Source organism: Apiospora kogelbergensis (genome assembly GCF_038363985.1).
Source record: "Apiospora kogelbergensis strain CBS 113332 chromosome Unknown utg000012l_segment0_segment0, whole genome shotgun sequence".
NCBI classification, from domain to species: Eukaryota; Fungi; Ascomycota; class Sordariomycetes; order Amphisphaeriales; family Apiosporaceae; genus Apiospora; species Apiospora kogelbergensis.
Genome location: NW_027117429.1, coordinates 994642 through 1064584, shown reverse-complemented (window position 1 = coordinate 1064584; position 69943 = coordinate 994642). Strand labels below are relative to the sequence as shown.

Sequence of the window (69943 nt, the reverse complement as noted above, 5' to 3'; positions counted from 1 at the left end):
GTCGACGATGGATGAAAGCAGAACAACACTACATGCAGCGAGCTGTTAATTGCCAATAAGAAACTGGAGTAATGGAGGGGCCGATATAGTCGGCGGGGTTGATGGGAGGAAACTTCCTGGCAGATTCACTGAAAATGCTCGGAGATTTAATAAGTTTTTGCGCAAAAGGCTTATCGCAAACTCAGGAGTGATGTCTATTGACTGCTCTAGCTTCAAATTCTATCACTGCGATATGGGGCCGAGCAATATGGCAGATGGGAAATCAGTGTTATTGACTGGGAAACTGCTGGCTTTGTCCCAAGGAGTGGGTCCGTACCAAGTTCCATATATCGACCGGATTGGATTTGAAGTAGCCTGAAGCTACAGTTGGCGACTCATATAATACATCTGATTGGAGGGTACGAGTAGGAGGCAACTGGGCGCTGGGAAGCTTTCCTGAAGGTCAGTATCCTGGGTTAGTTCCACGCCGTGGGTACGACTCTTTTGCTTTGTGTTGCGCTTGAAGACGAATTCGTCATGAGAAGTTGCGGTTCAATCGTGAAGAGTAATCAGCCTATTGATGGGCTGTCCTGGGGAGCTAATTCAGCTTCCCGGGCGCAATGCGGCGTGTCCTTGTCAAAGGGACGCACTGTGTCGGGACAAGGCATATACAGTCAAGTCCGGCAAATATCAGCAACGACTTGCAGAATTGAAAGCTAGAGGAAGGTAGATACTGGGTCAGAACGTAAAGAAGTATAACCCTGTGGCACTCGATGGATTACGAGTGTTGGTGACGTAGGTTATCGCAATCCGCACCACAAGCTAGTTGGCTCTTCGGTCTGGGGGTTCTGATATATTCGGCGACCACTAAGTCATTCTATTTTGAAACACCGCATGTATCAGCGTTTTCTTGTTTGGGTTCTTGATTTAGGCTAGGAAGAGGGGGCTCTAAGCGATCAGTCTGTAAATGGAGTGCGAGGCCATAAGTTGACTCTAGCCACCGGAAATAACATTGATAATAGAAATACTATGTTGCTCTGATAGACTTTTGTAGACTGATTTGCTACTTTGGGGGCACTGATGTTAACATACGTATTGTCTTCGGTAAACCGAGCATTTAGTTAAATGGCGCGAACGTCCAGTATACGGACGTTGGGTAAAGTACCTACGAAATTCCCCGGCAACACGTCTCGACAACTGGGGGCATGGGCGGAGATCTCCCCTTAGCTTTCTTTTGTCTGACAGTCCTCACCTCTACAACTAAACTGCTGTTCGCCTCTGCTATACCTGATCATTAATTTCATCGCCTGCAATCAAATCCCGATGGGCAAAAATGAGGACACAGTGATGACCTGAAAGCATAGCTGCCCGAAGATAGGCTGAAGGCTTGTGTGGCAGCGATGATTGATCTTCCTGGTCAGTTCCCATCTTGCGCAGTAGATCTGATAAACACGGGGGCGCCTGGGAGGATCCCTCTCGCTCAACGTTGAGCACCATTCCGCCGCTGTTGTTGTAGTCATACGTAGCAGACGGAATGATCTCCCCTGTGAACTCTCCTATCACCCAGGTGCCTTTCTCGAAAAGCGCCCTATCACCCAGGACCTTTGGCAAAAATTCCTTGCCCTTTTTACCAGAAGCTGTGGAGGACAATCATGGCGATATCCTCGCTTGGTAGGCGCCTTGCTTGGTAATAGCAGCATGCTGGATCGACTTCCACAAATAATGATTCTCTACGCAAACAGTTGTCAGAAGAGCAATAATCACAGGACTTTCCGAAGACAAAACTCGAGCGTGAGATCCATCGGCCATGTGCCAGGCCAACCCTCGGGCATTGGCACATCCGAAAACGACGGAGATCTGCCACGCACTCGGAAAGCGCAGGAAATGGCGCAATCGACTGTAATAGTTCATCATTCGTAACTTCGCGCAGAGAGGAGCATATTTGCAAGAATATTCCCAGATATACTCAGGCAGGTCGCTGGCCACTAAGTGCTGGTCGCGATCAGTCCGGACCAAACCCAAATTCGATAAGCTCTTTACCCAGGTTGGTTGAAGGCCACGGTGGTTTCTAAATGCTGGGCATCCTCATCCTGAGTCCGGCAAGAGTAGAGTACCCAGCATTGATACGGACGGAAGGCTTTGACTGCCGGGACCGAACAGAGGAGCCAAGGAGTTAATCAGTTTATCTTCCATCCAATGTTGCGCCACTCTGCGGACCTTCTATTCCGGTGTTCCAATGGTTCTCGGCTGCCATCTGGGTCAGCGATATCGTTCCAGACTAGGTCCCAGTCTTGATCGAATAGAGCGTTCCCGTGAAACTTGTTTTTGTACATGAACTGCGAATTCGACCTTCGCGAGCACGGCCATGAGCGAATTCAAGTTTCCCTTTAGTTTCAAAGGTGTTGATTAGGGTCGCGAGAAGTATGGAGGCGTCGCAGTCCCACCTTGACTGCTTGCGAGAACGTTTAGCTCACTGGAGTCCTGGCGTCTCGAGGCTGATGCGCTATGCCGCAAAGATGGGCCACAGCAGAGCGACTTTGAGTAGCCTGAATAGCCGGAGAACTGCTGCACTCAAAAACCTAGCTGACCTGAGCCAGGAAAATCACATGACGAAGAAGTAAATGCCCTGGATGTAGGGCAGTCAAGCGGAAAATGCAGAGTTGTCGCTTGGTCTTTTGAGCGTATTTTCAGTTGTGATCTTTGAGGAGTGTATTGCCGCTGACATCCGATCTCCTGGTGATCCGCTTTTCAAGGGACGTGTTCGTGGGCGTAAGGAGTCAGTACTCTTTTTCTCCTTGGCTGTAGCCTTTCCATGGTCTAGCGAGGTTCGATGAGTTGAACCTCTGGTGCTTGTCCTAGTGCGTCCAGTATGTGTGAGCCTTACCTTCAGTGAAGTATACTTCTCTTTCATCGGATACGGCCCACAAGGTGGACACACTGTAAGATCCTCGAAGGGTATTGCTTTCTCCCCTGGGAGAAGAAATTGATTGCAAGCAGCAAAACATGTTGTCAGATTTACCACATAATGATACTGGCCTGGTCTTGTCGACCACTATATCGCCCGGGCCGGCAACACAGATTTTGAAGTCGATTTCCGCTTGTCGTAGTCTTTCTGGGCCAAACCAACAGTGCTTCGTAGCGTACAAACTGGTCGCAATGATTTTGATGCCTCAAACCTATGAGATCTTTGACTGAAAGTCTCCAAATCTTCGAGTATGTGCAGGCATTATCAAAAGCCAAAGCTTTCCACCCACAATGCGTGAGGTTGCACAGTAGAAGCGTGCATCTTCTCTGTGAAACGCAGTGCCTGATAGTGAATCGCCAGCGTGGCACCAGAAGAAGTTTATCGTTGATACCATGCAAGCGGCCGATCGATGGTTCAAACAGGTCTTCTCCAGGGTGAAGAACATCACTGAAAACAGAGGTAGGACCAACTATAATGGCTGATTTCCTTAGTGAGGGGCTTTTTCTACCAGTTGAGTTAGAAATCTCTCCGGGTCTATCTGCGAAGGAAGCTTAGCCGACAGTCGAGTGAAGTCGGAGGCAACGAGGAAACCTGTTCGGCTTCGACAGCCGTAGGTAAGAGTAACCTTGCCTGGAGGCGCCGGACAGTGAACGACGCCAAAGAGTCATGGTTTTCCAGCGGCTCAGGAAGGAAGCTGTTCCTGCCCAATCGATCTCTTTGATGCCATCCACCGTGATCTGGCAATCGAAATCTCCCGCACGCTATAAGCCTTGCAGTATTGGGAACAGACTGGCCCCCATATCTCCCATGCCCAGCCGAGGTCCCAGGAAGGAACCATTTTGTTGAAACTAGAGCTGTGTCTGACCCAAGTATGCCCAACTGAGCACTGGCAGAAGTAGCTGATGATACCAAGCGGGATGTTAGTTCACTAGTATCGTATCCGTCATAGCATGCGCTTGGTCAGGTTCTCTGGGCGTGGCTGGCCCATCAGTAGCAGCAGCGGCATTGGGAGATTGCCCTCGCCGCTTGCGTGAGACTTTTCGTAGGGATCAAATCATTCTTGAGGTTATGTAAGTCAGTGGATACCTCGTGTATGGTCCTTAGTACGTGTGCTACACCCATGGCGGGAGGCAGCGCTTTGGGTTGAGCACCAAAAGCAGATTGGATGGGCGCGTCTGCTGGCTGGGCGTGTTTGTTTGATTCACCAGGGCAAACAGTTGGTGAACTGTATTTTCGATGACTTGGAGTCTTTCCCTTTGCAGCAACGTCATCCCGCGTGCTTGCGTAAATGAGAATCTTCTAGGGTTGAGAAGGAGTGTTGTGAACAGGCTGTTTTAGCAACGACCTGGTCGTTGTGATCCGTGCGTTGACTAGACCTATTTAGAGTTACATAGTACGAGGACCATACATGGCTCAACCAACACTGCCGGCCCATTGTTTTACACTCGCGAGGGCTTACGCAGCTGATGACCCAACCGCCCCGAAGCCCCCAGCAACATGGGTCGAATTTAGGCCACAACCCAACTTTACAAATATAGCAACCGACCTAAAAGCGGCAGTGAGCATCGACAGGCTAATGAATGAGCCTACGCATCCCGCTCCGCAACGACAGTCCGTAGATAAAATCAACAAGGACATGTCTATCAATAAAAACTACTACAATTAGTCAAGAGAAAGGCTATGGCAGAATTTCCTATGCATATAGGTCCTCGTCGATGTCGGTTGTATACGGATAACAGCCTTCACTTTTCACGAGCTCCCGCGAAAAAGAGCTTCCGAAGTAGGTGTCTCAAAACAACATTGCCACTTTATTGCCTTCTTCTCGCCCAGTCGAAGAAGGATGGGGCATGTGATGGTGTACTACTTATGTTTGTCAGTACCCCGACTTCATACATCTGGCGGCCACGGCTAACCTCTTTCCTTAACCATATGCGATCTATCAGTCGAGGTTAAGCGGCGCATCTGGGTGGTTATCATTTTTACGTAGCAATTGTTAGGATATGCTATATGCTCTATAGAACGTGAGTAAAGCGAAAAAATACGACGCCGAATTCCAGTCGTCACCGACTCTAGGTACTAATTCGCTTCTCTAAGTTCTTATCTGGGGTTTGGGGGCGGCGGACGCCGTACCTCGTGCCACAAAGTGTTCAGAAGGAAGACCCAGCAACCGCTGCACGAACTAGACATCAAAGCGAAAGTTGAAGCGAAAGCAGGCAATAATGAGTAATTCGGGTGCGTTTGTACCACTATGTCGGATGAGAGGGCGGCTATGTTTCAAATTAAGGGTGCAGGACGTTGTTTTGGGCGGATTGATAAGCGGTCACGCGTTTTTTACCACGAGTTATTCAGTCGGGTATTGATTGTTATCATAACTTAACAATATTGGAACCCAAGCTATCATCAATCAAAAGCCTTCTAGAAGGCCCATTAGAAAAGTCGAACCAAGCCAATATCTCAGAGCGTTGACTAGTTCTCCGAAGAAGTCAAGGGCCTTCACTGCATGTTTTACTATGAGCAATTTTCTGGTTAGTGACCGCGCAGTCGACGACAAGGAACAGAATGATCGGAACAAAAAGCCCATTAAGCGGAAGAGGGGGGTCATTGATCTATCACAATGATGTTAAAAGGTTCCCACCCATAGTTTTTGATCGGTCAAGGCAGCCATGACCATCTTCATGTGCATACCTAATACAGGGTCCAATTATTGGAATGTGGTAGCACGCTAAGGCGAAAAGGGGATACCGGGGGTTGTAGGAGCGTCTTATATTATTGAGTCAAAAGCCTTCCTCCAACACTCACCGGCTGCAATAATGTGTCAAGTCGCGGTCGAGCGAGGCGGCCAAAGGTACTTTTTCAGGCATCTTCCGGGCGCCCAACGACTCACTCCACATTCACTGTGACTTCTCGCCATACGACAACCTCACCGAGGACTGGGTCATAAACTCGGTGGAGTGCCAGATCGTGTTCAACTTGTATCTTGCTCCTGTCAAAGGCGGGCGGACGGTATGTGATCAGACGGGGCCTCGATACAGACCTTTCAGATAGAAACCACGGCTAATAGAAATATTAACAGATTATCTACGACGTGCAGTGGACTAAGGAGGCTCTCAAGCACCAGGACCCAGAAAGCTGCGGGTACTATGAAAACCTGGTAGCCGGTGCCAGCCAAGTGTACTGTGAACCGACGCTTGGCTCCTTATGCATGTTTAATTCAAGGAACATGCATTGGTAGAGAAACCTGTCCTCGCAGAAGATGCCGTCTCTGGGACTTCAGTATCGACCCAGACTGACACTGAGCAAGCTTCATTGGCCTAGTACCGAGCTCCAAGACGGGTGGAAAAGCCTCGTCTAAATATTCTGGTCTTGATGGGTCGCGGCCTCTCGAAACAGTCCGGTAAATAGGGAACTTGTCGGTATTCAAGCGATGATTGGTATGGAAGTGCGTAGTTCAAAATAGGACGTCTCAAGGGTGATCTTTATGGGGTACACTCTGACTTTGCCTATGTATTGTTCATACGGACACTTCAATCCTTTTGCCCTTCGAAAATAACTAATGGTAATGGTTGAGCTTTGTACCTACGTTTACAGCTAGCTGGGGCTTGGAGATATAACTTTAATTGAAGTCGCATGCGAATCGTATGGATGGGCGCTTCGATCCTGTAGAACCGAGGAGGGTCATGCCCCGACATAGAAGTGCATGCGACCTTGTCAATAAAGATCAGGTTACGACTGTATAAGATAGCCACTACTATTGCAGGCCTCCCTCATTGCGACCACCCTAAGAAACACAATTCGGATCGTAGCGAGGTGTCTTCCCATTTGAGTTTGTCAACAAAAACCATACTCTCACTCTGCACCTTAAATTAAACGTCAAATACGATTTCTTGCACCATCTCGTCGCCCAATCAGGGAGTGTTGGCTTCTTCCTCATATATCGCCATTCCATCTCCCTCTTTGTTCTCTTCACACCACGCATCGTGACAAGGATTTAGTTGGGGACAGGAACAATGTTTCTTCTCTTATTAGTATTTCTTTTCTCCATATCTTCTTTCAGACCGGCTGTCACTTTATTTAGTTCCTAATATGCGAGCAAACGTTAGCTGCCTTACCATGTTTCGAAAATAACAGCCCGCTACTCAGAACACTATGAGAGAAACGAGTGCCGTGCTGAAATGCGGCTTCCATATATAGCGGAGTGGATAGACAGGGAAACGGCCGACAGCATAATCGGGTTGGTGATCCAACAGCCAAGGAGAGACACGACGCTGAAGAAGACATTCTGTATGCTTCTGAGCAGTCTCTTACGAACCTCGTCAATCTGTGATCCCGGATCTTCTGTTTCCTAGTGGTGCTTCGGGGCAGCATTACTTGATCGGCCATATACCTTTGGAAGGTACTTAACCGAGCTTTTGGATGTGGCCATGAAAATGAAGGAAAATTGTACCTGGGGTTTGCACTCATCATTGGGGTTATCAATGACCTGTCGTCTGGAAAAAGCTAACCCTTTCAGATATACTTTGCTCTCCCTGGTCCATGCGAATGTTTCAGCGAATTATGCTTTTGGTACGATTTCGTTATATCTATAGAGCGATTATCTAATAAGTCCCCTTGATCCTCATCTTCTGAAATTCCCCAGCTGTTATATACGTTTTACTTTCCCGTTGCGCCCAGCAGTGGCCCGCAAACTCGCCGACCTATCCGGCTTTCCAAAGTAAGCGATCGAGAACCTCTCGTCAATAACATCTTGCCTGCCATCATCTGCAGAGGCCTTTTCGGGCAAGTGGACCCGTGCCGTACACTACATAGCCCTGTCCGCTTACTTAGGCAGTCGCGCAGCATTGACCAATACATTCGTACTGTCTTCCACTAGCTATGCCTGTGAATATCCCCGCTCCCAGGTGGTGACTCTACCTCTAATTCCATATATTTAGCTTTCTACTAGTCTTGTTTTGCTAGCAAATAAATGAAACGAAAAAGGTGCATGGTGCTACTTACACAACCCCCCTACGGTATCTTGGAACAACAACGTGATTGTCCCGAAATCGGTATGGGCTGCGATGCGGGTTGAATGCGCAAAATCATCTCGCGCCACAGCCGGATAATGCGTTAAACGCAGCTCGTTGGATTGATCGATGTGCATCTGGGTTAACGTCTGCGCAGGAAGTCGTAGCCCTACAGCGATAGCCTCGAGGATGGCAAGCTGTACGCGGTAGCAAACTGAAAAGAACGCTGTGAAGGTAGGCTGAAAGGTATCACATACGCCTGCCGGTGGCCATATATTGCTGTACAGTTGATCTCGCTCAGAGCCAATATCATACGACTCCTATATTAAACTTGATGAGCCGGTTGATGGACATAGTGATGGGACATAGTGACGGGTGGCAACATACTTTCATATCTTTAAGGGGACGTATTGCGTTAGGAGAGTTGTAGTTCGACACAGATGACACGTTTTCGATCCCAAGGCGCTGTAACCCCTATGGGGATTGGCTGTTGGGGGGGTGGGAGACTTGAGCTTCTGGCCCAAGGGGAGCTCGAAGAATCGACGACTCTGGGGTGTTGATCAGTATGATCATACAACCGATGGTTGCCATTAAAGGTATACTGACTGTCTGAAAGGCCTTGTCAATCTCGGTGGAAGCGACACCATGGTTTGCCAGTCTAACGAAACCATACTGCTTCAGGTCCGACACGAGAGCACGGCAAAGCTCGTCCCGGTCCTCTGCATCAGGGCCATAGAACCGTGCAAAATCCAATTGTTTATACATGACTTATTACCGCAGAGAATTGAGTTCATTAGTTGTGATTAAGTTGGTAATTCTTACCAACTCTTGCCATCTATATATTCCGTCAGTGAGCATTGTAGACCATCGTAGTTCATCCCCACGCCCAACAATTGAATACTCCCACCCTTTCTTACGGCGCGGCGGGGTCGACCCAACTGGGAACTGGTTGCGGTTAGTATTCATTTATTCCGCGAGTTCTCTGGAGGAATGCATCCCGAACGGACTCCACAATTTGCCCATACGAGACATACGTGCATCTAATCTCTCTTTACACCTAGTATTACGCAGACATTACAGGACAAGTCGTGTAGGCGGGTGACTGTAGGTTTATGGCGTCTGAATTAGATTTAAGGTTGCTTGCATTTTCTTTTAGCTGCATCTCCGTGCTGCATCCCAACGAATGTTTTGGAACGCAATTAGGCTTCCACATCACCTTAGATTCATAATAGAGATAGGGCCCGAAATGCACAGGTTTTGCATCACGAAAGTCAAAAGTGCTATCCTCCCATTAGGATGACACGCTCATTCGTAAATACTGCCTGCGTATATAATACCAAACTACCAAGGAAGATTCGCCGTCGGGAGCTCTATACCTGCGCAGACCCTCACAGCCATCAATGGGGCAGTATCAAGAGTAGAGGTTTTCTTTACTAACTTCAATCCAACGCCAAGTCAGCCCAGTATTTTGTAGTCGTCAAAGGCATGAAAACGCAACAAAAGATGGACGCATCAACCCCCGGTTAGTCTTTCTCTTTCCGAGTACGAACTCGACCAAATTTGGGAAAGAAACGCCGTCGTGCCGCCCCAGATACCAGGATGCGTCCATACTCTCATTTCTGAGGTCGCTACAAGGCAGCCCGGGTCCATGGCAGTTTGCGCCTGGGATGGGAACTTCTCTTACTCCCAACTTGACGATCTATCGACAAAGCTAGCAAGAAGCTCATCACGTTGGGTGCTACCCCCAGAGTCTAGCATACCGCTTCTATTCCCTAAGTCACGATGGACCTGCATTGCCATGTTGGCCGTCATCAAGGTTGGATGCAGCGCAATTGCCCTCGATGGCACTCAACCCGATCCAAGGTTGAAGTCCATTATGCAACAGGCACAACCCACGCTGATGGTTGCGTCCGCCAATTATCATGCTAGAGCATCTCTATTGGTTGGAGTGCCGATAGTACAGCTGGACGACACCTTACTGGACACGTCACATCTTCAGAATACAACTCTAATACGACTACCTGATGTGTCCCCATCGGACACAGTCTATATCTCTTTCACCTCGTACGTAGCTGCTTTGACCGAACATTCTCGTCTTCTTCCAGAACAACATTCTACTTGAACTGCAGTGTCTCTTTTCAGAGCCCTAGCTGATCCTTAACCGTTGGCAAGGGGAACCACAGGTCAGCCTAAAGGGGTTTGCATCAGCCACGCGAATGTCAGGAGCGCCGTTCACTACCATGGCAAAGAACTTGGCTTCTCTCAGGACTCGCGCGTCTTTGACTTTGCCCCTTACTCGTTCGATGTAGCATGGAGCAATTTTCTGCATACACTGTGTGCCGGTGGCTGCCTTTGCATTGCGTTAGAAGACGACATGTGGTCTGACCTATCGGCGGCCATAACTGCGTTTAAGGCAACACTGATCAACATCACACCGACCGTCCTTCCGGACAGTTTATCCGATCCCATCCTGTCTCAGAGTCGGTTCTCCTGAGTGGTGAAATGCCCTATCGGGAGAATGTGACACAATGGGCTGGGAAAGTCAGACTTTGTAAGTATTTTGGCATCTTAACATCTTATGGCAATCTCCACTTCCAAGGACCAGACCATCTCGCAAAAGTTCCCTGCGTTCTGCCCACTGGTCAAACTTTTGATCGCCCGTATTGACCGAGTGACGCAGTAAATACCTACGGCCCAACTGAGTGCACGTTCAAGTGTGCTTTCTCGGTCATCAGTCCTCTTCTAGACGATCAACCTGATTTAGGAAAGGGAGTGGCATTTTCTTTATGGATTGTTGACCCTATTGACAGTGGCAAGCTGGCTTCTATGGGATCCATAGGCGAGTTGTACCTAGAAGGCCCTCTTGTCGGTCAAGGGTACCAACTGGATCCAGATAAGACAGCCTCAGCCTTCCCCTGCGATCCCCCATGGTTGCTGGCTGGAAGTGGAAAACATTCTGGCAGACGCGGAAGGCTCTATAAGACGGGAGATTTGGTCAAGTACAAGCCCGATGGGAGTCTACTCTTCGTAGGGCGCAAGGACGCTTCCCAGCTCAAGATCAGGGGCCAAAGGGTCGAAATTGGCGACGTAGAGCACCACGCTCGCATTGCCTTGGACGACAATCTTCTCGTCATTGCAGACGTGATAACTCCGGTCGGCACTGACGTCTCCTCACTGGCCCTTTCGTTATGACTGGAGATTACGCTATCGGCCAAATCAAAGCTCAAATGGACGGCCTTGCAGATAAGCTACGGGACGTCTTGCCGGCCTTTATGATACCAAGTGCGTACCTGCCGATCGCTTCAATTCCAGTCGCTTCGACGGGTAAAGTGGATCGGCGATATCTTCGAGTTCGGCAGTGCTATGACGTGGCAACAAATTGTTAGCTTACAATCAACCATTACGTCTATCACAGAACACCACGAGCCATCCAACGACATAGAGCGACAGCTGCGCCTGATCTGGGCTAATGTTCTCGGCATACATGTTGCGCGCATCAGTACACATGACACTTTTCTGCGGCTTGGTGGCGACTCTATAGCGGCTATCCGTGCGGTCGCATCAGCGCGCGAGCAGCATCTGTCACTGACGGTCACGGATCTATTCAAGCCTCAGACACTTGTTGAACTGGCTCAGATTTCCGGACTACGCACCATCTTTAAACAAGACGAACCAATCATGCCATTTTCTTTATTGAAAGGGACGAGAGGTTCTGTGAATGTGTGCGATGAGGTGGCTGAACTCTGTGGGGTTGAAGCAATGGACATCGAGGACGTTTACCCGTGTACGCCGCTACAAGAAGGCATGTTTGCAATGTCGGTCAAGGACGAAGCAATGCCAAACAAAAACAACAGAACCGATTACATTTCCAAGACTGTCTATGAATTTCCGGCAGGGATTGATTTGGAAAGGTTTGAAAAGGCTTGGACAAACACCATCCGACGCTCCTCCTTTACTCGCACGAGAATAGTGGATGTACCTGGCGAAGGCCTCCTGCAGGCTATCATCAAGCACTCAATACCTCTGAGCCGCGAGTCGAGTATCGTGGGATTCATTGAGCACGCCAAACCCATGGACCTCGGAGCTCCTCTATGTAGAGCGGGCGTCGTTACGGATGGTTCTCGTCATCATTTCATTTTGGAGATGCATCACGCCATTTTTGACGGCTGGTGCAAAATACTCATGCTGGATGCTCTCGAAGGGTCCTACTATGAACGCAAAGAAAAACCTCTCGGACACTTTCAACCATTTATTGAATATGTTTTAGCAGCAGATACTCCAGAGGCAGCTGCGTTTTGGAAAAGTCAACTCGCCGACCCGGGAAGCACGGTGTTTCCATCTCCCAGTTATCGACCCGAACAGAAGCAAGATTTCAACCACACTGTCTCCAAGTTACAATGGCCACGCTCGGGGTTACTCCCTCATCGATAGTGCGTTCTGCACTTGCGTTGCTGATGGCTTCTTATACCAATTCGAGCGATGTTCAATTTGGTGCAACCGTCAGTGGAAGAACATCCCCGATTCACGGCATCGAACACACTGCTGGCCCTACCATAGCTACGGTGCCCATCCGCGTCAAGTTCCGCTGGGATCAGACAGTGCAATCTCTACAGCAGCAAATTCAGCGTCAAGCTATCGAGATCATCCAGTATGAGCAGTACGGCCTCCAACATATTCAGCGCGTAAACGAGGAAGCGATCCCGTTCCAGCTCTTGCTCGTGGTCCAACCTGCTCGCCAAGGCTCAAGTCAAGTCCGAGAGGGTCTCTTCGCCCAGGCCAAAAGCATCATGAGTTCTACCGGAAAAAAGATTCTCCAAGGCGAAAGAGTCCGATGGCGACCCTGGCAGCTCCATTATCCCTCAAGAAGATTATCGACCTTTAAATCTACATCTTGAGACCAAGGAAAGTAATGCCAACAGTGTTGGAATGTTCAATCCGTACGCCATGATGATCGTATGTCAGTTGCAGGACTCAGGCCTCACGTTACAGATCAATTTCGATTCCGGTGCCATCATACAAGAGGCGGTCATGCGAATTGCCGCACAGCTTGAGCACTTAGTCCGGCAGTTGTGTAACGAGCAGCTAGCCGAGTCCAAGCTTTGTTCTATCTCTCCCCTTACCAAAATGGACCTCGGCGAGATTTGGGAAATGAACCGGGCTGTCCCCATGACTTGCCCAAAGTCTGTTATACGCTTAATTGATGAACGAGCCGCAATGGAACCAGACGCTCTCGCCATCTCGTCGTGGGACAAGCAGTTGACGTATCGGCATTTGACGGGCTTGTCAGCATGTCTCGCGTATCGGATGCATCAATGGGGGAGTGAAACCAGGCTCGGTTGTCATCTTGAACTTTGAGAAATCATCATGGCTGGTTTTGTCCATGATCGCTGCTCTGAAAACAGGGGCTATCGCAGTTCCAGTTTCTGCGCCCACATCAAGTCAGCGGGCTCTTGAGATTGTGGACACAGTACGGCCCCAGCTGGTCCTTGTATACGATGTGTCGGAGGAGAACCAGTTCTACGGCACAGCACCAATGTTATCCGTCTCAGTCTTGAATAAAGACGAGGAGTGGCTTCATGGACTGGAGCCGCACGAGAACCTCCCGTCAGACCCTGCTCTCATTATCTTCACTTCCGGGTCCACTGGAGTGCCCAAGTCGATTCTATGGAACCATGAGACACTGTCTAGCAATATCTATAGAGCTAGCATCTCATTCGGCATGACCTCCACCATCAGAGTGTTCCAGTTCGCAGGATACGAATTCGATGTGAGCACCGTGGAATCGCTCGCAACGTTGACTGTGGGCGGCACTTTGTGTATCCCGTCAGAGTTTGATAGATCCAACCGACTCGTGAGTGCCATTAATCATTTCAACGCCAACTGGATTTGCCTTACTCCGTCCGTATCCGAGTCGCTCAATCCCAAGGAGCTTTCCTCACTGAGGACAATTGTCTTAACAGGCGAAAAGCTGTCGCAGAAGGCTATATTGAGGTGGACCGAGAGTCTTAAATCCGTTTACGACTGGTATGGTCCTGCAGAAGCATCCGTCGCAACCACCTGTCTTGTGGGGAAGGAAACGTGGATCCCTGGGATGCTGGGGAAGAAGCAGCGGTGGACTCGTATGGTTGGTTGATCCCAAGGATCGAAACCAGCTGGCACCGCTAGGAGCAATTTCGGAGCTCTGTATCGAAGGCCCAATTGTTGCCGAGTATTTGGGAAAGACCGGCTCTACACTAAATGAGAGGTGTTTTTTTCTCCCCCGTGGCTTCATTCTGGTTATAAGGAACTTGGTATCTCTGGGCGGCACGGGCGGCTCTACCAGACGGGCGATCTGGTCAAGTATGACACGGACGGAAGGATTGTCTTCATAAGCCGCAAGCACGACTCTGAGAGGAAGCTACGGGGGCAGAGAGTGGAGCTGAGCGAGATCGAGCTTCGCGTCGAGCATTGTCTTGCCGGCAAGCTTGAGGTTACAGTGGTGGCCGAGATATTCTGCCCAAAAAACAGTGACAACGAACTACTGGCGTTGTTTTTCGGTCATATTGGCCCTCCAGACAAGGAACAGGACACGACTCCCAGAAATAAATGGGTACTACCAGTGGACGAGCTCGAGCAAGGGCTGTCGAGACTTATACCGCCCTACATGATCCCTAGGGTCTATGTGCCTGTCGACAAAATTCCCATGAGTCACTCAGGAAAGACTGACAGGCGGCAGCTGCGCCAGATTGGAAGCTCATTCACGCATTCGCAGCTGGCCGCAATGCAACCTTCCCGGAGAACAGCGAGAAGGCCTTCCACAGCTATAGAAAGACGGCTGCAGCAACTATGGGCAAACGTTATCGGCATTGAGGCAGATGCCATTCATGCCACCGACAACTTTCTTCGCTTAGGAGGTGACTCAATCACGGCTATGCGACTGGTTGCCTCCGCCCTTCATCAGAAAGTCATAATAACTGTTACAGACGTCTTCCAGTCACCCATACTCGAGGACATGGCGAAGTGTGTCAAGTTCGATGATTCGGGCTTTGAATTACAGCCAGTCCTCCCATTCACACTGTTGAAACCCAAAATTAGTGAAGCCGAGGCTCGCAGATACGTATCGCAGTTGTGTTCAGTATCGGAGTCTTGTATCGTCGATGTATACCCATGTACAGCGCTTCAGCAGGGGCTGTTGGCTTTAGGGGTCAGAAGGCGCGGCCAATATGTTTCGCGTAGCGTTCTCGGCATGCAATCAGATATCGATACGGACCGGCTGAGTACAGCATGGTCAGCTACTGTGCGGAAGCTACCCCTGCTAAGGACGCGCATTGTCGACCTTACGGGACAAGGTTTGGTGCAAGTCGTTCTAAATGACTTGCCTCTGCGACGTGCTACTGAGTTGGACAGCTATCTGCGCGAGGATGAGGAGACGCAAATGGGCTTGGGCACGGAGCTATGCCGAGCGGCTATCATTGGCCGTAACTTTGCATTCACCATTCATCATTGTACTTACGACGGCAGTATATTAAAGATGATACTTGAAGAGCTGGAGTGTCAATACCTCGGGCAGGATGGTTTGAACACTACGCCTTTCCAAAACTTCATACAATACGTCAGCAAGATTGACGCTGAAGAAGCCGCCGACTTTTGGAAGCGACAACTTTCCAGTACTGATGCCGGACAGTTCCCCTCGCTTCCCTACACGACTTATACACCGCAGGCCAACCAGAATACAGACCATGCTATTTTTGTCCGGTGGCCGAGGACAGGGGTGACTCCCTCCACCATAACACATGCAGCCTGGGCCATCCTGGCTTCTCAATACACATCATCCAGCGACGTCATATTCGCTGCAACAGTGAGTGGAAGGCGGGCAAGTATGAAGGGAGTGGAGTGCTGCGTGGGTCCAACAATATCGACGGTACCCGTGGCAATCAACATCGACTGGAACGAGACTGTCGGGGCTTTTCTGTCCCGGCTGCAGCGTCAAATGCTCGACATGACGCCTTTTGAGCAGTTTGGGCTGCAAAATATACAGCGCGGCGCTGACCTGGACCCTCGCCTCATCCAGACCCTACTTGTGGTGCAACCGATCGAGGAGGGCAGGGGGGCTCGATAAGGACAGTTTGCTCTTTAAGGCTCGCAGCGTCTCCTCGAACGTTGATACCCTAGGCACCGATCCCTTCAACAGCTATGCACTGATGGTCGTCTGCGAGCTGGGTGCGGATGGGCTACGACTGCGCATGAGCTTCGACGGTAATCTCATCGACATAGAGCAGATGCGTCGCATGTCCTATCAATTCGAGACTGTAATGCAACAAATATGCTCAGAGACCATGGCCGCCACGAAACTTGACACGATTCAAGTTGCCAGTGATGCAGATCTCAAGGTCTTCTGGACCCATAATGCGAATATCCCGGAAGCAACAAATGTGTTCGTGCAGGACGCGATTGCTTTGGCAGCACATATGCAACCAGACTCCATAGCAATAGACGCATGGGACGGCCAATTCTCCTATCGACAGCTGAACGCGCTATCCTGTGATATCGCCCACAACTTGGTAGGCCTGGGGATAAAGCCGGGATCTGTTGTGGCATTATGCTTGGAAAAGTCGAAATGGGTTCCACTGATACAAGTGGCTGTCTACAAAGCAAAAGGCGTCGCCATCCTGCAATCAATTGCCGTACCGGAATCTCGGATGGTGAAGGTCCTAAAGAATGTTAGAGTCAAGCTCGCTGTCGTCTCAAAATCTCGTGTCGAAGTGGTCTCGAAACACGTCCGCTGTTATACCGTTGACCAGCTCTTGCAGAGCCCCAGCGAGAGTTGCATTCCCATAACTCTACCCCTATTAGAGATATGTGATCCCGCTGCGATACTGGTCTCATCGGGTAGTACAGGCGAGCCGAAACAGATACTCTGGAGCCATCAAGCCCTTTCATCCAATGTCAAGGCCCATGGGGATCATTTTGGCATCCATTCAGGGACTCGAGTTCTCCAGTTCACTTCGTACGACTTCGATGTGAGTACCATCGAGTCCATGTCGACGCTTGTCCACAGGGGCTGTCTGTGTATTCCCTCAGAGACCGAAAGACTTGATGAGCTTGGTGCCACCATCAACCGCTGGGCTGTAGACTTTATAAACATCACCCCATCTACAGCCAAGACTCTCCGTCCAGACGACCTGGCCACATTATCCATGCTGGTACTGGCTGGAGAGAATCTTGTGGAAGAGGATGTACGTAGGTGGGAAGGCAGGTGTTCAGTGCTCAACTGGTATGGACCTGCCGAGCACCCAACAGCGATGGTGATGGTTGCCAGTGACGACGCCTGGCATACCGGGGTCATTGGACGGGTTTGCGCAAAACAAGCCGCCCTATGCTGGCTTGTTGATCCAAGAAACCAAGATAAGCTCGTGCCTTTTGGTACGGTAGGTGAGATCGCTCTCGAAGGGCCCCTGTGTGCGGATGGCTACATCGGAAACCCAGCAATGACGGAACAGCATTTCCGCGAGAATCTCAAGTTTCTCTCGGCAGTCCAAAGACCAGCCAGGCAGAACCGCGTGTATTGCTCAGGTGACCTGGGCCGGTACAATAGCAACGGTGATCTGGTGTACCTCGGGAGAAAAGACGCCCAGCTAAAAATCCGTGGCCAGCTTGTTGCACCCGAGGAAGTCGAGGCACAGATACGCAAGTGGTCTTGTGGGGATGGCGATCTGGAAGTGGTCGTCGACGCCATATCTAAGGATGGAAGGAACCTTACCCTCGTCGCTTTTATCACCGCACAAACCAGAGAGGAGGCAGAGAAGATGACTTCTGGAGTGAACGATATGTTAGAGGCTACGCTGCCGAAACATGCCATTCCTTCGTACTACATTCCGGTACCAGTCATTCCAACTAATATCTCGGGCAAGAAGGATCGTAAGAAGCTTCAAGAGATTGGCATCGCTTACGAACCGCCAAGGCACCCATCCGGCAGCCAGCATCGAGAACCCACGACAATTGCCGAGCGGGCTCTGCGGGAACTATGGTCTGTTGCACTGGGGATTGATGCTGAAGCAATCTTAGTCAGTGACAGCTTCCTGCGAGTCGGCGACTCCATCCAAGCAATGCGCTTGGTCGGGATGGCCCAGCAGCAGGGTCTGGTGCTAACTGTAGCCGACATATTCGAACATCCGGTCCTGGAAGACCAGGCCAAAATGTTAAGAAACAAGGAAACCTCGGACGAACATGATGATATTGTCTCTTTCACGCTGCTCAAAACAAACGAAGACCAGGATACTTTGCGTCGTCATGCAGCATCCTTGTGTGGCGTTGGCGAGGATGATATTGAAGATTTATTTCCCTGCACACCATTACAGGAAGGTCTTCTCGCCATGACTTCAAAACGCTCAGGGGCATACACCGGCCGCAACATCCTGGAACTTGGCTCCTCCATTGACCTTGTCACATTCAAAGCCGCCTGGAGAAATGTCTGCTTGGTCATACCTGTCTTACGAACCCGCATCATCGATCTACCCGGCCAAGGGTTAGTACAAGCAGTCATACAAGATCGAGAATGTTTGACAGAAGTGGAGTCCTTGGATGATTACCTCCGGAAGGAACAAGCCGACCCCATTTGCTTAGGGTCTCGTCTCATGAGATGCGCCGTTTTTGAGGACCTCGTTTCTGGGAGTGGCCGTAGGCGTCTCTACTTTGCACTGACCATGCACCATTCCATATACGATGGTTTAACCATGCCATTAATCTTGGAGACACTGGAGAGTTTCTACAATGGTACAACCCCTCTCCGACCTTACCCCTTCCAGGCATTCGTCAAGTACATCAATGATCTAGACCAAACTACTTCAATCGGGTTTTGGGAGTCTCAGTTTGCCGGACTTGAGGCGGCACAGTTCCCAAGCCTACCGACGTCCACTTATGAGCCTAAGGTAGACTCCACATTGGCACATATAATCGAAGATGTAACCTGGCGCGCAGATATTATCACACCATCCACCACCTTACGCACCGTTTTGGCTCTTTTAAGCTCACATTACTCCAATTCCACCGATGTCGTTTTCGGGACGGTCGTCAATGGCCGCAAGGCCCCTGTTAGAAGTATAGAAAGGATCGCAGGTCCAACGATAGCTACAGTACCGATAAGAGTCAGGTTGGATAGCGGGGCAGCTATTCTCAAGATATTGGTTGCGGTGCAGAGACAGGCCACCGAAATGATACCGCACGAACAGGTCGGACTGTCGGCTATAAGTCAAATCAATGCCGAGGCGCAACAAGCATGCCAGTTTCAGACACTTTTGGTGATCCAGCCTCCGGAGCAGAACATCAATACTACAGGTCTATTTGTGGCTGAAGCACAGCGTGGCAGATCTGAGAGCAACGCCTTCGACTCTTACGCCCTGACTCTGGTTTGCACGTCCAAAGGGGGCCATTTGGCACTAGATTTCCGTTTCGATTCCCACATCATCAACCGGGACACGGTCGGTAGAATGGCACACCACTTCCAGTATTTGCTAAAAGGCCTATGCTCCTTTGACCTCGACGATACGCTCTTCGGCAATGTCATCCCAACAACGAACAGGGACTTAGATCAGATTTGGAAGTGGAACTCGGTTATTTTCGAGAGCATTGATAGCTGTGTTCATGATCTCATCACTGAGGCTGCCAAGTCTGATCCCAGTGCCACGGCGGTCTCTGCTTGGGATGGCGAGTTGACATACGGTCGTCTAGATCGTATCTCGGCCGTGATGGCAAGTTACCTGGTCGACCTTGGAGTCAAGCGGAACACAGTCGTCCCATTGTGCTTCGAGAAGTCCATGTATGTTCCAATTGCCGTTCTTAGTGTCCTCAAAGCCGGAGCTGCTGTGCTTCCCCTTGACTCGACACTACCAGAATCACGACTCAAGGTTATTGTGCAACAGGTGGACCCCCGGGTCATTCTGTGTTCGGCGATGAACGAGACCCTCGCATCCAAACTGGCCGGATCTGAAGCGAAGATACTAGTATTAGGCCCACATTCAGATGTGGTGCCATGTTCCGCGAGCGGGTTGGATCATGACGAGGCTACGAAACTCCCACATGTTGATCCGTCAGATCTCCTTTATGCCGTATTTACAAGTGGAACCACAGGGACGCCGAAAGGCTGCCTAGTCGAGCACCGGCATTTCACCAGTGCCATGGTCTATCAACAGCAAGTAACTCAGCCTCTAAACAGCAGCTCCCGCTTATTCGACTTTGCATCATACTCGTTCGACGCAGCTTTACTGGAAATGCTACGCGCTCTGATGGCAGGCGCCACGTTTTGTATTCCGAGCGAGCTAGAACGGGAAGGCGACCTAGAGAACAGCATCAAACGATTCCGTATCACGGATATGTTCTTGACAACTCCTATAGCACGCCTGCTGGATCCGAAACAAATATCGACCATGCAAAATGTGTTTATCGGGGGTGAGTCAGTCACAAGTGACGATGTCGCTCGGTGGACGCCACATGCCAATGTCTATGTTGTTTACGGGCCTTCCGAATGTACCCCAATCACGCTATGGTACAAGGTCCCGAACTCCAACATCCCATCTCCACCACCCATTGGCAGGGGTGCGGGCGTCTCAACTTGGATTGTCAATCCCGAGTCCAGCGAGCGGCTGGTTCCTGTGGGTTCTATTGGAGAGTTATATCTGGAGGGACCGCTCGTTGGTTGCGGCTACATAGGCGATAAAGAGAATACATCTGCTTCGTTTATTGAGAGCCCAACCTGGTTGCAGAAAGGAAGTGCGGATGGTAGTATCGCTGGGAGAAACGGCCGAATATACAAGACTGGAGACCTTGTGCGGTACAATACGTCTGATGGTACCCTCAGCTTTATTGGAAGAAAGGATACCCAGATCAAACTCCGAGGACAGAGAATTGAGCTGGGTGAAGTTGAGAAACACATTCGCCAATATCTTACTGATAGGACCGTGGCCTCTGAGGTGGCGGTGGAAGTTGTTGTGCCAGCTGTGACGGGAAGGGCGGCGCTTGTCGCGTTTGTCCAAGTCTTGCCTACCGCTTTACCTGGATTCGACACATTTCTTACCGATATTGAAGCAACTCTGAACGAGCGCCTGCCCAGGTATATGGCCCCGAGCATATATATACCTCTTGAGTCCATCCCCTTGACGGCCAGTGGCAAAATAGATCGAAGCTGCCTCCGTCAGGTAGGCGCCAACCTGACGCTGGAACAACTGGATGGCGGTGATAGCGGGCAAGATAGCAAGACTCCAGCTACGAGGTCGGAGTTACGACTACGGGAACTTTGGGCAATCGTGTTACAAGTTCCAACCGACAAGATTCGCGCAGATAGTAGTTTCTTGCGCCTCGGTGGAGATTCCATCACAGCCATGCGTCTTACGGCCTTCGCCCGCACACATGGCATATCCCTGGCTGTGCCTGACATTCTCCAAAAGCCCAAACTATCTGAGATGGCTGAGGCAATGGTGAATTTGGAGCCTTGTACTAATCAGCAGAACATCCGAGTTCCGGCCTTCTCGCTTCTGAAGAACACCGCCAAAAAGGATGCCGTCAGTGCCATAGCAGTGCAGTGCAACGTCAATGCCTCTCAAATCCAGGATGCATTCCCGTGCACGGGAGTGTAAAAGTCCCTCCTCTCCATGACGGCAAAGTCCGACAATTCCTACATCGCCAGGTTCATGTTACGGCTCAAGAAGGACGTTGATATAGCACGCTTCCAGAAGGCTTGGGAGGACGTTAGTCACACCACCGCGCCCATTCTTCGGTACAGGATTGTCGACCTCGCCTCAGAAGGCCTGGTCCAGGTACAAATCGACGAATCACTTGAGTGGGATATGTGTAACTCTGTCAAAACATACCTTGAACGTGACCAGCACCGATCCATGGGGCTCGGTGAGCGCCTCAATCGACTGGCGCTCGTGGACGATGAAGCAAATGGCGGAGTGCCTTGCTGTATTCTAACCCAGCACCACGCCATTTACGATGGCTACTCAATGGACCTACTCCTCAGCGAAGTAGCCAGGGCCTATGCCAACAGCGTCGACAATAGCCCCGTGGCACCTTTCCAAGCCTTCATCAAGCATGTCGTGGACGTGAACCAAGAAGAGGCAAGGCTGTTCTGGCGCAATCAGTTTGCACACTCTGAAGCAGTGCCATTCCCATCTTTGCCAAGCGAGGATTATCGACCGAAAGCTAACAGCACGGTCCAACGGCATATTGACGGATTCACTTGGCCGAGGAGAGATGCCACGACCTCTACCAGTAAGCAATCTATCCGTATCCAAGCTCACACTTCGAGTTTCTACTAACCTGCTTACCTTATAGTTATAAGAGCAGCCTGGGCGATCTTAATGGCCCGATACACAGGCAACGATGACGTGGTCTTTGGAGCCATGGTCACTGGTCGCCAAGGCACTCTGCCTGGCATCGATCGCATGATTGCACCGTTGATCAACGCGGTGCCTGTGCGTGTCAAGTTCGACTCCAAACAAAGTGTGTATGAGCTTCTCCACGATGTGCAGACCCAATCGATATCGATGATCCCCTACGAGCACACCGAACTCTTGGATATCCGGCGTCTTGGCGGAGGTGCCGAGCTCGGCAGCCGTTTTAATACTTTGCTAGTGATACAACCGGCAAGCGAGAAGGACTACGTGAACAAGAGCCAGGATGGGCCATTCCAAATGCCGCCTGAAACCTTGTCGAGTCAGGATGGGCTGGACGACTTCAACCCCAACGCCGTTATGGTCATGTGCCAGCTGGCAAGCGACAACAGCATCGACCTAGAGATAAGTTTTGATTCCAAAGTTATTGATTTGGTCCAGATGGAACGCATCGCCGCCCAGTTCTCGCACACCCTACGCCAGATTTGTATTCCCACAAACCAGAAAGTGGAGGATATCGAAACCATCAGTGCTCAAGACCTGGCGGAGCTCTGGAAATGGAACGCCAAAGTGCCCGAGGCTATATCAGCATGTGCGCATGACTTGATTGGCGAGACAATGAAGCGGTATCCCCAAGATCCCGCAATTCATGCCTGGGATGGCAGGCTGTCTTATGCAGAGCTCGATGAGCTCTCCCACAACCTAGCGCTCCACCTGGCGTCTCTCGGAGCAGGGCCGGGAACAATCGTCCCCTTGTGCTTCGAAAAGTCTGTGTGGTATCCTGTGGCAGCTTTGGCGGTAATGAGGGCTGGCGCGGCTTGTCTAGCCATGGACTCCACACAGCCGGAGGCGCGTCTCAAGTCCATTGTCCAACAGGTCGACGCGAAGCTAGTCCTTTCATCTGCTAGCAACAACTCGTTGGCGAGCCGCCTCTCCGACGCCCAAGTGGTTATTGTCGACAGGCAGCAGATTCTAGAATCACATTCTACCGATCTATCGGGAAGTATAGGTCTTCCCAAAGTTTGCCCATCAGATGTGCTGTACATTGTCTTCACCAGCGGATCGACAGGGGTACCCAAAGGCATCGTGACGACTCACCAGAACTTCGCCTCTGCAGCAACTCACCAAGCGGAGGTTCTGCATATAGGCCAAGGAACACGCGTGTTTGATTTTGTCTCCTACATTTTCGACGTCTCTTGGTCTAACCACTTACAAACTCTCATCTCAGGTGGCTGCCTCTGCATTCCCTCCGAGTCAGACCGCAGAAACAACATCGCTGACGCTTTCAACCGCATGAGCTGCGACTACACCTACTTTACCCCTTCGGTCGCCCGCTCGCTGGAACCCTCGACAATGCCGGGACTTCAAACCTTGGCCATGGGTGGCGAGCCCATTCAGAATAAGGAAGTGGCCCGATGGACGCAGGCCAAAACCATCATCGGAATCTATGGACCGGCGGAGTGCGCCCAGGCTCTTTCCTTTACGTATCTACGCCCGGAGATACGGAATAACCACATCGGTCATTCCTATGGCGCGATTTCTTGGCTGGTTCAACCTGGCTGTTCGAATCGTCTCGCGGCTATCGGCACTGTTGCTGAGTTGGCCATCGAGGGCCCCACGGTTAGCAAGGGTTACTTTGGTGACTCTACAAAAACCAATGCTGCCTATATACAGAATCCACCATGGCTCGCGCGCGGTATGGAGGAACACCCCGGTCGCCATGGCACACTTTACATGACGGGCGATCTTCTTCGCTACAACTCTGACGGGTCTCTAAACTTCGTCGGTCGCAAGGACGGCCTAGTCAAGCTTCGGGGCCAGCGCATTGAGTTGGCCGAGGTTGAGTACCATGTCGGTTCCTGCCTCCGAGGCCCAAGTCTCTGTGGCGGTATCGCTGCCGAGATCATCATGCCACAGAACAGCAACAATCCCATTCTTGCGGTGTTCCTGAGTCTTTCTAAAGAGGGAGAGACGCGCGAGGAAGCTCATGCCAAGCTAACCCAAGCGCTGGAAGATCTAGTGCAGTTGCCAGATCGTGTACCCCAATAGTAAGTTGACCCACACCATGACCTTCACCCATAGTTCTGCATCTTATCTCCGATGAAACAATAATAATATGGACCACCCAAACAGCATGCTCCCGGGGGCCTATATCGAGATCGAAAAGATCCCCATGACCACCACCAACAAAACCGATCGCCGGGCACTGCGGGAAATCGGGAGCGCCAAGACTCTCGAAGACCTGGCCGAGTTGCAGTCCCATGGTAAACAGCGTCGCATGCCCAGCACTAACATGGAACTACGACTTCAAAGTCTCTGGTCCTCCGTTCTCCAGATAGACCAGGCGAGTATCAACGCTGAAAGTAACTTCCTCCGGATAGGCGGCGAGTCCATTGCCGCCATGCGGCTGGTTGCCGCAGCACGTCGAACAAGGCTGTTAGTGACCGTCGCAGACATCTTCAAGGCCCCACGGCTATCCGATTTGGCACATTTGGTTAAGGAGGCCAGTAGCCAGAGAGATGAGAGACAGTTGCAGCCGACGCCATTCTCCTTGCTGGAAACTAGCGATTCTAATGACTTCCTGGAACAATGTATAGCTCCGTTGCTCGAAGGAGGGCTGAAGTCCGTAAAGGATGTAATCCCTTGCACGGATTTCCAGGAACAGTCCATAATGGATGCGCTACGGGACCCGCCCGGCAGGTATCCTCAATGGATCTTTGATTTGCCTACCGACGTGGGCTTTTCCAGGCTGGAGCAGGCTTGTAGGAGACTTTTCAACCACTTCGATATCCTACACACGGTCTTTGTGCAAGCCAAGGGACGGTTCTGGCAAGTGTTACTCCCAGATCTCAAGCCGATATACGACGTGGTTGACGCTGGAGACGAACCTATGAAGACTTTGATTGATTCCATCTGCGAGGAAGACATCAAGCGGCCTCGAGTGCTGGGTCGCTCCTTCATCCGATTTATCGTTGTTCAACATGCATCAGGAAAGCACAAGCTGATCCTCAGAATATCCCATGCCCAATTCGATGGCTTCAGTTGGGGCTCGGTCCTTGACACGCTGTGGTCTATCTACCAACAAGACTTGTCATTGCCTGTCAGTCCCAGCTTCACTCAATACATTACGTACAGCGAGAAGAGACGAGAAGAAAGTCAGCAATACTGGCGGACGAGGCTGCATGGATCCCCGACTCCAAGCTGGAATGCGAACATCCGCACCCCGGACGAACTCGCTCTACTTGAAAACCGCCTAACCATGAAGGAAACGATACAGATGTCGAGCAACAGCGATCTTCACCAGAGCCGGAATTACGATGGTGTATCCATGGCCACCGTGTTCCACGCCGCTTGCGCCCTAGTTCTATCACGTCAATTCCAGCGACAAGAGATTGTGTTCGGTCGATTGGTCACGGGTCGTTCCATGCTGCCCGAATATCTTCAGAATGTCGTGGGGCCAACAATGACAGAGATTCCCATCAGAATCACGGTCGAGGCAGACGACACGGTCGCTACGATAGCACTCCGGCTGCAATCCCAATTTATTCAGGACTCAGCCCACGAGTCTATTGGCATGGTCCAGGTTATTAGAAACTGCACTGACTGGCCGGGAGAACTGAAAGATTTCGGTTGGCGGACGGCTTATCAGCAGCAGGAGGACATCGATTTCACATTTCTGGGGCACCCCAGCAACCTTGCCTCCTACGAGAGAGCCATGCCCCCACGTACACGACCCGAGATATACGCTACACCAACTAAGGACGGTAGGCTGGAGTTGGCGTTTGAAGGCAACAAAAGCCTCATTTCCGAGGATGTTGTAAAGCAGATCTTAGCAGGATTTCATGATGCTCTAAACTAGGTAAATATTCATTCGATCAGTGGCATGCACTATCAGCCCTACCAATAGGGGCTGCTACTAGCTGTGCAAGCAATAAATCAATTAAGCGAGGTCGGTTAGTCACCACTCTCGTGTGCTCTACCTTGTTAACTCCGGGAGCTTGCCAGATGGGGGATATCCCAAGCAGTCGACGCAGAGTATTTAGGTGTTGGTATGGTGAAGGAGTGTATTGTTGAAATGTCTTGGTCTTCCTCTTTTTGAAGGTTAACTACAGTCTGTCACGGCCATCGAATTCCTAGCGCAATGGCTGGCTATATCGACTCTATGGACAAATATTCCAGCCAAAAGAGAAAGCAGAAATAAAGCTATCGTGGGCTGGTTTGAACTAAATAGACTCTGTGGCGCTATGGTTCCGTGGCTTTCCGTTGTGGCTTGCACCGGCAATCGCCGATATCTAGTCCCTCGCTCGTCATGCAGTCAATTTCTTCATACACCACGTCGGAAGTGGACAACGTAGCTATAGAAGAAGAATTTAGATACATCTGGAGTTTGGTAGGTTCGTAGAGGTAACGATGTCGACAGCCGACGTCTCGGAGAATGGCTTGCCTGTGTCCCAAGTCTCGACTCAGGCTAACTCGTCGTTGCGTTAGCGCAGCAGTATGCGAGCACGCTCCACAGGCGACGTGGCCGACCACGAGTGGAACGCCGATTGCGCTGACTTGATGGCGGCTTCAACGGCGCTCGGCGACGAGGTATGGATGGTGTAGACCGGCTCTGCCGCCGACGGGTTGAAGGACTTGAAGGAGACGGGGGAGTCTACGGACGGCTGCGGCTTCCCCTGCATAAAATGTGTGGCGGTCCTTTTCACGGAGCACCATCTTCTCGGACTTTGAATTGGCTGTCTCAGGTCTTACTTTGGGTCACCGATAGGATGCCGAAGGGGAAAAGGCAACGGCTTAGGTAGTTGGAGTGGGTGAGTATGTAGTCAGCAGTTCTGGGTAATAGGAATATCTAATTGAAAGGCTGGGAAAGTAAATGAATTGGATGAGTCGCGAAGGGAAAGAGGGCAGATTGGCTGGATACTATGGGCTGGAGGCTGCTACACCAAGTACGTATGTGACAAGGACAGTAAGGGCTTGGTTCTGATTCAGCTAATAATTCAACATTGCAGAATCTGTCCAGTACCCTGTCCAGCTCCATTGGTGCCCGACGCACTGTGGCATCCGGGGCAACGAGATTGCCGACAAGCTAGCGAAGAAGGGGCTTCTGAGGCCACACCCACGACACGACCGGCAAGACCAGCTCGTATCCCTCAGCTGGCTGAAGAGCCAGATCCACCTAAAGGTGAAAGAAAGATGGAAGCAGCTGTGGGACCTCGAAGAACAGAATGAAGACCATGGCCGGCGTGCCCACGGCCTGGGGAAGCAGTACCGATTGTTGACTAGAAAGACGCCAAAGTTTGCAATGAAGCCCTTCGACTACTCTGGATTTCCTCGGAGTGTCACGTCCGCGTATATCCAGCTACGCACAGGCATAGGACACATAGCAACGTACCTACGTCTCAGGGAAAACCGACTCAGACGTCTGTAGGTATTGCGCCAGAACGAGGCAGACGACAACGCATCTCCTCCTCTACTATCGGCACTTCAGCAGACAGCGAATGCAGCTACGGAGGCAGCTTATGGGACTCCCTCTCACGACTAGGGTTCTTTTCACTACCATGCGTGGGAGGGGAGCTCTGCTCTCGTTTCTACGGGAAACAAAGCTTCCCTTTTGCTAAGTTCACCGAACAGGCTGTGCATGGACAGCAAGTTGAGCGATGGAATTTCTGGATTTTACTCTCCTGGGTTTGAAGGAGTAAGCCCTCATCAGGGCTAGGTTTGTCATAATGTCTGTCATAGATAGATAGCTGCATACGGACAATAAACTTGATTCAAAAAAAAAAAAAAAAAGCTCGGGTATATTTAGTCAGTGCACCTGGTCCCAACCGCCATCTATTTCACTGTTGTCCTCCTACCATCTCTCTGTTAACACGGGTCAATCGTGGCATCTTCATTAACCATAAACGGCTACGATGTCACCACCGACAACATCACCATTTTAATTAATTCGCTATCTGCGCTGCCGTTTTCTCACTGCATACCACCTCTTCCGCGTGCATGTAATGAGTGGCCCCCGGTGACGTCTGCCAGCACCAAATTTCGCAAATCTAGGCCTCAAAATGGGTACGGTAATTTCGTTCTACACTGGCGGACGTCATCAGCTGGTATCCACGGACTCAGGCGCGCATCCTCCAGCACATCGGGCTGCCTGTAGAGGCCTACCCGCAGGATCGGCCTGATTACGTCAATTGGGTCTTTAACTAAAATATACCTGACTTCGGAGCAGTTGGGAAACCTCCTCAGTTCATGCGGGTTGTAGAGCTGACCCTCTTCCATCCAAGGCTCGCTACATCCAAAACCCTCTCCCCCTATCAAGAGGGCACGCGTGACCTGGGATGCCACGCGCTCGACATATTCGGCCTCGGAGAAGGCGGGTGTAAGGAGGCTGTCCCCTTCGCTTGCTTGATAACCTTCGCCATCTTCTTCATGCACAGTGTAAAGACTTTTGTAGTATTGCGTTCCGTAGAGCTGTGTGTAGCTTCGGGACGGAGACACGAAAGTGTCGCACTGCGAATTCAGGTACAGCGCAGCACCACCCGAGGCCGAGGCCAAACTTGTGGACTGTTGACCAAGTCCCTGGAAAGCCATTATTGCCACACCGACTCGCCGTGACTGGATGCAGGATGCGATAGCCTCGTTACTCGGGTAAAGAGGGCTTCGCATCCTGTTGCGCCCACCACTGCCGCTGCCCTGGCTAGGTGTAGCGAGTTGCAGACTGAGGGTTTTGTATAGCGGGCATACGGGCAGCCGGAGGGAGTAGAAGGCGAGGGCGCACTGCCGGCTCTCAACTGAAACGGAGAGGAGGGGAGAAATGAGACCGGCGTGGGGCAGAATGTGAGTACGCGCGTTGGGTGCATCGGGAAAATAGGTGACGACCAGGCGTGTATTCGACTCATTTACCAGAGCCTCCTTCCAAACCTGGATGCGGAGCTCGCTAGGTAAAGAAGATAATGAGGATGAATAAGACATAATTGCTAAGTTATGCTATGTTCTCTGTAGGGCTTATAACTTCCTTTGTAACGTATAATGGGTTTCTAGAAGCCGGGTAATAGTCCTGTTAAATATAAAAGAAGAGAAGTAGAACCATCGCAGTTTCAAGGTGGTCATTAGCAATCTGAAACATACCCGGAAGTTAATAAACCGGGGCCGACGATTAATCGAATAGAGTTACAAAGTTGACCACAGTTCTTATGAAACGTCAATTTATTAATAGCCTAAAAGAGTACTGGTGCGACACTGCACACCGGTAAGCAGGGATACGAATCACAAGGTCTCCATCCACAGAGCACCGAGCGCGTGAGGGAAAGCGATTCCGCCGTGGATTACGAACCCCCTTAGCATTCAATAAGGCACGAAGCCAAAAACAACTCCCAGGTGCTGTTTGTGCTGGACACGTTCTTGATTGGTTGTTTCTTCGGTCTCTATGCTGGTCGTTGACTGAACCAGTACAAATTAGCACATGTGGGGCCGGTCGGAACACCTTCGGCCAAGTTCCCCCAATGTACTTCTGTCTGACATATCTATCTTGTAGGAGAACGCCTTAGGGAGCCCAAAGGGCGACGGGTACCCGTCGCTCTACCCTTTTAGGACAAGCGCCACCGATAGCGGACACACCGAACGCTACTGAATATACTCTCCACTAAAGATAGCGCGTCGTGTCTGAAACTGCTTCAAGTCTATTACGCCACAATAATGGACGCTTTATCAAGCAGGGCACCATCAAAATGGGGTAATTCTGCCTTGTGTTGGCTTCAGTACCAAACTAATCGCTACCGAAAATGGTGGGTTGGTGCGCGGCTTATACATAAGAGCCGCAGTTGCCTTACAGATCGTGAAGAGCGATTCCCCCATCGCCACTCTGTTGTTTTCCACCATATTTGATCTCTTCATGTCACCAAGCATTCTAGCCATGAATTATCTACCGTGACTCGTTGAGCAGGCTACCACGACTTCTCAATTTGTAGGGGTGTCCTCTCGTTGGTGAGATGGGTAGCGGAAGCCCTGTCGTTCAGCAGGGAACAGCAAGGAACAGCAAGGAGCCTGCGCAGTGGATACATACATCATGCCTTGAAGAGCAACATCAACAACAGCAGCAGGCAGACAGGTGAGGCAGCGAGAAAAGATGGTTCGGTGTCGGCTGAGCGCAGGTGCCCAACACGAGCTCCATGTCTGGACGGGACCATCCATAGCCACTATCACTGGTCACGTAATGATACTGGATTGGGCTACCTGTTTCCAAGTCCTCCCTTTCACTAGATCAGCATTGGAGCGATCATGTTGTTGCTTTTTCCTTTGGGGGCTTACGTTGCCTCAGTACTCTCACCGAAACCTAGGATCCGCAGAAACTCGATTAGATGGAAAGTACCAAGCGACCTGGGATGCGGCTATTGTGGTATGCCTAGATCGCCTAACACTTCCTTCCAGAAGGCAACCACAAGGCAAATGTTTGGGCGTCAGACGGTTTCATGGCATTCCCAGCGATTTAGCGCGGTTCCGCCGCCCCGCTGCTTTCATTCTTGATGGCATCCTAGTCACATGTACGCTGACATGGCGCATGGCGCGCTATATGACCCGATGGATGACCTGGCGCGAAGTGGACCGAACATGATCCGCACCTGGAGTTGGTCGGTGCAACAGTGCGATGGGATCGATCTCCTCGACCCGCCACGATCGACCACGACCCCTGATTGCTCTCTGGGCCTCTCCAGCCACGACGTGGTCCAGAGACGGACAATGCGCAACGGTGGCAATACTGTTTGGACCAGTCCCGCCCCACGACTTTCCAGGGACCACCGTGGAGAGACGTACTCCGGCACAGAATCTTGTTCGGTGTGCACGCCCAACGCCAGTTTCAGGGGCAGGGCTAACAAACTCAAGCTCGGCACAATATAGGTACTTACTAGTTATGTCATGTCGACTTTTTCCAGCTTTCGTGTTTACCATGCTCAAGTTGATTGACTGCCACCGTCAGAGGGCCATCACTCGAAGTCGTCCGGAGCGGTCCATCTGAATCGAATGACCTTGGCGGAGGTCAGACTTGGGAGACGACGGCTGTCTCTGTAGCCTGTAGCCTCTGTAGTCGCTTGGTGGCTCATAGCCGTGACCGAGCCACCATGAGCGAATACTACTCACTGCTTCGTACCATCTCATCGTCGGTGTCGTCTCTACCTACCATGCCAGGAACAGCGGGCCTTCCTAGAAGTCAGTATCTACCGTGGCAGCTAGAAGCGACCTAGCATGTCGCGAAGACCCTGAGGGTTGAATCCGCATCCGCTTGGCCTGAATCCGCCCACTCGGCCAGAAAAGCTGAACGGGAGCCGACAGTCGCATAGGTTTGACAAAGGCTTTTTTCTTGCTTGGGCTAGTTCAGTCCTTACGACATACCCAACGTTCGAGGGCAGCCGAAACGCATCTGGCCGTACTCGTACGCAGTCCGGGAGTAGCTCGGGGTCACTGTACGCCGAATCCCCCGTGCTGCTGTTCTGGTTCGTACTTCCCCGTATCTCTGGGCAAAGCACACTCGTTTTGCACCGTTTCCTGATGATGCTACCGAAAGCTACTCCGATATTCCAGGCTTCGTACCTCGAGGTCCAGTAACCAGAAGTGACCAGCGCAATACAGTACAGTACCCAACCTGCCCTGCCATTTATGGGTTGATCATGTTGCGAAGCTACCGATTTCTCGATTAGGAAGTGCTTCTTGGCAGCCGGTCTAACCATGTTGCGTCAAATCCCATGCTGGCGTAGTTATGGTCCCGTACAGACGTACCGTAGACGACCTGCCGTATTACAGTATGCAGAAGAAACGGCCCTCGCAACGTTTGTACCGCTTGCCGGCGCCCATTGACATGCTGGTTGCCAGCGGACGTCTGAAAATGGACGTGGCCCATGCCAGAGTACCAAATGCTTCCAGTGGTGGCTGTAGAAGTGCGCTTTCACGGTCGTGCTTGGTCGTTCACACTCGTCAAATTCTTTACTTCCTACGGCCTCCTCGAGAGCCAGTATCTACAATTTAGACGTATGAGATGTCCTCGGTGTCCGCTTGCCACGCCGTGGCTACCGCCATACGGCCCATACGGCCCATACGGCTAGTGACCCTTGCTGTCCACTTCGTGGTAGCTTTTGGCTAGCACGGCTAGCACAAGTTCTAACCGCATGGCTGGACTTCGCCGACGACTCAATTCCGCCGCTTCCAATGTGTATGGGCCCCTCGTGGCTGCCGAAGTGCTTCTGTGGCTCGTTGCTTTGGGCTAGTTCGGTCCGTTCATGAGAGGTAGCAGAAACGCATCTGGTTGTTCTCCCTGGTACTCAAATAGTAGCATGCGCTCCTTGTAACCGAAAGCCTCAATGCAGCTCTTCTGGTTCGTACCTACCAGTGTCGTACATCAGGCGTTTGCCTCTGTTTCTGGCCATGCTACCGAAAGAAACTTCCTGCCCTGGTGGCCTCGTACCTCAAGGTACAGTTGTCAATCAGAGACCGGAGTAGTACGGACGTGACTTAGACGCAGCTCAACTTACGAAGCAGCCTATTGCGTGAGCAGGAAGTACTTCTTCGTAGACGGTTCTAGGCATCTCAAATGTACAGCCTAGACTGGTTAAGCTGCGGTAGGGCAGATGTAGACCTCAGGATGCAGAGCTACTGATGGCGCCGCCGGTCCAAAGGAGCAAAGCCAACACTGCAGCAGATGCAGAGCGAATGGGGATAGAACCGGGCTGAATACTGCCGCGTCCCGTTGTTGGTCGTGGCATATTTGTTGGCTCACACGAGGCACCTCGGGTCCTCCAATTCCCACCGAGTAGTATGCAGGAAGGATATTGGAGGCCGAAACTCTGGTCCGCGGGTCCGTAGTCTCTTATTGAACCTTCCCGAAGTGCGCCGATTTTAAATGGAACTAGACCCTGATGTTCCCACCGCTCCGTTTGTACCGTTCCGGCGCAGAGGGGCAGGCCATCTCAGAGCCAGTGTCATCCAGCGGCTGCTCTGTTTCTGCTGCGTTCCGTCGAGATTCGAATACTCTCCTGGGCTGTTTCCGGTCCTGGCTTCCATCGTTGCGCGCACTGTTGGCGTATTATTGGGTTGCAGAGCCGGAAGAGTAGCAATGGCGCATTAGTGCGACTAGCGGGTCAGGTCCCTTGAACACACCATCATTAGCGTGGCGCCGTTTCGCGACCCCGCGCCTTCAGGGCCAACTGCCCAATCTTCCTGCTGCGCAAGAACTTCTCAAGACACGCCGAAGAGAAGTTGGCTCGGGATCCTCTCGCCAACATGGGTTCGGAACCGGAACAGCAGCTCCCCTGGCGACGCTCGCCCAACTCGAGCTCATTATGTCATCCCCATTTCACACCCGCAAACCAAGCTATATCTAACGTTGCGCGACTCTATTGTAGCTAAGAAACAGCTCTCGCCACTTCCATATCTATAGTCTCGCTCTGCAATGGCAATCTTATGAAGGAAACTGTTACGATTCTAAGGAGTGGCTAGGAAAGCGTTATCTAGTTCTACCGAAATTTAGAACGAGCTGACCAAGCGCTGAGTCCAATGTGTAGACTGTCCATATCGAAGACCTTCCAGGATTTAAGGGCTCGCCGCCGTGAACATGTCAGTATTGAGGGTGTGTGATTGCAACTTAGGCCATGAGTGTTGTGAAAGCCAGTAATTTGGAAAGAAAAAGGTGGCGGATTAGGTCCAGGACGGCGCTTGCTGACCATATCGGTTCGTCGAATGAGATCTATCTTGGGAATAACTTCTAACTTGTTCTAGAACAGCGTATTGGTGTGAGAATTGATCCGTCGGAAGTTCGCTTGATCACCTCCGAAAAGGATGCATACGGTTGGCAGCGACTACCAGAGGCCGAGCCCCTCTTTGCGAAACATCTAAGCGATCATTCAGTGGGAGCGTACAGAAAAATATGTGAAGGTGTCGGACGCACGTTTGAAGCTGTGGTTTCACCGCATCACAATGGTGAGGAAGTCCGCAGCATCAGAGTAAGAGAACTGACATCCCTATGTTTGGAACAGAATATAGTCAGTTAATACGTCACAGAAGACCCCGGGTAATGGTACTTTCACATCACGAATCAACAGCTTGACAGCAGAGATCGATCGGCTAGAGTCAGAGTTGCGGGGCTGCAATGAGTCACTCCAAGCCGAGCGAGATGCTCGTGAGAAGGTCGAGAGCGAACTGGTGAATACGAGAAAGGACTATGATAACCAACGAGTGAAGCTGGATGAAGCAATCTCAATATCGGTACAGCTAGAGCTAGTGAATTCGAGGTACGAAGAAAAGGTACTAAGCATTAGAAAGGCTCTAGAAGAATAACAATGCATTGCAAATAGGATGACTTTTAGGCAACGTCGAATCATCGGGTCACCATCCATTTTGAGGGAAAGCCAGGCGCCAGCATTGATTTGAATAGTTTGTCATGCTGAGTACGAAACCGACCGCCTGTATACTGCAATAGCGCCTATTGGTACAGCAGGCGCCGAACCTGTGGCCGTATACGACATCCCTGGCGATGACGGCGGCACTGTCATTCTCAACAGTCCCACGAGGCAGAAGAGTCAGAGGCAGTTGCCTTCGGATGCCCACACACCACCTATTTGCAGGTAGCCTATCTCCTTTGGCCTGGTGAAAGCGCAGCTACCCCGCCAAAGAAGTCGCTGCGCCCCCCACCAAGAGAGCATTGAACTCAGCAAGTGGTAGCAGAAAGGGGAATTTAGCCTTGCAGCAGGCTGGGCAAAGGTGGATTGAGACAATAATTGTCTAGATGCTCTGATAGCAGTTCTTAATGATGGTTCGAAATTCGTATGCCCATAGCTACGCTGGCCTAAAAGATCAACATTAGTACCGCCAGAAACAAGGGGAAAGAGATTGTGTACCACCTCAAGATATTGATGAGCTCTTCATCATCCATCTTTGGAAGCTCGTGCTTGAAGTCGAGGAGCCGCTTCTTTGTCTGCTCGTTGGCGTTGGGATGGGGATTGATGGAGATGAAGATGCGCCGCGTAGCCGAGGCTGAGAGCCCCGAGACTTCTATAGCGGGGCCGCCTGCATCCGTTTCCTGTGCCAAGATCGTCGGGGACCAGCGTTCCCGTGTCTGTAATGCAGCTCCTCTAATTCCTGGTGCAAGCCGGTGTCGTCCCCAGCTGCCTTGGATTCAGCATTTGGGTAGAGCGCTGCACTGCTGTCGCACATACCCTGCCCCCTTCCAGGTTGGCACTGACTGGGTTTCAGTGCTGTGGGCTGCGAAGCGCCTGCCGTTGCTACCATGCCATTTCCTGTCGCCGCGTCTACGACTCCGAAGCCATTGGCGACATCAACTAGCCCGTTGCTAGCTAGTGCGTCGTATCTTGAAGAGCCATGATCCATAGTAGACCCTGATTCTCTTGACAACCCATGGACTAACTAGTCGTCAATGCAATCAACAACCATTGACACCACCCATAACGCAATCAAAAGGAGAATGAGATCATGATCACGAGCACCTGATTGCCGCTAAGATAACACCGTTGCTTACGAACTGTTTCGTTCCTCACCGGCGCTCATGGTGACCAAAGACCGGGTACTGCCGAGTCTGGCATGAACCAAGTCCGTTTCTTCAAGCGGCACTTTCCACGATCTTTGACAGAGACCCCATAACAGACTGAAATTCTCTTCCAAACTCGTCTGACACTTGCTTCTTGGACGCTTTGCGCTTCCTTTTCGGTTTTGAGACTGTGCGGTGAGGCAAGCGAGCGGTTCGCGACCTCTAAACTCTGCTCGTTCAAAGTCCACAACCATGACGCGGCCAGTAGGCGCATCGAAGAGTATATTACGAGCTTCGGCGTCACGATGGAGGACTCCCAAACGGTGCAACGCCGCAAAAGCACTTGCCACTCCTGCGATGACAGTCTGTTTGTCAACCTGGTCAACGCATCCAAGCAAAGGCCTTCCACCCCAGCTAAGCAGCATGAGGTGGTTGTAAACGCCCCCGTCACAATATTGTGGCAAAGCCAGATCTAGCAATCCAAGGCACACCGGGGTGAATTTCCCTTGAATGTCTCGAATTTGATCGTATATCTTTGTCTCGTGGCACAAACGTAGGCGGTCGGCACTCTCCATGCCCTTGGCGACGAGGGTGTACCCGTAAGACGACAGCCGTACCTTGAAAAGCGAACCAAGCGAGCCAGATATGTAGAGCGGCACACAATCCGCATCAGGGCCACGATCTCGAGCGAGTTGAGAACGGAGAAGAGACAGAAATTTTGATCGAGCAATGTGCCTTTCACCATGATCGTTCGCATTGGGGCAATTCTTGTCGATGGGCCCGGCAGACGCTAGCCCCAACAAACACTGGTGAGTGCAATAAGGCCTATTCTTTATGCTTGTCTGGACTGGCTCGTCGTGCCGTGCTTTCTCCCGACCTTGCCGCCCTTGTTTCTCACGAGACCTAGCAGCCGACGTTCCTGACGGTTTCTGTGCAGGCAGAGCGGGACGGTTTGGACTGGGTGAAGGAGGATCCCTGTTATCATCATCATCTTGACGACGACCTCCCTCCTGGCTTGTCGGCTTGCAGCCAGAACGAGTCTTGATAGGTGAGCGATAGAAGCCTGGCCACGGCCGAGCTTTGTAGGTGTGGTCTCGAGACCGAGGCCCCTTGCGATCCGAGATGGGGATTTTGCTGAGCACATCCTCGTACTCAACGGCCCAAGTGTCCAATTGTGCGGCTGCATCATGCCATGACATGGGGGGGTGGCTCCACGCGGAGGGCTTGTATTATAAAAGAGAAGACCTGTGCGACAGCTGTGCGGTGTAGTCTGTTTTCATCACCATCCATCACATCCAGGCACGGCAAACAAACGGAATAATACACGATTGACGGATCATCAGGGATGTGGAGGAAAACAAAAGCCTCCCCTGTACACACATATCCATATTGAATGCCTTTGCCAATCATGTAGGAGAACAGCTGGGTGATCACTGCGGCAGCAAGAGACCTCGAAGCAAATTCGAAACCCCTGCCATCTTTGTTGATAATGTCTTGCGCTGGTCGTATCTCAGACCGGAGACCTGTGACGAGCTCCTCCTGACTCAGTTTGTGTGGCGCCTTATACTCAATCGCAAGCGTGGGCATATTCCGGCCATCGTCCGGTCTATATATGCAGAACTGGTCTGCCAAGTGGCCCTTTCCCCTCGCTTTGCGTCGAGGTTGGCGCTTAAGGGACTTTGACCTACTGGCTGTTGATCGTGAGCTATCCGCGCTCGTAGATAATTGCTCGAAGGATTCGCTGAGGGCCGTGTCGTCTTGTCCTAGATTTGTGTGGCTTTCGAATGTCACGGTCCCTCGAAGGCTAAGTGTGTTCCGTAACGCCGGGTCCTTATATGCCTCGTCGACCAGTTTCTGGACTGCGTTTTCGACAGTGTCGCGTTCGAAATTGCGCAGCCCAATCTCGCTGCTGATCGGACTGATCAAGGACATGACATATTCGATCTGATGCGGTGATGGGAACAAGCATTTCGAAGATAGCGAGGGACTGCTAGCCAATTGGTTCCAGAACTCTTCTTGCCTGGCTGCAAAGGCGTCCCATGGTACGATGCGTCGAGGATATATTCGGCCAGAGGGGTTGGTCGTGTCGCCTTGAGTGGTCAAGGAACGATCTGTCACAACATCAATGGCTTGATGAAGCTGGTGACATGCTTCGAGGTAATTTGTGAGGTCTTGTGGTTGTGACGATCTTGCAAGTAGTTCGGCATTTTCGCGTCGGCATTGCTCTTCTTCGCGTCGGCGTTGTTCTTCCACGATACGGTCCTCAGCTCGGGCAAGCTGTTCGCGAAGTCTTGCAACTTCGTCGTCCATGGCATGTGGAAAGTGATGTCGTGTTCGGGCTGACGTAGATTGTGTCTCCTCGAGAAGAAAGGCTTTGTTTTGATTTCTCTGCGAACGAGTTCAAAACACTACAAGAGCACAGACCATTGATAATTCCTACCGCACAAGGCGGGCCTGACATCTCGACCAACCTTATCTGCTTCCTTACCATGTCCCTGCGAAACTTTAGGTTAACATGATGCACCAACACATACTCTGCAAATAGGAATTCTGTAAAGAGACGGAAATCTACATATCACAACCCTCCTCCGCTAGCTACCATTGCTTTGTAGTTTCTTCATCAAATCTACAGTACCTTTCCATCCATAGGAGGCGCGGCGCCAGCGCACACAGCCCAGCCAAGCCAGATCACAATTCGAATCTTGTACACATCTTAAGCATCATCAATTCCCTGCAGTCATATGTTAATCGCTTCGTTTCATGGCGGGTGATCCTATTGAAGAGTTGTCAACGTGGGGAAGAACGTCGCGAGGCCGCTCAAACTCTAACCGCTAATTACCAACCCGTCAAGATTGTAAAGGACACCATGGCCGCGATTTCATACCTGCGAAGAGAGCTTTCATTTGTTTTTGATAGACTCAGTAGGATCATCCCATCCAATTTTCGATTCGTTGTGCGGAAGAGTACAAATTCAAAATTTACAACGCTAAATGAACTAGAGGAACCGAGCGTAGCTTTCCAGGGTCACAATGGCCGCTAGGTATTGAATCAAGCGAGCCGATTTCGACTCAGCGCCTCCTAAGCTAGCGCTGAGGCGACGGCCGCCAATGCCAACCAACCCCACAACAGATTCCCAGAGTCCAAACTGCCTCGACCTACACCTTCTCCAAAACATCCCTGATTGCGCCTACGCAACGCAGACAGAGATGCAGTACGAGCGTCCAGTTACGAAGCATGGCAATTGCGCTGCCGAGCGCGCAAAGCGGCTCAAATGATTTCAGGAGTCGATTATGAGCTGGCACGGCCGCCGGCAATGCCCTACGCTGGGTATACTTTACGCCGATTATAAAACCCAGACCCAGGGTTTTGTCCGGTTCAAGGCAATTAGACTCATCGCCCTCGTTTTACACCCCGAAATCGCCATCCAGAAAGCAAGTAGATGCGATCCATGGCAATCTACGGCATGACCGATAGCTGTTACGAATACGATACTAGTGAGGGCGAGGTGTGTGTTACTCCAAGGCCTCTGTCAGAGTCACGCCTTCCGCACCATCATGAAGCTCGACACGTTGTCGACGCCACCGAGGAAATCAGCGCGATATTAATGCAAAAGCTCGAGGCCTTTCAAGAAGACTTGCGGTTATACCAGTGGGAGAAGAGCCGTAGCCGTGATGAGCTGCAAAACATGAAGAACGAGATGATGCAGGAGCTGTGCATGGCCAAGGAACAGATGCTGGAAGAGCTCGCGTCCGCAACGATGGCGAGGATGGAGGGAGTCGAGGCGTGCCTGCCACAGTCGCCATCGGAACCTCGACCGCGACCGCCATCTCCACGACAACCAGGACCTCACGCAGTGCCGGGGAAAGTGACGGAGGATGTGACGGAGGATGTAACGGAGGATGCAACGGAGGCTGCACCAGAGGCGGAGCCGCTGCAGGTGGAGTTGCCGCCAAACGCCAAATTGGCGTCTCAAATCGCGCCGAGCAGACGCTACATGCACGACAAGCGGGAGAAAGACAAAACACGGAAGTCTGGGGAATCGCTACAGCGAAAGGTGCTGGCGCTTGGAGAGATGTGCAATGTGTTCAGCTTGACAATGTACTGGAATATTGTACATGCCCGGATGGAAATGGCCATGTACGTTCCCGGCGGCCAGAAAATCCCCGATCTCGACCAGGTGGTGAGTGTACTTGCTCCTTGGGGCATGTCCCGCGCTGACTGAGCATACTAGGTTCAGAGCCTGCGCGGCCGCCAGGCTCGCGTGACACAACGGGCTCGAGTCTTCCACATGTCGAGGTCAGTGCAAAAGCCGTCTTTCAAATCAAGCGGTCTCCGACTATAGTAGACCGAGTCACGGCTTCTTTGAGAGTACGTTATGTACATTGTGGACGTGTGAGACGTTCTCGCTGCCCGCTTGCGACGCCATAGCTACTATCATATGTACTACTCATACGACCCATACAACTGGTAACACTTGCTATCTTCTTCCGCCGTCCGTTCTGGCTGGCACGAGTTCTGATTCTATGCCTGGACTTCGCCGACGACACGCATTCCAGCTCCCAATGTGTATATCGTCCTAGTAGCTGCCGAAACGTTTCTAGAGCTCTTTGCTTTGGACTAGTTCGTCCCGTTCACGACAGGCAGCCGAAACGCATCTAATTGTTCTCTCGGGTACTCATACAGCATGTGCTCATTGTACAGTACCCCAACTCTTCGATACTGCTCTTCTGGTCCGTACCTACTAGTATCATAAGACGACAACTCAGTCATTTGCATCACTTCCTGACCATGCTACCTGAAGCTACGTCCGGTCCAATTGGGTTCGTACCCCAAGGTACATTCGTCCAATAGAGACCGGTGCAGTACTCGACGGTGTGGCTTTGCCATTGTGCGATGCTAGAGGCTCTCGATTAGGAAGCGCTTTTTCGCAGCCGGCTCAAAGACTGGTTGAGCTGCGGTAGGGCAGATGTAGACCTCAGGATGCAGAGCTACTGATGGCGCCGCCGGTCCAAAGGAGCAAAGCCAACGCTGCAGCAGATGTAGAGCGAATGGGGACGGAACCGGGCTGGATACTGCCGCGTCCCGTTGTTGGTCGTGGCGTACTTGTGTTGGCTCACACAAGCCACCTCGGGGTCTCTCCACTTCCCACCGAGTAGTTGCAGAAAGGATACTGGAGGCCGAAACTGCCATTCTGGTCCGCGGGACCGTAGTCTCTTATTGTACCTTCCCGAAGTGTGCCGATTTCAAATGGACCCAGAGCCTGATGTTCCCACCGCTCCGTTTGTACTGTTCCGGCGCAGGGAGGCAGGTTACCTTGGAGCCAGTGTCATCCAGCGGCTGCTCTCTTTCTGCTGTATTCCGTCGAGATTCAAATACTCTCCTGGGCTGTTTCCGGTCCTGGCTTCCATCATTGCCCGCACCTGTTGGCGTACTATTGGGGTGCAGAGTCGGAAGTAGCAATGGCGCATTAGTGCGACTAGCGGGTCAGGTTCCCTGAACACACTATCGTTAGTGTGGCGCCGTTTCGCGACCCCGCGCCTTCAGGGCCAACTGTCCAATCTTCCTGCTACGCAAGAACTTCTCCTCAAGACACGCCGAAGAGAAGTTGGCTCGGGGTCCTCTCGCCAACATGGGCTCGGAACCGGATCAGCAGCTGCATTGGCGACGTTCGCCCAACTCGAGCTCATCATGTCATCCCCATTTGACACCCGCAAGCCAAGCGTGACTACAGTATATCTACCGTTACGCGGGACGCTATTGAAGCTCCATGGACACCCGGAATATGCTCCAAGAGAGTCCAGCAAGTTACCCGAACCGTATTAGTAGCTAGGCCTCCGTCATGGTCCATACCAAGGCGCAGAAAGACAAGGTTCGCAAGAGCGGCTTGTCGCTGCAGAACAAGACACAAGACCTCGGCCGGTTCTGCGATGTCTTCAGCGCGCTTGCGTACTGGAACCCGACGCACGAGCGGATGGAGACGGCGATGCACGTCCCGCGCGGGCAGCAGGTGCCGGACCTCAACAGGATTGTCCGTCCCCAGTCCCACTTACCGTTCCATCGAGTGTATTCAGCTCTGTTACTAACAGCCGCAGTTTCGACGATCAGCCGCGTGCCATGCGAGACCGAGCCACGGCCGAACGACGCGATCGAGCGGCCAAGTCGAAGCCATCCATTTCGAGGCCCAGGCGGATGCCAACGACGACGCGAATGCCGTTGCTGGCATAGACAGCGATGCGGATGCCGAGCACGGAACCGACCCCAAGTATATTGCAGCAGTTCCCGCTGCCGCGGCGGAGCCTCTGCCTGTCTACGACGTCATCCCCGACGTCATCCCCGACGAGGACGGCGGGACTGTCATTCCCAATAGTCTGATGAGACAGAAGGGTCCGAGGCAGCTGCCTTTGCCGCGAAAGCCGCAAGGTAAGCATGATTCTCGTCTATTGACTACATAGCCGACTGGCCATTGACGCTCATCATACAGTAGGCACTCCAGGTTCCCAACCGACAGTGGAGCGGCAGCCCGCCCGCACCGAGCCCAGCTCCACGACGAACACTGCACCAAATGCCGCGACGAATGCAGGCGCCCGGCCAGCACCCACAAGATACCCCGACCACGGCGCGATGGATGCGTCGCTGCAGAGAGCTGTCCGTTGGAATAGCCGGGTAACGGCCAGAAGACCCTTGGCGCCGATCATGTCGACTCAACCACGGCAGTTCCCTCCCAGAATGGTGGGAAACGGTGTAAAGCTGTCACAGGCAGGCCGTCCAAGAGGGTCTGTGCAGAATGCGGCGAGGCGCACGCCAGACTACTACAAGGACGACAGACGCAAATTGCAGCGGGACACCCTGGCGAAGAAGATGGTAGGAATGCTGGAGGACCTTCAAACGAGTCTCAGCGGCATGCCGTTTGGGTGAAGACGTGGCACATGCTAATACGTCAAATACCACAAGGCAGCCCTGTCTATGCTTATGTGGAAGCATGTTTTCAGCTCTAGTTCAGTAATAAACAACCTAACGTTACACTCGTCCCTCTGCGCTCCCGTGACCCCCTGGTTCTGGCCTCCACGATGATTCTAGTGTGAAGAAATAGTGTGCGACGTACAGCCCACTCCCATTCAAGTCGGATGACTAGAAGAACATCCTTGCGGTAGATGGCAGAAGGACATCCCCAAGGATCACTCCAGATAGCTTTTCTTAGTATCTACACTGACTCGAAGCCAACTACTTGTTTTTCTGGGGTGGTTTTCCTATCATGTTCTTGCGACGGATCTAGATGCAAGGTGTGAGCTGGATTCATTTGATCGTTTCAGTCCTAACTTTAACACCGACGCTAGCATTTCTACGCTAAGATGTAATCCAGGCTCGTCTTTGCCCGACTTTGTATCCCCCATACATCCAAGGAGACCTCGTGCGGCCCTCGGCCCTTGGGCGAAGCTTCGAGCAAGAGACGCTGCCCGAGCAGGATAACCGACGAAAGGACTCCCACATCGAGGCTGAGGACCTCGAGGTCGTTCTGTAGCGGGGCCGTCTGCATCCGTTTCCTGTGCCAGGATCGTCGGGGGCATATTTGGCATCTCTATTGAGGAATCCCCAGCGTCCCCGTCATGGCCATGCAGCCCCTCCATTTCCTGGTGCAAGCCGATGGCATGCCCATTGCCCAAGCTAGACGCATCGGATTCAGGATTTGGGGAGGACCCTGCACTCATGTCGCTTATGTCGCTTATACCCTCCTCCCCGCCGCCTGGCTGGCACCGACCGGCTTCCAGTGTTGTGGGCTGCGAAGCACCTGCCGTTGCTACCATGCCAGTTCCTATCGCTGCGCCTGCAACCTCGAAGCCATTGGCGTCACCAGCCACCGCATCACACATTGGAGAGTCGAGACGCTCATTGCACCACATCGACAATTCTGTCGGCGATCCTGAGGCAACCCGATCGCTGGGCTGATGGGTCGTCAGCACCCCCCTGCTGCACGGCAAAGGATCCATCAATATTGTCCTGCGTCGACGGTGGGCGACCCGTCAAACTTGCCACGGGTTGCGGGCTTGGATGGCCTGATCCTTCACTGCGTTGCCTCTGGGATCGCAGCAGTCGGCCCGCCGAGCCTTGCCTCGTATTTCTGGCCTGGCTTACGTTGAAAGATGGCTTCTGCACTGGCCTCGACGTGCGGAAGACTCGAGCCCGTTGGGTTATGCGGGCCTGCTGGCCGCACAAGCTCCGGACCTAGAATGCTCAGTCAGCGTGGGACATGCCCCAAGGAGCAAATATACTCACCACCTGGTCGAGATCGGGGATTTCCTGGCCTCCGGGAACATACATGGCCATTTCCATCCGGGCATGGACAATGTTCCAGTACATTGTTAAGCTGAACACATTGCACATCTCTCCAAGTGCCAGGACCTTTCGCTGTAGGGATTCCCCAGACTTCCGTGTTTTGTCTGTCTCCCGCTTGTTGTGCATGTAGCGTCTGCTCGGCGCGATTTGAGACGCCAACTTGGCGTTTGGCGGCAACTCCACCTGCAGCGGCTCAGTCTCTGGTGCAGCCTCCGTTACATCCTCCGTCACTTTCCCCGGCACTGCGTGAGGTCCTGGTTGTCGTGGAGATGGCGGTCGGGGTCGAGGTTCCGGTGGCGGCCGTGGCAGGCACGCCTCGACTCCCTCCATCCTCGCCATCGTTGCGGCCGCGAGCTCTTCCAGCATCTGTTCCTTGGCCATGCACAGCTCCTGCATAATCTCGCTCTTCATGTTTTGTAACTCATCCTGGCTACGGCTCTTCTCCCACTGGTATACCCGCAAGTCTTCTTGAAAGCCCTCGATCTTTTGCATCAATAACTCGCTGATTTCCTCGGTGACGTCGAGAACGTGTCGAGCTTCATGATGGTGCAGAAGGCGTGACTCTGACAAATGTTTTGGAGTGACGCACACCTCGCCCTCGCTAGCATCGTATTCGTAACTGTCGATAATGCCGTGGACTGCCATGGATTGCATTTATCTCGCTTTCTGGATGGTGATTTCGGATGTGTAGAACGAGGGCGATAAGACTCATCGCCTTTGAACGGGACGAGACCGCATCGGGGTTTTATAGTCTGCGTGAAGTAGACCCAGCGGAGGGTATGGCCGGCACACGTGCCTGCGCATCATCGGCTCTAACAGAAAACCATTGAAGTCGCTTTGAGCGCTGGCAGCGCAATTGCCATGCTTCGCAACTGGACGCTCGTACTGCATCTCTGTCTGGGTTGCGTAGGCGTAATCAGGGATGCTTTGACGAAGTTGTAGGTCGAGACAGTTTTGACGCGGCGAAATTTGTTGTGGGGTTGGTTGCCATTGGCGGCCGTCGCCTCACTGAGTCGAAATCGGCTCCCTTGATTTAATACCGATTAACGGCTGTTGTGACCCTGAAGAGGCCGAATTGCTCGGCTCCTCTTGTTCTTTTGGCGTTGGAATTTGAGTTTGTATCTTTTGATTCTCATAGGAAGCCTCATCAGGGCGCCGCTTGCCTTAAGGTCTTTCCTAGCAATATATTACGTAGCTGCACATGGAGGATGCAAATTCCTTTGGATCTTTGGTACAGAACCAGAGGAGCAGCTATTGCGGCTCGGCGCCGAGTGGGCCAGGGAGTTCTCTAACTGCGTTTGATGGCTTTGTCTTGCGCTAGTTTGCGCCTAAGCGTATGCGCGGAGACCAAGTCACCGTGGTGAAAGGTAAACACCACTCTCCTTCTCGTCATCACCACTTCCTTTCGCACCTGCCCTGCCTTAATCAACCAACCGGCCATTGCACTTATTATTATTGGCCGTTTATGTCACGGCGTAAAAGGTTACTTTTTAGGTTTGCTTCTGGTAATTCACCATGTCCGTCTGAAGAAAGTGAAGGGTCTTTCTTCCGCACTCTCAACGATCATCCTTGACAGCGAGGATTTGCCGATCAACCCCGCAGCTTTACTACGATCCCCAATGTCTGACCCGGAGATTGCGCAGCTCCGACGCGAAATCGAAGAGCTCACGCGCGCGAGAGAGGCGGCAGAGGCACGAGAGAAACAAGAGCGACGCGAGAAGGAACAAGAGCGACGCGAGAGGGAGGCGGCAGAGGCACGAGAGGAACGAGAGCGACGCGAGAAGGAACAAGAGCGACGCGAGAGGGAGGCGGCAGAGGCACGAGAGGAACGAGAGCGACGCGAGAAGGAGCAGCTCAGACACGAAAACCAACCGACTACGCTGGATGAATACCTATGGAACTGCCACACCCTCCTCTATAAAATCTTCAAGCGCGCCGACAAATCTGTATCTTCCACGGGATTCACAAAAGTCGACGGCAAGTTCTACCCGAAATGGCTTCGTCCTTGGACCCCGTTTACCGACTCTCTCCGCCAAGAACAGTTTGACGTCATCGTGGACGCCTGTGGAGGTGAGCGACTCTTCCACCAAGAAAGCACAACCCGAGACATAGGAAGCACCAATTCCCACAAGCTGGCGGGCAACGAGAACGCGGTCGCTTCTTTTGAAAAGGTCGCAGTCGAGGACCCTGTCTTTGCTATTCTCCGGCATTTGGGTGGCCAGGAAGCCATACGTGCGAAATACGGATTCAGCCGGCTACGGTTCAGCGACAACAATCGCGAAATCACGCACGCGAGCGGCGGAACCCCACTGCCGAACGAGGACCTCGATACCGAAGAGCCAGAGCGGCGGAGGGCCGGGCCGAACAAACGAGCAGCATCCGAGCTGAGAAGGAAGCCTCGATCGACAAACCCGGATGGAGCCGGGCTCCGAACGCGGCCCGGCGGGGACGAAAGCCTGGCGTTTGTCTATGACTACAAGGCCGCTCACAAAATGGCGGCCGATCATGTGAAGCTGGCCATTGCGAAGGAAACCTTGTTTATGGAAGTCGTTGAACAAGTGAATAGGACTACGTCGAGGACGGGTGCCGGGCGAGATCAATTTGAAGCCGAAGCACGGCTGGCCATGGCGCTCACCCAAGTCTTTGACTACATGGTCACCTACGGGGTTGGGTATGGCTATGTGGCAGCGGGCGAGTCGCTGCTGCTACTCCACGTCGACCGGGCCGATCCACAAACGCTGTTCTGCCACCCGTGTGTGCCCAGCGAGGATGTGGACGACACATCGTGCGAAAACTGGGCGAACCAACGGATCTACACGGCCGTGGCGCAGCTCAGCAGCTTTTGTCTGTTGAGTCTCCAATCAGATGCGCTTCAGGGACCTTTTCTCGACGCCGCTCTGGAGAGCGCGAAGGCGGTCTTGAAGACATGGGCAGAGCCGTACGAGGATGCCGCGCAGTTTTCCGCAGAGGAGACGGAGTCGTCGCAGGCGGCGTCATCGTCCCCTGCACGACGAGCCGATCCAGATTTTGTGCCCGACGAAAGCCCTATTGGCCGGAAAGTCGCCTTGCGGCCGAGGTCGTCCTGTAGGCCACCAGCGTCGTCTCGCCAGGATGACGAGGGCGAGGACGAGGACGAGGACGGGTCGGAAGATGACTTGCCGCCGCCGTGGACAAGGCCGGTGGAGAAGCGGAAGGGCGGCCCATCGCATAGCAGCTCCGAGGAAGATGAGACGCGCCACTCGGCGCCTACGCGGCAATACTGCTCGCAGGCGTGCCTGCTGGGCCTCAAGAGGGGCCGGGCCCTCGACGACAGCTGCCCGAATGTGCTCGCGCATCGTGTCGCGGGCGGAGATGGCCTGCGGCACCCTGTCACGGCCGACGAGTTCACACGCCTGGTCAGTGAGCAGCTGCGCGACAGTCCATACCAAGGTTGCCTAGGGCTAGGTGGGTGGGGTAAGAGGGGTGCGACAGGCGTGCTGTTCAAAGTGGAACTTGGAAGATACGGCTACACCTTTGTCGGCAAGGGGACACTGTCGGGTGGCCTCGAGCAGCTGCAGCACGAATGCCGGGTCTACGCGCGGCTGGCGACGCTCGAGGGCTGGGTGGTGCCTGTGCACCTGGGCCTGGTGCACCTGGATTGGGGGTACGTGCTACCGGGGGGGGAGGAGGGTGGTGCACATGATGCTCATGTCGTGGGGCGGCGAGACAGCGGCGGACGCGGGCATGGTGGCGGCGGAGCTGGAGGCGCAGAGGCGTCGCTCGTCGGAGGCGGTGTGGGCGGCGGGGGTGGACCACGGCGACTTGCGCGATGCCAACCTGCTGTGGAACGTGGAGCGCGGGCGTGTTATGGTGATTGACTTTGACCAAGCCGTCCTCCGGCCAGCACCCAAACACCGGCAGGTGTCTGCGGTCCGGAGGAAGAGGAAGCATGGTGCGGATCGGCTCGAGGGTTGTTCTCGGAAGCGTGGCCTGCTCTACAATCGCCTGCAGCCGGCGTAGATGGCGCAGAAGGAAGCTTCGAGGCGAATGCCGAGCTGCGAACCAAGAAATAAACTCAATACATTTTGGTACCTCTCTCACGTGCGATGTGAAATATGGAATACAAGTGGGCGCCAGTGCCTTAGGCCGCGTGCTTTCTACCGTCGTCCCCTTTGCCGCATATCCCATTGCGCTGGGGCGATCATCAGTCGATGTTCTGTCAGCCGGTATCCTGGGGGGGTGACCTGCTTGAGTCAAACCGAGGACGTTGGATGGCATGCTGCATGCCTTCGGGGAATGAGCAGTAGAGAAGAGAGGGTTGCTAGAGATGAGAGCTGCTGCATGATCCTTCACATGGTTGGTCCGCCCAGTATCTACTTCGCAATTCTTCCCTCGCCGAGCCATACTCAGCAGGTCCCGGTTCCTCTAGGCACATCGACAGTCAGGCATATCACGAAAGTCAGCAGGGACATATCAAAAGTGAATAGACGCTCAGTCTTGTTCGCTTAGGGTCGCGTACACCTTCATTCCCAACTAGTGCCCAGTCCTGCTCTGTTCAGTGTCTCCTCGTACTCATCCTCTTTCCTACACTTGACTCCTTTTTGATTCCCGATCTCCTTTCGCATTTTCGGCAAGTGGTCCAGTAGAGCTACTGCGTTACCTTGCAACGACTTATGACTAGAGTTCGTCCACCCTCTCCCATCCTCATCCATCTTCTGTGAACGTCTCGTTAGAGAAAATGCAGTGCTACTAAATGTGGCAGCCGTACCTGTGCATTTTCAAATGCGTCTAGTTTCTTCTTGTAATCCCCCAAAGCAACGTTCGTGTTAATCTGTTGTGCCTTGTGTAGGCTCTCGAAGGGAAATGAGCATCTCCTTTGAGCTTCGGCAGATGCCATCGGAGTGGATTTGGGGGGATATCACTGGAGAGTATCACACAAAGACGGCGTGATACACACACACACACACTTCTATTACGCCCGGGCTCAGCCCCTAAAGGGCAACTATCGCTTGTAATTACATGAACTTTTCCTCGCTTCTGTCAGCACTCCTTAAGGCCCTCACACAGACGTGCATTTCAATCTTGTCGTCATACTTATTAGGCCACCAGACATCCCTGTAACACCAAACAGTTAATCGGTAGCAAACCGGCTTGGAGGTAGTGTTTCCAAGTGTTCAGCGTCCTATCTTAGGCGGCTGAAGCAAGACCTGCTGGGTTAGCATAAATACAGAGGTGTCCAACTCAATCCTATACTGGCGATATCAAATCAGCTAGCTGGCGCTGGCTTCTGCTTCCTCCCCTACTCGTTCCCGAAGCCGGCCTGTCGCTATGGCATATCGAATGGTCGCCCGGACGGCATCCAGGTCTGGCTTCCACTTATCGTTGTCGTTCTTCCTTTTGCCTCCAAGGTATTACGAGAGGCTCCCTCGTCCTGTCTCAGTACATTGTAGTAATTCTGTGCGCTGAGATTTCGATCGGGTGCATCGGAATAGAAAGTGCTCGACTGTCTCCCTTGCGTGTCCACATGCGCATTCTGCTGACGGGGCTGCTCCTATCTGGTATAGGTGGTAGTTTAGTCGCGCCATGCCTGTTCGCAGCTGGGCCAGTGTGTTCACTTCGTGGTGAGAGAGGGTGTCCTATAACGAGCGTGTGTGACGTCCTGGCAGTGCCGCGTCGATTCTTTTCGAGAAGGCCCCGACCTTGTCGGGTAGCCTCTTGCCTGCATCCAGCTTCTTCCTGGCGTTGTGAAATGTCGTAGACTTCGTTCGGAATGCTTTCGTCGGTGGTACGCAGCCTGGCATGGTGCTTCGTTGGGCCGCATGCTTGGCCATACGTGCCAGCTCAAAGCTGTCCTCCTCTGCTTCAGATCTCCATACCACTATAGCTTTGTTTCTCCTCTTTCTCAACTTGTCGATCTCTTTATAGATGCGAACCACCTCCGCTTGACCTGACTGTTGTCAGGGTCGTCTAAGTGACAGGACAGCCGCCTTGTTGCTGCTGAAGATGGCTATGGTGCGACTGGCCCTGCCCTTGCCGGGCAGCCACTCCACTGCTCTGGCTATAGCTGACAGTTCTGCTGTGTACGGATTCTGTTCATCCATAGGGGCTAGTGTTGCTGATTGCATGGTAAGGGCATCCGTCGTTCTGGTCGAGTATGGCAAGTGAGCTATTACACCTGCGCCTACGAGCCCGTTCTTGGACGAGCTGCTCGTAGCGAGGCGAACGACCCAGCTTGTGCCGGCTAGTTCGTCGGCCTTTTCGTTGTCTTCTGTTATCGTCTTCACCGGTTTGATCTAGGGTGCTATCGCGAAGGGTTTGATCACTTCCATCCTGTCCACCGGGATATGTCGGTGCTCTTGGGCTAGCTGCTGCATCGGCGATACGAATCTCGTGAACATCTGGAACCCGATTTTCCGCATAGGGTGTGTCTTCTGCAGTGCGCAAATGTCGATCCATAGCTTCAGGGCCCTTCGAGCGAACCTGTTTTGGCTGACGGTATGCTGGCTTCGGCCTCGGCTACCGCCGTAGCCACATTGCTAAACGTTCCCAGAATGCTCTGGACTCCTACCCTCTGGATCCTGTTGACCGTCCTCATCTTCCTTGTCCCGCATGCATATCGCCAGGTGTTCGACGCGTAGTCTAGTACTGGGGCTACCATCGCCGTGAACAACTGTCTGGCTGTCGACGGTGGGAGACCCTTCAGTCGTCTCAGCTCGATGGCTGCCTCTAGTGCTCTGCTGGATGCTTCGGCTATGTGTTACTTAAATCGGAGTTCGGAATCCATTGTAACTCCGAGGATCTTCACCTCCTCTCGGGACTGGACCGTCTGCCCGTTAATGACAAAAGGATGCTTGCGTCAGTCTATGCAAGCTGCGAGGGTGTATCAGCGAGCTCGAGAGGAACGGCATTACTTGTAGCAAGTCCTTCCACGGGGACAACGTACATACTGACTCCCGAGGAAGCCGGAGTAAAGGATTTGATGAGCGTGGACGACCAGGCACGATTGCGGAAGCGCACTTCTACCGCCAACAGCACTGGATGCATTCGATACTCTGGCTATGGTCCAGGTCCGTTTTCAGACGTCCGCTGGTAGACAGCATGCCAATGGGTGTCGGTAGGCGGTACACGCGTTGTGGGAGCCGTTTCTTCAGTACATACTGTAATACAGTACGCATGTACAGGCGTCCGGTTAGGCTATGACAACCACATACTCAGCCTGTAATGCAGTCAGAGTACCCAAGCGGACAAGTGCCCTGTGAGCTGCTTTCTTCAAATTTCCTTCTGAAAGCTATCTTTTACCCTGCTATCGTTCATGCAACTGCCAATGCAGCTCGTACGTTGATCGTCAAGTTCATTAATGTCTTCCTTATCTGGTAAGTTTACACCAATCATCAATCATCAATCATCATGCTAGGCATCAGAAGTCTCTACCTTAGCCAAAAATCCCTCATTTGGTGCTACCTTCGAACTGGATACCCTCCGTCCGACCTTCGTTCTTTCGCCTGACGGTCATGGCCGAAATGACAGCCGCACCGATGCCACTACCGTCCTCCGCTTTCGTCATAATGATGGGGTCCTCGGTGCGGTCGCTCGGCCAGTCTAGGACCTCCGCCATGGCCTGTCTCCATCGATTCTTGAACCCAGGGTGCTTGAGCGCCACAGAACCATCCGCTGCGACGTGGCCTTCGGTAAGGCCCTTCTTCTTGATGATCGCAGCAATACCGGTCGAGCAGAGCCGGGCACCACGTGTTGCGATAGCCTCTGCGATCCTCCGAGACACAATCAGCTCTTCCCGCCCCGCTTTGAGCTTCAAAGTCTTCTTGTAACGCGCGACTATTTGCTCGTCGGTCTCGTGCTCCATACCGGACAGGAACTCCGTGTCGAGCTTGAAGGCCTGGTTCAGCTTGTCGAATCCCTCTTGACCCTTGAAGATCAGGTTCTGTTCGTACAGGTCAAGCATGGCAAGACGGAAGATCTCGCCTAGATACAGGCCTGCGCTCATCTTCTCGAAGGCCTGCTGGTCTGGTCGCGCCGACTCTCGGCAGATCTCAATGTCGTACTTGGTTCTCGGCAAGACCTGGTGCGAGTTATCAAAAGCGCCGTATTCGCAGTTGATGGCGATCATGGTGTCGTCGGGCAGCGAAGTCTTCAGCTTTGGTATCGAGCCAACGTTCTCCATGTAGGCAGCGTTGCATCCCGTGCCGAAGATACCACCGACGATCGTCTGCGGGTCAAGGTATGCTGATGCGATCATGGCGCCAGTTGTGTCGTTGATCACGGATACCAGCTTTACTGGCAGTCTCTAGGTTGTGTCAGTAACATGCGACCCAGTAGGTTGTGGGCTTGGTGACTTACATGTTTTTCCAAGTTGGCCCGGAACTGTTTCGCGATATCTTCACCTTCCATCCCCTTGATATCAAAGCCCTTTGTCCAGGTCTTCAATTCTCCGTGGTTAATGTAATCTTGTTCCAGCGGGAAAGAAAAAGTGAAGCCTAAGGGTAACCTGGTTCGCATTAGCTCCCCGCAGAACTCCGAGTCAGAGCGCTCACACTTACGGTTCCGCGCTGCCGTCATGCAGCTTGAATTCCTTGATGAATTCCTCAATGGAAACGGATATCATGGTCCAGAGCTCCTCAGACGTTGACGTCTTGATGGCGGCGGGGAGATAGTAGCGCTTCTGCTCCATTTCGGTGGGTTTCTCGTTCGTTTTCAAGGTAATCCAACATATCCGTAGGTTTGTGCCACCAAGATCGATGACTAGGAAGGACCCCTCCTCCTTGCCTGTCGGATAACCCAATACCCATGTCACTTCCATGGCCTTATTATTTCATATCTTCGTCAGTTCACATCCTCTTTGGGTTCTGGGTGCGTGGGGAATACACACCAAATTCTGTCGTGGCTTTTCCAGCCCCTCGCGGAGCTCCTCCCCAAACCTCTCTGTGATCTTCTTCAGCATCACTGTGTCTAACGTGAAGTCAGACTCGATGCGTGTTAACTCCTTTCTGAGGTCCGCCGGAAGACTCTCGACGTCCGCCGGCGAAGTATCAGGGCCAACAGCCATACTGGGCAATGTTGGTTCTTCGAACGAAGTCGCTATATCGTCTCTACTGTGTGTTCTTTGGGGTTTTCGGTAGATGTTGAGATATGTTCGTCTTTCGCGATCGGTTTGAATTCAACTAGGTTTCTTCACTTTGGCAGGGTGGTAACAGACAGCTACGTGTCTCCCAGGGCCCGTAGGAGCCGCAGCGGCCTTTATCAATCTATCTTTCAGCACTATCATGCGACTTCTGCCTTGACTTTTCTTCTCGGCGGAATTGTCATGGCAACACTTGTATTATTAAAATAAAAGCTTTCTGTTGGTATCGCATCTGTCTGTATGACGTCAAAACACTAGGCTGTCAAACTTATGGTCCTGCGTTCCCGCTGCAGAACCCACTACTTCGGGAAGCGTGGGCTGCGCAGATGTCGGTGGGGGCCGGGCGGGTTACGCCGTCTCGAACCATTCACTGGCCTTTATCTCATATTTCTGTTCGGCAATAATTCCGTGAGAACCAATGAAGCGCATAGCCGCTATACTAACCAATGCCCCTAATTCTCGATTAAGGTAGGCGACAGACCCATTCATTCATCAAATTCTCCACGCTGTAGTGGTGATGGGGCGATGGGCTATGCTGTTGCTGCTTGATTTGATGGTTTCGGCCTTAGCATTGACACCCTGATGCATCCTGCTCCAGTCGGCCCATCCCTGGATGAGTTGTTGTCAGCCACTTCCGGAGGTTTCACTCCGTGTATTCCTGCTCGCCTCATGAATACCGGAAACAGAAGCCATTCCTGCTTATCATTCTCAAAAAGCACAAGTCAAGGCTCTACACAAGTCAGATATCAATCCGTTCATTAGTTACCCAATCCTGAGGCGCGAATCTGGAGGTAATTACTTGGAGAACCGGAGGGGGTTTCGAGCACGACGGAGATAGCTTCGCGGATAGAGCCTCGGAGTGAATTGAACTATGCTGCTGGCCTGGTGGGACTTTCTAAAGTCTCCGTACTGCGCGACCACCGAGATGAGGGTCAAGTAGTTGCCGAACTAGCCTTGAAGCGGGGAACTGAATAGGTAGTCCCGAAGCCGTTGGATGCGATATACAAGTGAACACAGAACGCCCTCTTCCCCTTCACATCTAGAAACTTCTCTTCGCTTCCCAGCGTTTCTGATGCTCTTGGATGGTTGCTATCATGTCACCGATGCCGGCCTTAACATAATACTTATGAAAGTGACTGCAACCCATGACTGCGAAAAGCTAGTATGGCTAGCGACTGTTCCTATGACCTTGGTTACATACACCGGCGCGACGCACGTATCTAATATTGGAAGTCGCAATGGATTACCAAAGAGCGGCTGAACGGGGTTCACTACTGATATCGATAAGGTACCGTCCCTTTGCTCACCTCACCAGACCATTAATCAGGAATTCCATTTCGCATTTGTTGGCGATGCTTCTACCGCCTCTTTCGTGCTACTGTAATTAGTGCTACACGACAGAGCAATCAACCCAGTTATACCTGCCTGGTCCACTCGGCGCTGGGCCGTAATAGCTGCTTTTCTGTTTCTATACCTAACTTAAGGAGTTTTGTGACAAGGGGCAATAAGGGCCTGGTTCTGATTCGGCTAATAATTGACTATGACACTTCTAGGGGCTCTTTCTGTTTGTCCTTCCTCTCTTTCTAGGAGGGTGATTCGTCAGGCTTATATACACCTTGTCTGAAATCCTCCAGACATCACTTTTTGTCCCTTAGCCGCCATACCCTTCAGGAATGCAGTTATCTGCTGGGCCGGTATGCATGCCTTGTTGGCATGCGTGTGACATTTGGATCCGTTTTTGGTGCATGGCAACTACATACGATAGGCTACAAGAAGTTCCCCGAAGGTCGTGCGCATAAGATCATTTCTGTGTCGCTCAGTTCAAGGGACACTTTTGTCAATTGGCAAACAGTGGATGGCGCATTATGGACCCTAAGTCAAATTTTGGAAGGCCGATGCTTGTCACGGATATGAACTGGAAAGTAGCCTTGTCAACCTGCTTCTGATGCATCCTTAGATTATTAACAAGGAGACGGTTGAGATAGTGGACCACGTTGTGATTAACAAGCGTTAGAGCGATCCGTCCTCTTGGCTGACGCAGATCCCTTGAGCGGCACCTTTTTCGATCAGGTGTACAGCTTGAGACAAGGAGTATCGCCATGACATCTCGTGTTTTAGCGACAGAACTTTAGCTAGTAACGATGCCGCCGATCCCATAAGTATACAATTATGCACCTGCAGCATTTGACATCACTCTTCAAAAACTTATCCTTCATCATTCTTTCTCTAGTATTTACTGGCAGCAGCAATGCGATTCTTTTCTCTCATGATATTGGTGGAGCACCCAGAGGAGCCTACCCGAGCTCTGTCCCACCTAGGCTTCTTGACAGTCTGTTGCCTAGACAGCTTTGGCGTTGGCGTTGGCACTACAGGCTCAACGATATGACTACTGAGCGTCTCTGAAGCCTGTGGAGAGCAGGCCAGCCACGGCGGTTGGTCATTCAGATATCTGATATAGATGTGGCGGCTTACGGAAGATAAAATCTCCCATGGTTGCCATCGTTGGAGTTATTCGATCTCCTCCAACTTGACAATATGCTGTTGTTCAGTAGGTAAAGCGAAGAATTGCTGAGGTACATGTATGCAAGAAGTAGTGTTGAGGAAGCAGAGCTTCCCATTTCGAGTTTGATTCAGAGTTAGCAGGGTTGCGCCGGCGAAGTTGCGAATAGCCACATTTTACTTATATAATTTATTCACCCACGTGTAAAACCACCTGAGTACTTTTATTGCTAGTCTACCCATCCACTAGAGCCGCTATTGCGTTGAAGCTGCTCGTCTAATGGACCCCTACAGTCGAGGCCAACAGATCTCAGGGCCGGGAACAGCTCATGACACTTTTCGAGCTGATGCGGCAGAAAGAGAGTACAGTATGCTACCGGATGATTCTAATACCATTGTGATTTGGTGCGCTACGTCGGATATGATGCAATACAAGGGAATCGGTTGGGGATTGTAGACTACAACCGGGCGAACCAAACAGTTACTTGGGTCTCCCCAATGCCACTTCAAGGCCCAGAAACAAAACTTGCGACAGTAAAAATACTAGCTTACCGGCCGCACATAGGGCCTAAACCTCTTATCTAATACTAGGCCTATGACACGAAGTATAGACAATCACGGGTTAATTGACGTCTGAACCTGCTATCCCACCAGGTAACGAAATATGCGGCGACAAAACCGGAAGGGCCACTTTAGTTCCTTGCTAATACGTCAACCAGACCGAAGAGAAATTGAGCGATCCAACTCCGGACGTTATGCTCGGCAACATGGTTATAGAGCTGCTTTTGCACGAGCTGCCGCTGATCGCTTGGCATTGTAAGCGCATGGTCTATTTTCTTAGCCACGGCGCTAAGATCCCAAGGGTTGATATGAATTGCACCGGGAAGAAACCCAGCTGTGCCACTGAACTCAGATAGAATCAAGGGGCCGTGGCTTTCACGCTGGCAGACGACATACTCCAAGCTGGTCGTGTTCAGGCCGTCTCGTACAGAGGTAATCAAGCCAATATCGGCAGCTCTCAGTAGGGCAAAGTACTCCTCCTGGCTCAAATACTGGGGATAGTGCTGGACAGGCGAGTAAGTGAGACTGCCCTTGCTGCCATTGATCCGCGTCACCAACTCGTTGACACGGCTGGTGACCTTGTTCTCTGAATCGTCTTCAGTATTCTTCGGTGATGTAACTTGGATGAGAACCACCTTTTCTCGCCAGTGAGGGTATAGTTCCAGGAATCGCTCAAAAGCCATGAGCTTCTGGGTTACGCCGTGGGAACTATCTAACCGGTCACGACCCACGATTATTTTCTTTCCCTTGTAGATCTTTTTCAGGTCGTTGTGAGCTTTGTCTACCGAGCCACTCCAAGCGAGTTGCTGCACTTTAGCGAAATCAATGCCAATGGGGAAGACCCCAACTTCAACTCGACTTCCATACACGTCAACGCCAAAAGAGTCGGATGGGAAACCGAGGATACGCGTGCAGCAATTCAAGAAATGACGCGAGTAACTGTATGACTGGAATCCAACCAAGTTGGCGCCGAGAACACCTTGCAAGACCTCCTTTCGTCTGGGTAGACAGCGTAGAAACTCGCTAGTGGGGAATGGGGTGTGTAAATAAAATGAGATGTACATGTTGGGTGCTCTCTGGCGGAGCATGCTGGGAAGGAGCATGAGATAGAAATCATGAATGACAACGACGTCACCATGTTTGTAAACATCCATAATCTTGTCGGCAAACTTGAGATTCATCCTGTAGTAGTCGGTCCATTGCATGCGCTCAAGTCTTCCGTCTGTCGGCTCATGCTGCCTGTAATGAAAAAGAGCGTATAGCTCATGTTCGGCGTATCGTCTCCACCGGCTCTGGTCTTTCAGGGTAATACCATCGGCCGTCATTTCCTCATCGTCAGCAAGCCAGATCGGAATGCTCTTCATCCGCTTGTCATGAGAAAGCTGCTGCTCAAGTGATACTTGGTGGTCGGTAGACATGAACATGCCGTCCTGAAGAGGCTGTGCGGGCGGGGCGTTACTATCGATGGGAACAGGTGCCGAGAGCGGGTTAAGACTAGGCATATTGGCCGTGATTCCCGGATGCGCAACGGGCGGCGAAAGGGAAACGTAACTTGTCTCGATCTCGCCCGTCCACCCCACCACGGTGTGTTCCCATGGCGATTCGTCAGAAGAAAGATAGGATAATGCGTCGAAGAGGGTAGATTGGCCTCGTCTTAGACCTAAGTTCCAGTCCCCAGGCTGGTTATATTTGAGCGCATAAGGCAAAGTGAAAGTGGCCGAAATGAGGTTTCCGGTAAGAGCCAGTTCTGGCACCGCGGCTTGCATCTGGCTGATAGATTCCCAATGTCCCTTGGATGACAAGCTCAGACGCCGTAGCACTTCCTGATCTGGCGTTACACTTCTGGCAGCTTGGGTGGGAGAGGAGTGGACCCCCGCACCGGGTAGCTCACTAAGTGATTCTAATGGCGAGCGACCGAGAGTCTGGCTATCCCGCCTGTCATGATGGGCCGGACCAGACGTGAAGTACCCCGGAGTAGTACGCCTGCCCTTTTTACTATGCTTTTCATCTGGTGACTGATAGGTAGTTAGGTGGATACCGGGAGTAACAGGAACTTTCGTAACGGACGGGCGCTCGTGAGGAGGAAGCCCAGATTCGGATCGATCCAGCCACGAAGGTCGGGGAGAGTATGGTGCTTTGCTTCCCTCAATGGCATCTCGCAACCTGCCGTTTGAAGTGGGTCCTGTACTTTGATCAGCCATAGTTTGGCTTCGGCTTTCAACTACTTCGAGACTGGAATGATGCCCAGAGCGGTAACAGCAGGAGAAAGGCACGGACAGGAAGGCGGATAGGTAACCGGTAACGTAGATCCAAATTTTGGCGGTAGTAACAGGGTTGTGCGGGATTGACGGTGAAACTTGGTTGCCCGTATCCGGTGGCTGACGTCTCACCAGCGTCGAGTGTTCGAAGGAGGAAGTTGTCACTATTCCAAGTGCACGGCAGTCGAAGAAGACTATTGAGCAAGTATGCAGTATATATAGTAGTTCTGCAATCAATAAACCGCCCAGCTAATAGGAACGACCAGCGTTTTCTAGAATAAAATAGAACTTGAAAAAGTATTCTAAAGACGTGAGAGAGGCAGTGGTCTATGTCTAAATAGCCTATCCTATGTGCACGCCATGCGCCGCACACACACAGTGAACCTTTGAAATTTGGCTTCTGTAGCCACACTATCGGTTGAGTTCTACCCACCTCACTCCTTGTTTAGCTTGACTTGGCTTGGCGGAGGAAGCTCCGAAAGTTCTCGAAATCCGGATTGAAAGCTCCAGCTAGAGCTTCAGTCAAGTCGGGAGGTACCTATGATACTAATAATGAAATTTAGAACTGTATATCATTGGTTCCATTTCCTTGCTTTAGAGAGTCGCCTTTCAATGTCTGGATAGCAATCTGAGCCCATTTATTGCTCAATAAAAATCTAACGGCACTCGGCATGGTTGAATAGCTAGTTCACCTCCCCCTCCATTCCACCAAGGAAGTACCACCATAGAAATACATTAAGGATGTCTTATAAAGCACCGGGAGATACTTGTCCTCTTGTAGTGTCAGATGAGCCGGTCCTGGCCTAGCAAGCTGTTTATTTTTGGTTAGTAAGGTGAATGTCTTCTATCATGGTTAGCCGTAGGTCTCCACAGTACGCCCCTCCTTGTACATGTACTTGCTGTGGCCTCCACTTATTACATACGTTGCTGTTTGGAGGAGGAATTGGGAACGGGACCGACAAGGGTCTGGACCGTTACATCGGCCGGAGCATTGATTCCGGACAGTTTGTCATTAGCAGACAAACATATTACGTTACGGAACGTAATTTCATGACGGCTGCTTCACCCGCATTCCATTGTACATGTCTGTCGCAGCAACAAGCCAGTTGACTTGCTAAACCTCGTGCACATGGACCTCGACAAGCAAATTTCTGGTCACCTGGCTTACGAGCTTCCACAAAGCCCATCAGACACTAATTGCGAGACATTACTAGGCCCATGCGTCACAGCTTCCTCCCTACATGAACCTCAGCAATTCTTCGGTTCGCCTACTGAACAACAAGATACTGTCAAGTTGGAGGATATCGAACAATCCCAACCATGGGAGGCTTTCTCTTCCGTAAGCATCCATACCCATATCAGATATCTGAATAACCAACCGCCGTGGTTGACCTGCTCTTCACAGACTTCACAGTTGCTCAGTAGTCATATACTTGAGCCTGTAGTGCCAACGCCAACGCCAAAGTTAACTAGGCAACAGTCTGTTGAGAAGCCCAGGCGAGAGAGAGCTCGGGGAGGCACCTCCGGGTGCTCCGCCAGTATCAAGAGAGAAAAGAATCGCATCGCTGCCAGTAAATGCCGGAGAAAGAAGAAGGATCAAGAACGGATTTTCGAAGAGCGACGTCGAATGCTGCAGGTGCAGAATCGCAAACTCATGATATTGGCAGCATCGTTACGAGCTGAAATTTTGTCGCTGAAACACGAGATTTTGCGCCACGGAACGTGCGACTTCCAGCCGATCAACACTTATATCGCAAATGCTGCTGCACGTGTAGGATGAGTTCAACGGCCTTTATTGCGTTCATCTTTCATATACCGAGATGTCTGCTTAAGATAACAAGAATCCTTTGCACAAGGTGAAGCTGGTTCTCTTGTGAGGCATTGCGTTTTGAATTAGAAATCAAGTCGTATGGTGTTCAAGATGGATGGGTGTTGATTACGAGTATATAACCTCGGCATGTCGAAAAGTCACAAAGGGGCTGGTGGCATTGCATTTGCTAAGTTGAGAGATAGAAGGCGTTTAGGGTATTGCAGCATATGCCCCGAGATGAGACCAATAGCTACAACGACACATTCGTGTAGTCATTAACTTGTACAGATTGGCTCAACTAGCTTGACGAGCTGTTTATCGAACGATCAACCCTCCGAGGCTAAATTATGGTTAAGGTAGTGAGTAAAGCTCCATAGATGGTTATAGAATCACACGTGGTACAATGAGCTAATGGACTGTCGGAGCTGGTTGCGATATAAACAATTGTAGCTACGACAGGCGAGCTGACAGGTTCTCGTTCCATTTTGTATGGCGTCTGATGCGAATGCAAGTCGCAGGATATGAGTAGTTCCAGCCACCAATGGTCCAAAATGGCAGCTGAGCGGGTGGCAGGGAGAAGTAGCTAAACAGTGGTGCAATGTCCAAATCCAGCCGCTGGGGCAACATCCATCGTGTAGCCGACTTCCCTTCTAGTGACATACGTTGGATTCAGGTTTGCTTCCTATCTCATATTTAGGCAGGCTAGCATATTGCGAAAGCGCAAGTAGTAATGTATGACTAGTTACGAGGTCAAGGTTGAGTTGTCGACTCATTGTTTCCGTCATCTCTATAGTCGCGCAAGGACTACGCGCTGGGTCGAACTGGGAAGTCGGAGCGTTAAACAATCAAATGCATTGATTGGCGTTAGGGCTACTGGATATTTAGAAGTATGTGACAGTATTATAGGTCCAGCAGCTACGACCAGGAATGAGGATAAACCGAGCGAGGAATGGCTCTCGCCACCAGCATTCTCCACCAACATTCACGTGTGCTCTTAGTACGCAACAGAGCACCATGGCTGATAATCGTCCGCTGGGAAGGTGCGGTTCAAGCTATGGCCAACTTCTGCAGTACAGTGGCTCCTCGAACCTTGAGGTTCATGCGATTGCAATCTTCGTCTCTTGATTGACGTGCGAGCTTCGCCGTCCAACCAGACTTGCCACTTCTGAGGTGGTTGATCTTAACGATAGCTGATCCAATAGAAGAGACGTAGGCAGCAGTGTTGCATGATTTGTCACGCAAAGCTTCTTTGCAATGCATATCAAGGTGAAGGTATAGTGATTTTATCATACTTGAAGCTGGTATATGTTCCAGACCAAGACTCATTGGAGATGATTACAAACTCTGCCCTCCTCAGAAGTCAGGGTGGCTACAGCATTTTAGCTCTACCATAATTGAGTTACGTGGAATTTTATCCAGAAGATGCCCCTACTTTCGTTCGCGTTATAGGCGATGGAAGGTAGAAAAGGGGGAAATCATCGAAACAAGCTGGAGTCGTCTTAGCCTCACAACCAAGGTAACCAAAACCGTCCTGACCTGATTGCCGACAAGTCTAAGACGGTCCACTTAAGTATGAAGGACCTGTTCGGCACCAACGACTGGCAAGTGATGGAGAGTGCCTTGCAGGCACTAATAAGGAATGGATACTTTCGGATGTTAACTATCCCCTACCCTCCCAATGTCTACTTGTTCAAAAAGTTGGTGTCCTACGACGTATAACTTAATGTCCATAATCCGAATGCAGAGCTTGGTGAGATACCCTTGAACTGGCTACAAAGGCAGAACGTGAAGGTATTTTGGCACTCCACGGTGGGGTGAAAGCTCTGTGAGAAAGTGTAGGGTACGGACCAGAAGAGACGTGAACCCTATCTTAGCTGCGTGCCGGGGAACCATCCCACTAGGAGCGGCCTTGGACCTTAATCGGCCCCTGCACGTTATGTTGCTTCTTTAGTATTACATAGTAAGATAGAAGAAAGTGACGATCAAACAAACTTAGTTATATTACCTGTCTCGGTTGCTAATAGACACTTCGTCTGTACAAAGTAGAGTTAAAAATTCAACGCGTGCTCTATTCTAATTAGGTACCCAAAGGAAAGCATGCCTTAGCTTCACAATCTACCGTTGTCCGGGAATGTTCGTGGATGTCAGCCTTCGGTATTGAATTAAGAGGTCTACTACGCCAAAGCAGAAATTGATAGCCCAGTTAGAATAACTCAATCACACCTCGCAAGCCCTGCTAGATTCTCACTCAATAAGTTTAGCGCTCTAAGCTCGGCTTGTAAGTCAGTAAAGCGAGGTGGTTGCGATCCAGCTCGCATGTGTTCCAGCACACGCGTATTGATGTAAATGAACGCCTCCATATCTGCCATCTCGCTTGAAAGCCTGTTTCTAAAGCAACTTTGAATGAATTTCATCACCAAAAAGGCGCGCTCTGATGGTGTTTCTGTTGAAAGAGTGTTCCAGCGCCGAAGAGCCAGCTCGACCAACTGACTGCCGAACCTCTTAGCCTTGATTCAATACAGCTCCATGTTCAGTTCTTAATACACAACTTCATTCTGCGAACTATAAACCCCTTTGCCAGTCTGGAATTCCCAGGACTCCTTAAGCACAGGCTTATATAGGTCATAACCAAGTAATAATGTATTCTTGCCATAGGGGCCAGCCGACTAGGGAAGACTTATTTTGAGTTTATAGTATGCATTGGGCAATGTTAAGTTCTCAGGCAGCCTAACAATCAGGCTTCTGTATAGTATAGTCACAGGAAGTTGAAGGGACAATAGTACTCGAGTGAAGACCGCACTACCTGCATTCAGACAGTTGTCAAAATTGAATACATTAAATCATACACTGGTATCTCTCAACCCCACCATCAACTCCTTTGCTGATGGCTTAAGACGACTGGAAAATCACAGCTGCCTCTTGCAACTCTTTCCCTGCAACAAGATATGTTCAGCCAACGTTCGTCATCCAACTCTTCACCATTGCATTTTCATCACTCACTAACCCTGAAAGGTTTACCCACGACACGATGTCAGATAACGATTCGTTCGATGTGGAAGAGGGTGCCTCGCTATCATAACTGGTGGCGAGAGCACACCGTGGGAGGCCACGCAGACACCGCGCCATGGCAACCGCAACGTGAGCGGCCCTCGGGATGACTTTGACTTCCAATTACGGACATCTCAGGACCTGCAGGTACGCATAAGTTTGAACCACTAATTTAACTGCGTCGCCAACTACAACTCACATCAGGCGTCTATGGATTTCAACGTCTGAATGAGACCCCAACAGAAGAAGATGAAGTTGCCCACAATCCGGACTATCACCGTACCGATACTGCGAATACTCGCCAGGTTGAGAGCCTTAGACCACCATCTGTGGAATCAAATGTGAACCACTACGAACACAGCGCCATGTTCAATCCGATAACTATGGAGGCGCCCACCACGATACCGCAATCGATCGGAAGCAATCCCCCATTCACTGAACACCATTCTGTGGACCACTAGTTTGCCAGGTGATGTCACTCACAATCGTCTCCTCCGTTGCATCCGCAACACCGGCCGGGCGTACAAGCTCAATATTGTGCTGGGTAATGGCTAGCATACGGAAGCTGCTGCGTCAATCTAGTATTTTGAACTGTCTGCCGCCCGGATCCTGGCGACGGACATTCGCTTCCGCCACGTGGACGTCTGGTTCGGCCAGGACCCGTGTACGGACTTTGAGTTGTGATTAGGAGCTCCAGTACTTCGTCGCTCACCCCTCGTGTTACTGCCAGACGATCTTTGTATGGTAAGTAACCCTTTGTTCCATCGTGTCTGTTACGTAGCTAGCATGTTCCCACATTTTCTACAGTTGCTCTTCTTTGTTATCCGCCTTGCCGACTGGACTCGCTCTCATTTGCTGCTGAACGTCTTCTTCGTCCGCATCCGGACGGCGTCAGGCATCTTGTAGTTGACAGGCGATTCCGAACCGACGAAGATAAACAGGTCATAAATAAGGCAGCCCGTGATGGAGCCGACCATGGCGCCGCCCCAGGGCCCGTAGATCCACCAGGTATTCGAGAACGCCTTGGGAGTCCGGTATCCCACAGTCCAGGCAACGAGGCGAGGGCCAAAATCCGAGGCCGGGTTCAGAGCCGAGCCTGTGTTGTAGCCCAGCGAGAACTTGAGCGTCGTCTGCAGCATACCGAGGATGAAGGCGTGCATGCCCACCCCGGGTGGGTTGTTCTGGTCGTCGCCCAGCGCGAACACGGCAATCATCATGACGGCGCCCGCGACCACTTGGCTGCAGAAGGCCGTCGTGTCAGACACCCACTCCTGCGGGTAACTGAAGAAACTCTTCCAGCCCGTCTCCATGGCCGGGTCTACGTAGTGCAGCGCATCATAGTAGATGGCGTATGCCAAGCCGGCCGCGCACATGCTTGCCGCAAATTGAACCACGATGTACAACGCGCACTGCCGCCAGGGGAACCCCCGAAACAGACTCAGGCTGATGGAGATGGCCGGGCTCATGTGTGCGCCCGACACGCCGCCGCCGATGTAGATGCCGAACATGAAGGCGAAGCCCCAGGCCCAGCATGATGTCTCATATGTCCCGTACTGGTTTTCCTGGTTTTTAGACAGGTTCACCGTCAGGGTCGCGCTGATTCCGAGGAAAATGGACATGCCCGTCTGTGTGTTCCGCGTCAGCTATTGTTCAGGTAGAGGGACGTTGGTCTAGAAAGAAAGGGGATGGGGGTAGATACACACAGCAAGAAACTCCGCGAGTGGCTCCGGATACTTTGCCCGAAAACGTGCCCACCAATTCCGCAAGTCGCTGGGGTTTTTCTTGCCGTCTCGAGCCAGTTTATCCTCCGACTCGCCGCCCATCGGATCCTTATCGACCTTGTACTTTTCACCTGGCTCGGTATCGCCGCGATCTTCTCTGTCTTGATGATTGTCGTTCTCGTTTCTGGAATCACCACCATCATCGTTGTTGTTGCCGCGGCTTTGCTGCTGGTTCTTGTTTGGGGCCTGCTGACCCTTCTCGTCAAAGTGGCCGTCGCCACCACTGCTCTGCTCCATATTTTTGTTTTTCGGACCCGCCTGGCCCTCCTCTGCGACGTATACCTCGTCCTTGTTCTTACTTTGCTCCTTCATGTCCTTCTTTTGACCGGAGCTCCGCATCGTATGCGGCAGGGTTTTCCCCAGACTGTAGACAGGCTTGTCCTTCGGCTGGTCGTACCACGGGTTGCCCTTGTAGTAGCCCTGATCAACCCATCTATCCTGCTCGTACCGTGTGGATTGCCTCTCGGGCTCTCCAGGCTGGTCAGTGTCTTCGTTCTTTTTACCTTGGGTGCGGGTGCCCTTGCCCCGATGGGGTGCGCTGCCTGATGAATTCATGACTGCTGTTATCGCGAGAATTAGTTGGGATCAATTCCTAACAAGCATTGCAGGAGCATGGCGGGGTACAAAGAAGAATCAAATAATCGATCTTCAGATTAATTTGGTAAAATATGTTTTGTGAAGGCCGGGAGGGGTGGGTAGTGCACGTACGCCGTCTTGAGTTACCCGAGTTGTTGAGCATTTCCTGAGTTGACGAGATTTCTGAAGCAGCACTCTGCACGGCGCTGTAGGCTTGTGTGAGCGCCTGGATCTGCTGCTTGTTGGCCTTCATCTCCTTGCGGAGCTCAGCCAGCTTTGCTGCGGTGTTCGAATTCGACGGCAGTGAGTCGGTGGAGAGACGGGGAGACCCCGGCGAAGAGCTGTCGCCATTGTTGTAAACGGGCCCCCCTGTCGGCACCTCATTCAATGTCTCGGGACTGGAGCTGCCGGCCTCCTCGGATTGAAATGGGAACGTTGGAGGGAGGTCGGGGTGTCGGGGTGGGAACTGGCCTCGGTCTCCGCCGTCGTGGGTAAAGGAGTTGGGTGCCATCTTGTCAGGTTCGGCGCTAAGGGGCAGTAATGCCGATAGTAAAGTCAGAGTGATGTGGGGAGTCCTTGGCAGTTCAAACATGAGCTGGGGAGGACACCTTCTCAAAGTGTCTTAAAAAAGGAGGGTATAAACATGTTTTATAAGTCTTGGTGCTTCCTTTTCCCTGGGTAGGGCAATGGGGCCAATCTGTCGGCGTCATTCTAGACCTCGGCATCAGTCATCAATGCACTCTCTCCCTGTCGTCACTGCGGTATTGCATCCAAGATTCTTCTGTTACAATAACGATGAATACAGATCGGGCAAGTATGAGGTGGCCGTCTGGCAACCAATGAAGCTGGAGTGGGTGTCAGGATTGGATCTCGATGGCGTCAAAGGGGGCACAAGATCTTCAAGTCCCTGGCTTAACTTAGGAAGTATATGGGTCTTAACAGCCTCAATAGTGCACATAGACCCAGGTATGGGGTACCATATGGGGTTGATTAGCGCGGAGGTATTTGGAGAGGGTTGAAACACTTCGGCTTTGAGCCCAAAAATGCGCCGTCGCACAACATGCTATCGCATTAGTTCAGCATCTTAGCATCAGCTATCATGTAGCCGCTGTGCATCTTGAGTTACCTCACGCCATTCTTCTAGAAAGGTCTCCAACTACGGCGAAATTGCTAGAACGAACAGAAGGATCGTTACATCCCCTTCCGGAAAGAGTAATCCAGTCACTGTCGAAGGCCAATGGGGCTATCATGTTACCTCGAAAAGGTGGGTAAGCATTTCAATAGTCACCTACTCTGACTCAACGATCGATTTCACTGCTGGGCAATCAATAAGCATGTCGGTGGTAAACAGTGTTAGGCTCCGGGCAGGAGCTCTGGGCTTCTGCTCCGGGGTTGGCCCACAATAGCTGGTCCTGGCATCCCGGCCTTCAAGCAGCAAAATATTTCTAGGAGGCCCAATTATATTGAGCTTTTCGGTAAGACGTGCCACGGAGATTTCTCTGAGGGTGTCTGTGGGGATTTTAGCACGCAATTGGTTACCACCCCTGACGCTGGTGGGACATGACATCTGTTCGGTTATACCCGACAGCAACGCATTGCTGAATGTTGCAATTGACACATGCAGCTAGACAGCCGGAACCAAACTTTATGCAGCTCCGGGGATTTTCCTCCGGTTGTTGCGACCGCTTATCGAAGACTTAAACCCGAGTTCTACCCGCCATTGAAGCGACTGAAGACGGGCCAGTGCTTTTCGCACTTCCAGTAATGATGACAAGCCAAGTTGTACAATCCGATCCGGATCCACCACCACTGTATATGAATCTTTATATCAGGTGTCTGCAATGGTTCCGGCGATAAGCAACTGGAGTAAGAGGATGGAGGCCGTTGAGATCAGGTTGACCGAGGAGAAATGCGCTAATGTTGGTAGTCTCTAGAAGGCCTCCTCACAAGTGACGGAAAATGTAAGCGAGACAAAGCTCGAAGATGGTCTTGGTATGGAAGATCTAAATTGCCTATAGCTCTGCTTCTCTTCGCCCTGTATGGGCCATGGACGGAGTTTGCCTTTGTTTTGGGTGATACTAAAAACTCGCTTCCTTGTCACCCAAAGCCCTTACATACCCTATTTTCTGTGGGTCACTCCTCTCTGTCAATACATGCCTGTGTAGAGTCCCGCTAGTAGTTATTCCCAGCAGCCCAGCTTGACGGCCATTTTTCAAGTGCCCAGCATCCTATCCTCGGCAGCTGAAGCGGCGCCTACAGTCTAAGGAACGGGGTAGTTAGTGTTCGTGAGATAGGCTAGTACATAGGCTAGGATGTTCTTCTTTGGGTTGGCTGGTATGCGTCCAGTCGGCCTGTCGCTAAAGCAAGTCGTATCATTTTTCGAACGGTATCCATGTCGGGAGATCAGAACCTACCGTCCGAAGGCGACTTTCCGCCCAAGTAAAAGGGCAAGTTGCTCTTGTGGGTCTCTGTACACTGTAGCATCTCTGTTCGGTAATGCTGTCCATTTGTTGCATCGGAAGAGGGAGTGTTCCACCGTTTCTCTCGCTCGTCCGCATTCGCACTGGTCTGTCGGTGTCGCTTTGATCTGGTAGAGGTATTCATTCAACCTAGCTTTCCCTGTTCGGAGCTGGGCCAGAACGCTGGCTTCTTTCCACAAAAGTCCATCGTATAGCTACTTCGTATGTTTCCCTGATAAAGCTGTGTCGATGCGCTTGAGTGTTTCCCGACGCGTTCCGGCAGGTTTGTTGGAACACCCCATTTGGCCCATGCAAGATTCAGTGTTGTCGAATTCGCTCCCGGCAACTTGGTCCCTGGTTCGACACCCAGCCGCGTCGTGGCCTTCGCTTCCTTCTTCGCGCGATCCATGAGTTCGTCCTCCTCATGCGTTGGTAGTCAGGTGACGACGATGCTGTTTTCTTCCCTATGCAGGCTCAAAATCGCCTTATAGGCTTCGCCGATGTGCCGTTGCCCAGACTGTTGACGTGACTTCCCCAGTGTGAGGGCCGCTGCTTTGTTCCTCGTCACGAGCAGGATGTTATGGTACCGGAGCTTTGGCAACGAACGAAGGGTGTTGGCTATGGCGGCTAGCTCTCCCGTGTATGGGTTCTGCTCTGTTTTCCCCCGAGCGTAATGGTGGGGGCCAAATGCAGGCAGCCCCCTCGAATCAATTTTCGTATTTCGATGGCTGCTCCAAATCCTACTAGCCCGTCCCTGGTCGAGCTGCGCGATCCTTGAGCCGTACACCCTGTCCTTTGATGGTGAAGGGTGTCGGGTTGGGTTTGTACGGTTTGCGCGCAAAGTGAATGATGGCTGTCTTGTCCGCTTCGAACGTCGCACCGCTCCTCCTTTCCCAGGCGAGGGCGTCGTTGATCATGGCTTATATCCCTTCACGGTTGCTCTGCGCTGTTGGGCCCGTCACCCAGGCCATGAAGCCATCTACAAAGGCGACAATACCCCGTAGCAGTCGATCCGCCGCTGTACCAGATCCGCAATAAAGAAGAGGAACGGAATCGGAGACAGGGGAGAGCCTTGGGGCAAGCCGGCCTGTGGTAGGCTAGACTCTCGGACGTGTGTCCGTTCACCAGAATTGGCGCCGTACGACCTGAGCAGAAAGCGCGGATCCAACGGAGCAACTGATCTGGTATTCCTCGCGCTTTCATCCTTTGGAGGAGACTAATGTCAAATACTCCGTTGTACACCCCTTTGACATCGAAGATTACCAGGCTGAGGGCCCTGCGACCTCGCCAAGCAGCGTAGACTTGTTCTTGCAGGAGCATAAGCGCTTGTTCTGCTGACCTTCGTTTCCGGGCGCCGAAGTGGTTGACTGGAAGGAGCCCGAACGTCTCTACTAGATAAGAGATCCTTTCCGCAATGACGGACTCCATCACCTTTCCGAGTGTGGACAGTAGCGAGATCGGCCGCCAGGCTTTCGCTATAGTATAGTCTTCTTTACCTGGCTTTTTGAGCGGTATGATCTTCGCATGGCGCCATTGGGTTGGTAGCTTCCTTTCCTCTAACGACGTACGGAACAGCGTGAGAACCCGTTACTTGACCACCGGCCACACTTCCTTCCAGACAACCACCGGTAGGCCGTCATCCCCGAGCGCCTTCCAGGACTTGGCTA

The 69943-nt window shown here is 51.9% G+C and overlaps 7 protein-coding genes across 7 annotated transcripts; 1 reads left to right on the top strand and 6 right to left on the bottom strand.

Moving 5' to 3' along the window:
- Window positions 1-26797: 26797 nt before the first annotated feature.
- On the bottom strand, window positions 26798-26995 carry PG998_014717 (uncharacterized protein; the record flags this gene model as incomplete). The annotated part of the gene is made up of 1 exon (XM_066881533.1): window positions 26798-26995. One exon carries the CDS (start codon window positions 26993-26995, stop codon window positions 26798-26800), a length of 198 nt encoding a protein of 65 aa, XP_066723664.1.
- Window positions 26996-28410: 1415 nt separating this feature from the next.
- On the bottom strand, window positions 28411-29282 carry PG998_014716 (uncharacterized protein; the record flags this gene model as incomplete). The annotated part of the gene is made up of 2 exons (XM_066881532.1): window positions 28411-28471; window positions 28525-29282. The coding sequence occupies 2 exons, from the start codon at window positions 29280-29282 to the stop codon at window positions 28411-28413; spliced, it is 819 nt and encodes a 272-aa protein (XP_066723663.1).
- Window positions 29283-33946: 4664 nt separating this feature from the next.
- Window positions 33947-34631, top strand: PG998_014715 (uncharacterized protein; the record flags this gene model as incomplete). The annotated part of the gene is made up of 3 exons (XM_066881531.1): window positions 33947-34025; window positions 34074-34297; window positions 34356-34631. 3 exons carry the CDS (start codon window positions 33947-33949, stop codon window positions 34629-34631), a joined length of 579 nt encoding a protein of 192 aa, XP_066723662.1.
- A 1194-nt stretch (window positions 34632-35825) lies between these two features.
- Window positions 35826-38148, bottom strand: PG998_014714 (serine/threonine protein kinase; the record flags this gene model as incomplete). The annotated part of the gene is made up of 2 exons (XM_066881530.1): window positions 35826-37018; window positions 37122-38148. The coding sequence occupies 2 exons, from the start codon at window positions 38146-38148 to the stop codon at window positions 35826-35828; spliced, it is 2220 nt and encodes a 739-aa protein (XP_066723661.1).
- Window positions 38149-51595: 13447 nt separating this feature from the next.
- On the bottom strand, window positions 51596-53209 carry PG998_014713 (hexokinase; the record flags this gene model as incomplete). The annotated part of the gene is made up of 4 exons (XM_066881529.1): window positions 51596-52450; window positions 52504-52651; window positions 52704-52966; window positions 53033-53209. The coding sequence occupies 4 exons, from the start codon at window positions 53207-53209 to the stop codon at window positions 51596-51598; spliced, it is 1443 nt and encodes a 480-aa protein (XP_066723660.1).
- Window positions 53210-56475: 3266 nt separating this feature from the next.
- Window positions 56476-58545, bottom strand: PG998_014712 (Trehalose-phosphatase; the record flags this gene model as incomplete). The annotated part of the gene is made up of 1 exon (XM_066881528.1): window positions 56476-58545. One exon carries the CDS (start codon window positions 58543-58545, stop codon window positions 56476-56478), a length of 2070 nt encoding a protein of 689 aa, XP_066723659.1.
- A 5763-nt stretch (window positions 58546-64308) lies between these two features.
- PG998_014711 (uncharacterized protein) lies at window positions 64309-66328 on the bottom strand (the record flags this gene model as incomplete). Its single annotated transcript, XM_066881527.1, has 3 exons — window positions 64309-65085; window positions 65164-65801; window positions 65950-66328. 3 exons carry the CDS (start codon window positions 66326-66328, stop codon window positions 64309-64311), a joined length of 1794 nt encoding a protein of 597 aa, XP_066723658.1.
- Window positions 66329-69943: the final 3615 nt, after the last annotated feature.